Here is a 71,312-nt window from a genome sequence, read left to right on the forward strand (position 1 = left end):
TTTTTATGAATGGGATTTATAAGATTATAATTTCCCAATTGTTTGTTGCTAGTGTGCTGGTTTTTGTATATTGACCCTGTATCCTTTAACCTTCTTAAGTTCACTTATTAATTCTAGTTGGATTGGGTTATTTTTAAGATTCCTTGGAGTTTTCTATGTAGCCGGTAAATAGAGAAAGTTTTACTTTTTGCTTTCCAAATTTTGTGCCTTTTCATTCTTTTTCTTGTTTTGTACATTGGCTAAGGAATCAGCACAATATTCAATAGGTGTGTTAAAAGCAGTCATGCTTTCATTGTTACGTTAGGGGAAAGCATTCAGTCTTTCACCACGAAGTATCTTGTTAGCTGTAGGTTTTTTTGTGTTTTTTTGTTTTGTTTTGTTTTGTTTTTTCAGAATTACCCTTTATCAAGTTGAGAAGTTCACTTCCATTTTTAGTTTGCTGAGAGTTTTTAGTCATGAGGGAATATTGAATTTTTTCAAATGTTTTTGCTGCATCTATTGAGATGATTGTTTGATTTTTAAAATCTTGTATTCTATTAATGTGGTCAATTGCATTGATTTATTTCTTTTTTCTTTTTTTAAAAAAAAATTTTTTTTTCAACGTTTATTTATTTTTGGGACAGAGAGAGACAGAGCATGAACGGGGGAGGGGCAGAGAGAGAGGGAGACACAGAATCGGAAACAGGCTCCAGGCTCCGAGCCATCAGCCCAGAGCCCGACGCGGGGCTCGAACTCACAGACCGCGAGATCATGACCTGGCTGAAGTCGGACGCTTAACCGACTGCGCCACCCAGGCGCTCCATCTTTTTTCTTTTTTTTAATTTAAATTCAGGTAACTTAACATACACATTGATTTATTTTTGAATGCTGAATCAACCTTTCATTCCTGGGATAAACCCCATTTGGTCATGGTACATTCTTCTTTTTGTATATTGCTGGATTCGATTTGCCAACATTTTGTTAAGAATTTTTGCATCCATCTTCATGAGAAATAGTGGTCTGTGGTGTTTTTGTTGAACTTTTTTGTCAGATTTTGTCATAATGGTTTATTTTTTAATTAAAATTAAATTTTTAATGAAACATATGCATAATTTTTTCAAAAATCAACTTGTGCTAAAAGGTTTATGGAACAGTTAGAATTAGTTTTAGCTACAAATATAGCAGAAAAGCCCAGGAGCGCCTGGGTGGCTCAGTCAGTTGAGTGTCCGACTTTGGCTCAGGTCATGACCTCACGGTTCATGGGTTTGAGCCCTGCGTCAGGCTCTGTGTTGACAGCTCGGAGCCTGGAGCCTGGAGCCTGTTTATAAAGAAATGTAATTTCTTTATATAAATGTAATAAAGAAATGTAATAAAATGTATATTTTATAATGTATAAAATAAAATTCTTTATATAAAATGTAATAAAGAAATGTAATTTTAAAAAATTTTTTAAAAAGCCCCAAATACTTGTTCTTAAACAAGAAACATTTTTTTTTTCCCATATAAAAGCTGTTTAAGGTGAAAGGAGTCAAGCTGGTATGGCAGCACCATTGTGTCACCAAAGACCCAGGCTCATTTTCTTTTTCTACTTATCCTTAGGGTCACTTCATATTCCAAGATGGCTGCTGGAGCTCCACTCATCAGGTGCAGCTTCCAGGCCAACAGCAAGACAAAGGGGAAGAAAAGAAAAAGGGTATCTGTCTCTCACTTTTACAGAGACTTTCCAAAGACCCTTAAAATTATGTTTCTTTGATCACAATTTTATCATATGGGCACATCTTGTTGCAAGGAGGGTTGGGAGATATAATCTTTTAGCTGGGTATGTTGTTGAGGATTTGGTTACTAAGGAAGAAGGGGAGGGTGGATACAAGCAATATGCTGAGCAAAAGAAAATCCAGGACACAAAAAGACTATATACTATATGATTTCACTTAGATGCAACTGTAGAAAAGCCGAGTCTAACTTACAGTGACAGAAAACACATCACTGATTGTGGTATTGATCCCAGGATTGAATAGGATGGGTACAAGGAAACTTTTTGAGATGATGGAAATGTTCTGTGACTCGATTGTAGTGATGGTTATAAAGGTGTATAAATTGATCAAAATTCATCTAAATGTGCACTTATAAATTATATTTATTATACCGTATATAAAATATACCTCAACTTTATTGTTGATTTTTTGTAAGTATGGAAAATCCCAGCACTACAATAAAACTGCTCTTAAATTTTGTTTATCTCCTTATCTTTATGTGACTGAAATGAGAATGCACATAATGACTTTGAATCGTGCCTTTTTCACTTAACATTATGTCATAAAATTTTCCGTGTTGCTATGTTAATCTTCATAATCACCATTTTAAATGACTCTACAATTCTTTGGGAATTGAAAGTGTTATCTATATATTATATATTCGTATATACACTCAGAAAAAAATACATATACACACACACAAATATTCAGAAATACCAAATAGTGCACAGTAAAAACTAAGTCTTCCCCTCCAGCTCTGACCTTCAAGGCCCCTTACTTAGAAGCAGTGGACAATACAGTTTCTAATACGTACCTCCAGAAATATTCTATGCACATAAAGACCTATATGTGAACACTTCCCCCTCTCCTTTTAGACACAAATAAGACAATACAAGATACTTGCTGTTTCACATAATACATCTTGGATACCATCTCGTGTTCACACATTGAGACAGACCTCATGCTTTTGAACCACTGCATAATATGCCAAGGATGGATGTTCTATAATTTACTAAACTAATATTGATAAACACTTAGGGTGTTCCTAGGGGTTTTCTTTTCCTATTACACATGCCACAAGATGTAATGTTGAGGTTTCAACTCAGCTGCCAAGTTAGAGAATACATTCCAAAGGAATTGCTGGACTGTATGAAAAGTTTACCACAGAAGTAACTGGAAGCTAGTGACCTGATCGTTGAAACTTCTCAGCTACCCCAAGGATATAAAAGGGTGGAGAGAGAGGAGATTGTGAAGGGCTTTGTGAAGGCTGCCTCCATGCCCTGAAGATAAGAAAAAGAAATTTAACAGGGTAACTCAAGGAGCTTGATACACGTCCCTGCAGTCTGGGGGACTCAGCAAGCCAGGGCCGCCTTCTGCCTGGAAAGTGCTGAGGGGAAGGAATGCTGCCTTATTAGCGGAGAGAGGGGGTGTGGCTGCAGCCTGGGCTCGTCTCATGGGCTCAGGGTTTGTCCCAAGAAAATTACACACGTTTTCCTGTGCAGCAGTTGGCGTGGGTTGTCTTAAGTCAGTGCCAGCTCTGGTCTGCCCTTGTCTTTCTCTGCTGTCAGCTGCAGGCTCAGAAGCCCAGTCTTAGCTCCTTGCTCACGGAACACAGCCTGTTGCCCTCATATCCTTAGTGCAAGTCAGGGGCAGACACTCCTGGAGCCAGGAAATGGACCTGGACACAGCTCTCAGCCTGGCTCCTTGCCTTTCACCCTTCCTCAGCCCTTAGCATGGTAGCACACCCTGTGGGCTGGGCTGAAACAGAGACCTCGTGGATCACTGTGCTGATCCTGAAGGGGCTTTTCTCTTCCGTTTCTACCACCCGCACCAAAGACAGGCGCTTCCCTTTCACAGGGTGCATGCAGACCCCCACCCTCCTGCCACCCACTGTCCTCTGGGAGAATCTGCCTTCTGGGCTCCTTCCCCTCATCGCTCCTCCCCTGCTACAGGCCAGCAGCCAAGGTCATGGCGCACACACCCCGTCGTGTGATCTGTCCTTCCGTGCCTGGGTTGTTCTCTCCCTGCTGCCCCCATTCTCAGCCAGGCCCAGAGCTGGCTGCCTCCAGAACAGAGTACATGGTTAGTGATGACCAGCCGCTGGTGGCATCATTGGAGCACAGCAAACTCTGCAAGGAAAGTCAGTGCCCATGAAGATAATACCCAACCCAGCACCGCTTTTGTAACTTTAACGTGCGCTGGAAGAAGCTGGGCGTCTTGCTAAACTGCAGCTCCTGACCCGGGAGATGTGGACGGCTGCAGAGTCTGTGTTTCTAACAAGCTCCCAGGTGATGCCATTGCTGCATCTGTGGGCAAAACCGAGTGGCAGGCACGTAATACATTCCAAAGCCACTGTGATTTGTAAAAACGTCATTCTTTAGGATCATGTCATTAATTCAGAATAATTGAGGTAGGGAGCACAGTCTGAGTTTTAGAAAGTAGATTCTTTAAATATTGCAGAGTACCAGGGTTTTTGCTTCTTTCAAAGAGATGTATTTTCACTGGATGGGGTGGCAGAGGGTTAAAAAAAAAGAGGGTCCCGTGGATCTGCTCCAATGAAGAGGGAAACAGAGTCACAGGTCTGTTTCCCTGCTGAACTACAGGGCCTTGAAACAACTTGGAAATGCCTGATTCTGTCTCATCGGCTAAGATGCTACAACTGGTTACCTTACCCATTGCTTTCTTGGCACCCAGGGCCCTTTTTAGTTTCTTTCCCCCTCGTCCTCATGGAGTGTGCTCTCATATATTCATTGAATACATGAACAATGAACTGAATTTGTTTGCTTAGAAATCAGTTTTCTCATAGATGGTAGAAAAGTAAACTTTGGGGGCACCTGGGTGGCTCAGTTGGTTGGGCAACCTCGGCTCAGGTCACGATCTCACAGTTGCTGGGTAGGAGCTCCGTGTCAGGCTCTGCGTTGACAGCTCAGCGCCTGGGGCCTGCTTAGGATTCTCTGTCTCCTTCTCTCTGCCCCTCCCCCGTTCGCACGCACTCTCTCAAAATAAATAGACATTAGGGGCGCCTGGGTGGCGCAGTCGGTTAAGCGTCCGACTTCAGCCAGGTCACGATCTCGCGGTCTGTGAGTTCGAGCCCCGCGTCGGGCTCTGGGCTGATGGCTCAGAGCCTGGAGCCTGTTTCTGATTCTGTGTCTCCCTCTCTCTCTGTCCCTCGCCCGTTCATGCTCTGTCTCTCTCTGTCCCAAAAATAAATAAACGTTGAAAAAAAAAATTAAAAAAAAAAAATAAATAAATAGACATTAAAAAAAAAAAAAGAAAAGAGAAGTAAACTTTGGTGCCATCCCTACATTGTTGCAAGGTCTGTGCGCCATCCAGATTAATGACGCTTTCCCAAGACCCTAGCCCAGGGCCTGGCACCCATTTCCTTCCTGTGCCCCTGCATGCCCGGGGATTACTCAGAGGTAGGTGAGTATGTTTTCCCAAGCAAGGCTGAGCAATCGTCTTCACTGCCCAGCAATGACGGCTTGTAACAGCCCATTTATTATCACCACTCCCTGCCTATGTCAGGTACAGGTTGGCGGGGGGGGGGGGGGGGGGGGGGGGGGGCGGTGCAGGAGGATTGACAGGCAAGTCAAGAGGCTGCTTTCAGAGGCTGCTCAGTAAATTGTTGCAAGGTTTCTCCCTGAGTCATCAGGGCAGGAAAGAGCTTGGAGGACTGGGATTGTCCTACTAGCGGCTGAGTTCTCTCTGGATGTGAGCAGACACAGATGCCTCTGGCCACCACCCCACCAGCTCCCACCTCATTTGCCTGATGATTTACATGCCTGGGTCTTGGACACTCACCCGGAGGGATGTTTCTGGGCTGTTTGGGTAAAATACATGCTTTATGCCTATCTGTGCAAGTGAGGAATTTTGGGGAGGGATCAAGGATCAGGAAACTCGATTTCCGGCTGTTTCCTTAATTCTGCATTTCTACCAGAGATGCCTGCTGCTGATGCAGGCATAGCCATGAAGTTGGAGCATCTCACTCGAGTCTGCCTTACAAAGAAATTCATGGGGGGTCCTTGGCGTTGGAGAGGGGTGCACAAAGAGAGCTGATGAGTATAACCCTGGCTTTTGAGGAACCGACAACCTGAGCAGGATCAGAAACAAAGCAAGATCCTAAGAATGCTCACGGAGGAACCTCTGTACAAATGGGCTCAGGGGGCATAAGGGCACAAGGGTAGTGACCACGTAGGGGTCAGAGGTACTGTGGCCTGGTAGAAGGCAGGGGTGTGTTAGCTGGGCCCTCTGGGGAGTTAATCTATCCAAGGTCTCTGTTTCCCCTGTATAGCAAGAATAATAACACCTGCCCGCACAGCTGCTTTAAGGATTAAATGAGATCATGGATGTGAAAGACCTAGACCAGCAACTAGCTCTAAATGGCCTTGGTCACAATCATTATTAGTGTTAGTAAGATAAAACTATGGATTGGCCATGGTGCTGCCTTACATATCCCGCCTGCCTGCCGCCTTTCCCACTGTGAGGAAGGGCTGCCCTGAGTTCCTGCGGTCCCCCGAACCGTGAGTGTTCTTTGGGGTCTATAGTGTCAATGCTGGACAGAGCACAAGGTGCCACCTGCGGCCACCAAACAGGATGGACCAGAATGAGGCTGAGAGGCCCGCTTGAGGGCAACACTTGGGACCTCAGCCTCAGGACCATCCCCAGCCAGCGGGCTGTCACGTGTCGGCGGACCAGGAGGCTGCATGGTGAGTGGGTAAAAGCACAGAGCCAAACGGGATGCCAATCCTGTGCTCTCACCAGTTGTAGCACTTGGCAAGTTCTTGAACCTCTCTGTGCCTCTGTTTCTTGATCTGCCAAATGAGGGTAATAACAGTACCTACCACACAGGGTTGTTGAGAGAATCAAGGAGGCCAATACATAGGAAGTGCTTGGAACAGTGCCCGGCACAGAGTACACACGATGTAAATGGTAGCTATTCCTATTTAGCAGAGGTCCTTGGATGCGCAGACCTGGGTTTTGTCACTCTCTGATCATTTTGAGGGGGTGACTGGCATGTGTAGGGTAGTATTAGGAGGGGGTGTGGCCAGAGGACTGAGGACAGCCAGGTGGGCGGGCAGAGCCCTCCTACAGGCCTGTGGCTCTGCAGGGAAGGAGAGGATAAGGTTGGCAGCCTGGAGAGAGGAGGGCACCAGCCTGTCCAAGGTCAAACACTTCCTCTTACTCGTATTCTAGGAGCAGGGAGCTCAGGGCCGTGCCCAGGATGACATCTCCTTGTTCCGCAGATAGAGAATGGCTGTGTCTACATGCCCCTTTGGGGGACCACGTCTGTCAACAGCAGCCAGCACTTCCTAACCCGTGGGGCAGCCCCTCAGTTTCAGGATTGGGGCCTGAACCTTACCGTGGTGACATCTGACTTTTCCTAGAATGATTTTCCTTCTTTCCATTTCCTTCTTTACTTAAAAAAGAAAAAAAAGAAAAAAAAAACCTTGCTGTGTCATATCTATTTTCATAAGTCACCTTGGGGTGTTCTTGGAATAGGCAGAGAATAAACATACTAGTTCCTGGAGTCCTTATTTAGCTTTCTTGAAGTTTTTACAGTATCTATCTATCTATCTATCTATCTATCCATATCTATCTATCTACCTACCTACCTACCTATCTATCTATCTAATATTCAGATTAAAGCCGTGAGAAAGATCCCAAGCCCCCAGTTCCAGGCGTATTTACCAAGCTCTAGCTCTGAGGAGCCCTGTTTACAAACCACCAGTCTGCTCCATAGAAACTCTGCAATGCTTAGTATGACAGTTTGACACACAAAAAAAAGGAAGTAAGATGGTTTCTTAGGACCTTTAGGGCAATTTGCTAACTACTGGTGGGCACTAACTGCTAAAGAATGAATATGGGTTAATATCCAATAGGAAAGCACTATGAACAAAAACAAAAGTCCGTTTACCCTTCTATTATACAAGATAATCATCTGTGAGTTTAAGTAACAATTAGGCCTTAAGTGCTACTGATGGAGTTTAATAATTAAATGAGTCCTGGATGTGAAATGTATAAGAAAGCATTTGAAAGTAGTTTTGGAACTGAATTTTAACTGACGATCATCACAACCTATCGGCTGCCTCAGTTTCCCCATACACTGAATTCCCTGTTCCTCCAAATGCTCCCACTTTCCCCTTTCTCTCCTTTCATGTTTAACTCTCGTTCCTCAGAACCCAGCTCCTTCATGAAGCCTCTTCTGATCCATCCCGTGCAAACCCTGTAGCATTTTGTCACTCTTAGGCTTCTGTGTATTCGGATGCGGGCCTGGCTCCCTCCCCCCCCCACCCCGCCAAAGGAACAAGGTGGTGTCTGAGTCGCTTTGCACACAGTGATCAGCCCACACTAGGGCAGTTCCACCAGTAACAGCTACTGTTCTTTCCTAATTCTGCCCGGTACCTAACTCAGTGTCTGCTTCTCAAATAGTTACAACCTATATGGCGATGTTGGTATAAAGACAAACATAGTAATATAATGTATTAAGACATTTTCTTTAGGGGTGCCTGGCTGGCTTAGTCAGTAGAGCATGTGACTCTCAATCTCAGGGTTGTAAGTTCAAGCCCCACGTTGGGCATGGAACCCACTTTAACAAAAAGAAAAATAAAACATTTTCTTTATACCTAAAAATTCATTTTTTTAATCTGATTAAAAAAAATTAAAACATTTTTGTAAGTGCCCCCTGAAGTATTATGGGCCTTTGGCACTATGCAGGTGTATAAGGCCACCATTTCCTGGTTTGGCAGACTTGGGCAATTCACTTAAGTCTTCTGCGTTTAGTTTTCTTATTTGTAGATTGGCAATGATAATAATATGACCCAGTTTACAAGATTAAACGTTAGCTATTACTTATTTAGTATCGCACAGTCAAAAGTAGAGAAACAAAAGGAAAAAAAAAATCTAGATTTCTTCTTATGCTCTGAGCCAACCTCAAATCTAGTTTTTCATTTTATTCTTGGCAAAGACGGGCTTCCTATTTCAAAGGAAAAGCGCTACAAAAACAAACGAAACCAAACCCAAAGCTCTTTCCGAAACATCCAAGGACTCTCGCCAAACAGCAACTTGATGAGTTCACAGTAATGAATCAGAAACACACACTTTAGAGTTCCTTCTCAAAGTCCCAAGAGGAAAGCAGGAAGGCGAGGACTTCAGAGAGCAGCTGGCCATGTCAGCCTCACTCTGCCAGCTGAGCGGGAGGTGGGGTCGTCTGAGAACCCCCCAGACCGCACCCCCCACTGCCGGGCTCAGCTCGCATTTGTCCTGTGTCCTCCCCCAGAGAGCAGGAGGCCCTGACCAGAAACCAGATTACTATTACCAGGGCACCCCAAACCCAGTATCTGGTTACTGCTTAATCCCTGACCGCTGATCCATTCATTCCTAGCTGCAGGTAGGATTTCTAAGAAAGATTTGGGGGGTAGAGGTGGTACATCCCTGTGGGTGATGTTTTCTAGGAAACTGAGCTAGCTTCCTGAGAGATGTCACACACTGGAACCTTCCCAGTGGCTGGCAGGGGAACTCTGGAATGACTCAAGTGAGGACCTGAACCAGGAAAGGATGGGTTATGGCCTAAAACCACACCCTTTTCTCATTTTGTCAAACAGCATCCGTTTCAATTACAGCTTCAACAGCACCGCCCCCTCCCTGCCAACCAGGAAGCTTTCCTAAATGAACCAGAAGCCCTTTCCACCCCAGGTTACCCCACCCCCCACCTCCCACCTCCCACCTCCAACACTGTTATTTGCATTTGCATATGCAGTTAGCTTTTTTAGTGACAAGCAGTGATCTCTGAACAGCTTCAGCAGGGCCCTCTGATGGAATCTAATGAGCCGGTGGCAGCTTGTTTAAAGATCTTGGCTGAGGTCTCAGAGCCTGTTTGCCAGGTAATCAGTCAACACACGTGGACTGCTTGTGCATCGTCAGTAAAGCCTTTTTTTGCAGGCACTGGTTTGTGCAAGACAGAGAGATGGTGAGGGAGCACCCAGCTCTTAGAAATGGAGAAGTCAGGAAGGACAGAAATAGAAGCCCCAAAGAACTCCAGACGTAAACATCTCTGCACTGGCTTGTTCACCTGTGTGACCATGCACAGCAGAGGCAACAGTTCCACGCTCATCCGGCCGAGGTTCTAGAGCCAGGGTCCTCCCCCTGCCTTAGCAGGCCTTTATATGGAACACATGGTCTCTCCAGTACTGAGTCGAATCAACACGGAGCTTTGCCGCCATCCCCTACCCACCCTAGACATTCCCCCCTGCCCTGGGAAGCAGAAGGGGCTCCCTGGCCTAGAGGTGAGTACAAAGCTCTAGCTCTTATCACTCAAAATTGGACACCACTTGCCCCACGGCAGAGAAGGGGGGTGGTCACTCAGCAATTGTAATGGCAGGTCCACGCAAGCACCCACCACCTGGAGAAGACAAGATGGAGGAAGAACCGTAGCCAGAGGCTGTGGTTTGCGGCGATCCGCTATGACCCGCTTTAATTACTGTGTATCAGGCCCGGGGCCAGTGCTGGGCCTTCTGAACACAGAGATACAAGACAGCCCTCTGGCCATCAGATATCCTAGATGAAGTCAGCCCCAAACCCAAGGCTGCCTGGACGAAATGCCAGATGACTGGTGCACGCCAGCAATAAGAACACACCAGTAAGATCAGTGGAAAAGAAATACCAATGGTAAAATTTACTGAGCACTTACTACATGTCAAGCACTATGCTCCCTGGCTTACATATATTTAATTTTTCCAGCAGTCCGTGAGGTGGGTACTAGAATTACTCCCATTTCATCTATGAGAAAAGTGAGGTTCAGGAGATGAAAGAGCTCCGCCTGGCGGCACACAATTTTATATGTCTTCTTTTTTTTTTTAATGTTTATTTGTTTTTGAGAGACAGAGAGAGGCAGCACGAGAGGGGGAGGGGCAGAGAGAGAGAGAGAGAGAGAGAGAGAGACCCAGACTATGAAGCAGGCTCCAGGTTCTGAGCTGTCATCACAGAGCCCGAGGGTGGGGGGGGGGGGGGCTCGAACTCACAAGCCACAACCCACAAGCCGCAAGATCATGACCCGAGCCCAAGTCTGATGCTCAACCGGCTGAGCCACCCAGGCGCCCCTAACAATTTTAATGGCAGATACAGGATTCGAACTCAGAGTTCCGCCTCATCAAGTGCGACTGTGCACAAACGTACCCGTGCATGCTTTTCTTAAGTGATGGGAAAAGACTTTGGGAAAGCAGGCGCCGGGACTCTGACTCCTATTTGTAACTGATTTTTGACGTAAAGAAAAAAACTTCGATGGCTGAGTTTTAAAGTCGGAGGGTGCCTTAGGGTGAAGAGATCATGTGAATTGTAATTAACAATTTTTCTTAAGATCGAAGTAGAGTTGGCATACAATGTTGTTTGTATTCGTTTCAGGAGTATAGCCTAGTGAGCGGACAATTTCATACATTACTCAGTGCTCACCATGATTAAGTGGAGTCACCATCTGCTACCATGCAACAGTATTGCAACAGTATTGAGTTGCAAAGAGGTCATTTCTGAGGCTTCGTTTTGCAACATTTAAAATCCTCGCCTTGGGAGCGGGCTGAAATGACGTGTAACGTGGGAGGGCAGTGGGCTGGGCCCGGCCGGCGGCGGGGAGGCGCTGGGGGACAGAGGGAGGGAGCGAGAAGCCGCTCGGCCCGCCCGGGGCCCTGCCTGGGAGTCCCGGCGGAGTCCCTGCCCCGAGGGGTCTAGCTTCCCGAACGCGGCCGGCAGCGGGAGGGAGCGGGGAGTCTCCTCCACGACCGTTTTCCGCGACCTGGGGGTCCCTCTCTTGGGGCCGGCCTGATCCGGTGGGTGCTGGTCTCCGGTCCTCGGAGCTGGTGTCAGGCCAGCCCCGGAGTCTCCTGAACCACAGCGCCATCTTGTGGCCGCGGACGGGGCGCGCCTGGGCTCCTCTGGCTCGGGTACCCGGAGCTCTCCGCCCCTGCGCTGGTGGGCCCCCACTGGCTTCCTCCTGGTGCAGGGAGCCCACGGGGGAAGTGGGCCTGGGTGCCAAGATCTGCCTGGCTCGGAGAACTGCCTTCTCATAATGGAAGCATAATGGAAGGAATGATCCTTAGATCCGGGCAGGCCAGACCCCTGCCCCCTTGATTGTGAGCTTTTGTCCCCAAGCCTCTCTTGACCTCCATTTTCTCACCTGGAAGAGGGTGTAGTAACACTGGGTGGAGATTAAATTACAAATCCCTTAGAGCAGTGTCTTCAGCAGGAGCTCAATACGTCATCGATGGTGTCGTTGTCCTCCGTCACTGCAACAGGTCTCAATGCTGCGGACACTCATGATTGGCAGATGGCAGGTGCTCTGGGTGCACTGCAAACTAGCAGTGATGCCTTCTGAATGCCAGCTCGATAGTAGGACAGGCGTAGCACTAAACATTTGCCTCTTTTCATAAAAGGTAACAGTCTGGTTGGTCTTGCACACCCACCATGTAAAAGTATCTGGCTGTCCTATTCTTCAGCCCAGAAGAACGTTCCATCGTCACAGTCACTCCCGCCTCCCACACCTGCCCGTAGGAGGCCCTCTTGGAACAAAACTGTCCCACTCCTCGTAGGCATCGCCGTAGCGAGGAAAAAAGGGAAATAGTGTGGACCTGGGGCAAGGTACTAACTTCACCAAACCTTGTTTCTCGTCTGCAAATCGGAGATATTAATTCCTACCTCCGAAGGCTTTTTTTTTGGAATTAATTGAGGTACTCATGTAAAACATGTAGAACAGTGGATTTAGCATGCATTAGCATCAGCAGAGAACTTACTGAAATACTAGTCATTGGGCCTCACCCAGAGTTTCTGAATCCGTTTTTCTGGGGTGAGGCTCAAGAATTTGCATTTCTAATTTGCATCTCTGGAGATGTTGGTACAATCTGTCCAGGAACCGAACTCGGAGAAAGGCTAATCTAGCACATAGTAGACCCTCAATTAACGTTCACTGCCATTCCCCAATCACCCAGGTATGCATTAAAAGGAAGAATGAGGAAATATGGGGGAGTATTAACCCGAATCCAACTAAGTGAAAGTTGCAAACCCTGCACCCGGCTAGTAATAGGAACAGCTCCATGTAACAAAGGTTAATTGAATGTCTTCTTCTGTTCATTTCTTTCACGTGCTTTGCTGGGCGGTGCTTCACTCGCGCTCAGCATCTCATCTGAGGCTCCTCGCCGTCATCTGAAGGGCATCTCACAGAGGCGAGGTGACTTGCTCGGGGGTCCAGAGCTCTGGGAGGCGAGGCACAGACTCGGCTGGGGTTGGACTATGCCCGGGGCCCTTCCCAGCTGCCCTCAGACACACGAGCATGCTTGTAGAGGCTGGGTCCGCCGGCCCATGTGCTCACCCGGTTTGGGGTCAAGGGCCGAATGGTCTCCCCTAGCCAGTTTCTTTGACTCTCTCTCTCTCTCTCTTCTCACCCATGGGATGCTGGGTACTTCCAGAGCATGAGTTGTGTCCTGACCTCTGGCTGCTTGCTCTGGGCCCCTAGGCCCCAGCAAGAGGAGGAGGCCTATGGGGTTTGGGGTAGAGTCAGCAGTTCTCCCCACCCCCCCCCACTTGGCATCCAGACCCTACCCAGACCCTGTGGGTCTCAGAAGGAGTCCCCTTTCCCCATCCCGGCATCCGAGAGGCCACAGAGACCCGGTCTGAGCAACACGTGAGCGAGCCACCTTGAGGTCTAAAAGGAGCTGCTGCCCTTCCCGACTCAGCCTGGAGGGGGGAGGGGTGGAGCACTGATTGCCTGGACTCCAGGACACCAGGGTTCCCAGATTGAGTTCCTATGGTTGGTAGAAAGAACAAGGCCTTTAGAACAAAAGAGCTGGTTTGAACAAACCCCAGGTTTCTGCTGTCAAAATAGCTAGGCAGGCTTTAAAAAATCTCTCAATTTCTTTGCCTGTGCTTATTTCCTTTTCTGCAAAAACGGGCTGAGGAGGACCTGCCTCCCAGAATTGCTGTGTGGCCTGAATGCCAGCTGTGTGTTCAAGATGCTGGCACCTAATGAGCCATTCTTCCCCTTTGACATCCATCCCCGTCCCTACGGTCTGCCTGTCCCCGGGGGTACACAGGCGGTGAGCCCAAGTCCCTGCCTGCTGGCTGGGAGCTTCTACCCCACAGCCTCGCCCAAATAGGACTATAGCAGAAGGTCTGAGACTGGATCTGACTGGGGGTGTTGGGTACCGGAGGCGAGGCCGCTGGTCCAAGGGATGGGCACCCAGCATGTGAACCCTGCAGCCGGGGCACGAAAGCTGGGCTAGAGTCAGAGCAGGTGGCTTGCTAATGGTTTTCAGGGCTTTGCCTTGGAGGTGTGGAGAGCCATGTGACTCACCGCTGTGCCAGCCAGGGAGACTGGAGGCTCCTCCATCCGGCAGCCTCTGCCCTTGGCACCTTCCATTTCATGTTTGTTCGTTCGTTCATCTGTCCCACAAATCCTTGTCAGAAACCCCGAGTGTGCTGGGCCCTGGGAACACAGGCCTGGGTGAGGAAGACGGACTCCACTCGGGAAGGACTGAGGTGGGTTACCTCCCATTCGTCCCCGCTTCTCCTCGCCGGGCCATGAATGAGGGTGAAGGTAGGCAAGTAGGAGCTTTCCTTCAGGTCCCCAGGATTCACCCCTTTTCTCATGGGGTCACAGGGAAGGCCTGATGGAGAAGTTTCTGAGGCTGACTGGTCTGCTCTGGACTCCTGCAGAGATGTGGATGAGAAAGGAAGAGGCATTGAAGGTTATGCCTGGGGGACGCGGCTATGGGATGGGCTTTAAGGGAAAAGGGGTCAGTTTGGTTCCAGTTCCAGTGTTTTCTTAAGTTTCTTTTCTTTTAGAAGATGAAAAGGGAGTCCAGAAGCCCAGGGTGGGGATGTTGGTGGATAAGAGGGAGGATGGAGAGAGGGCAAATGCTTCTGTGGCCCCAGCTGCCTCGAGTCTTCCTTCCCCGTTTCTCTGTCTCTGTCTCCCCTTCTTCTCTGGCCGTCACCTCTGCTCTCTTGTCTCCTCAAAGCCTCCCCCTCCCAGACTATCTCTGAAGCCCCGAGGAATCACTGAAAACTACAACGACCCTCAAACCTGCTCTCCACCTCTGCATCTGCTATCCAGATTTTGCTTCAAAGTTTTGTCCCTGACTCACAACTAGAAAAGAACTCCTGATGAGAAAAGGGAGAGAGAGAGAGAGAATCTGGGGATTTCAGTTGGTGAGTGGAAGGAGCCTCCTTCGTGCTCAGGTGATGGTGACTTTTCACTGTGGCTAGTGAGCTGTCAGTGGGATATCACCACCGGCCCCAGACCCCACACCAATCCTGCTAAGTGGGGAAATTGGCTCTTTGAGGTCTGATTAAAGGCTAAGTGACACAGGGTGATAGTTAAGTGACTTGTCTACGGGTATTAAATAAGATTAGTTCTCCTGTCCATTTCCTCCTCCAACTTTCCTTGGAGGTGCCAGATATTCCTCAGACCCCTCTTGTCGTCTCTGTGGCCATGGACCACCTTCTGGCCTCTTGCCCAAGTGCCAGAGCTTAGAGGTGGCTAGAAGTTTTGGCGTAAGAAACCTGGGTTCTTTTTTTTTTTTTTTTTTTCAACGTTTATTTTTATCTTTGGGACAGAGAGAGACAGAGCATGAACGGGGGAGGGGCAGAGAGAGAGGGAGACACAGAATCGGAAACAGGCTCCAGGCTCTGAGCCATCAGCCCAGAGCCCGACGCGGGGCTTGAACTCACGGACCGCGAGATCGTGACCTGGCTGAAGTCGGACGCTTAACCGACTGCGCCACCCAGGCGCCCCAGAAACCTGGGTTCTTATTAGCTGTGGGAACTTGGCCAGGGCTTAACTTCTCAGAGAGTTAATTTTCTCATCTGTAAAATGGGGATAATAATAACATTTCCCATTGGGAGGCTGTGAGGAATAAATGAGATGATGAATGTGAAGGGCTTAACATGTTGCCTGGTAGACAGTACGTTCTCAGTGTATGTTGGCCAATAATAATGGCAATAATATTTCCACTTGGATGGCCTGCAAGCACCTTGTACTCGGTAGTTCTTCCCTACAAACCAGCTCGCTGGCCTCGCTTTTTAGTTTCCTTCCATGGAGTCAGCATCCCTCCATCGTGTCCTTGGGAACTTGGCCACTTGGATTCTACTTTGTTCCTTCCTCATGATCGGTCTACCATCGCCCCCATGCCCAGGCTCAGCCCTTCACGGGTCTTCCCTGGGACTCCCTGACCTGAGTCCCCTCATTCAATCCCTCCCACAGCCATCAGATTTAGCATTTGGATTATGCGACTCTCCTCCTCAAGAACCTCTAGGGACTCCTTAGTGGCCACTACTATAGGTGACTGTCCACTCCTCACCCTGATGGCTGTGGTCCTCCACTATGGCCTGACATACCTACCACCCTCCTCCCTGCCCTCTCCCTCCCCCAACTTTTTCCCTTGGAAGGATGCAACTGTCCCCACTGCCCTCCTGCTCCCCTGTGTGTGCCCTGCGAGCAGGACAGACTCGCAGAGACTATCCTGCATAACAAAAGGAATCTTTTGTTGCTACCCTCAACCCACCAATAAACCTGGTCCACTTATATTCGTCAAGGTCTCCAGAGGAGTGGATTTAATAGAATGTGTATATATAATCTATAATCTATAATCTATAATCTATACACATGCTCCTATCCAAAGACTGTCTGTGGTAGAACCAGGAAGAGCCAATACTGCAGATGAAGACTGAAGGCAGTTGGCTGGAGAATTCTCTCTAGCTCAGGAGAGGCTGGTCTTTTTATTCTATTTAGGACTTCAACGATTGGATGAGGTCACCCAATAGTACTCAGAGTCCACCGATTTAAATGTCCATCTCATCCCAAAACACCTAGAACAATGTTTGACCAACTATCTGGGCACTGGGCAGTCCCATCAGGTTGACACATGGAATTAACCATCATACCACTTTTATCCCTCTCAATGTCTACCCTCTTGAAAGGGTCATAAAGACACATCCACCTTGATGCGTCTCCCAGGAACATTTACACTGTATCTCTAATGGTGGAACTTTAGCACTGCTTTCCCAGGCAAAGGAAGCATGATTTGGGGTGGCAGCTGCGGGACGGCGGGGGCGGGGGGGGGGGCGGTGTTCTTCCTGAAGCCTCTGAAGAAATCACAGCACAATGGCATCTCTGCCAGCTGGTGGCTTTCTATGACCAATGTCCCCACTAGGTCTGGTTCACTCTTTTGCAGGTTGGCAGAGTACAAGAGTTAATTTCTAGCCTCTCTTCAAGCTGACTTTGGTCCAAGCACAGTGGCAAGAAAAATTGTGAAGTAGACCAAAATACAGGGTATGAGACCAACCAAAACCACAAAAAGAGAACCCTGCTGCCAGGCCAGTGAGGAAACAGGAGATTCCAGAGGCTCAAGAGGCTGGGAAGTGGAACCCAGGGCCAAAGTGTGTACGTGTGTTGTGTGTGTGTGCGTGCACACGTGAGCCCTGACAGAAAGAGCTGGAAACACATCTCGCCCTTCCTCAGGCTCTGATGTCTCAGGTGTCTCTGGCCACAGACCTGTCCAAGCCCAGCCCGTTCTGCCCTTCTTTTTTGCCCCTTCGCCCACAACTCTCAGATGCCAGGATTCAGGATCTGTCCCCGTGGGTGTTGGCCAGTGCCCCTGACTTAGGTGCTCAGTCTTCAGGGTGTTGGGGAGTCGCCATGGGGTAGGACTAAGGAGGCCCACGTTCTTCTTCTGGTTCTGCCTCCACATCTGCTTCAGCATCTTCTATTAAAAAGTGACTCAAAGCTAGCTGATCTCCCAGGCCTCTTCTAGCTCACACGATGTGTGATTAATTATTTGGGAAAACAGTGAGATTCAGTGAATCAGTATGTGTAAATGTTTCAGTTGCAAATAACACAATACTTGGAATAAAGAACTAAATGACAGGGGCTGACTCATTAGCAAATCCACAGAATATAGGAAGGTGGTTCTGGGATTGGTGTGGTGTCTCCAGGAGGTCATGAAGGGCTCAGGCTCTTTCCATCTTCTCTTTCCATGCCTTCTTTGGGGCTTCTGCTATGTCCCCTCATGGTGGCCAGATGGCTACAGGGGCTCCAAGCTTTCCTTCTCAAGCAGGAAGAAATGGGGGAGGGGCACAGCCTTTCCAGCAGGGAAATCTTTCCCAGAAGCTTCCATCTAGCAGCTTCCTCTTGGGTCTCTTTGGCCAGAACTGGGTCATAGGTCTAGACGAATCACTGGACAGGAGGATGGGATTGACTAGTCATGATCCATCCCCTTGGAACAGGTGGATATATGAGCAAATGAAACCTTGGGGTTCTATTAGCAAGAAAGGGGTGGAGCAGCTGTTGGCTGGGCTACTGATAGTGCCTGCCACAACCGGGGGAATGATTTTAGGAGCAAGAAACAGAAACAGCATCTGGTTGTTACAACCAGAGAGGGAATTTATCGGAAAGAGGTACAGGGTGAGTCTGCAGAAAGAAGCAGGAAGCACAATAAATGCTTTTTAGCCGGCCTGCTCTGGACCCCTCATCACTGTGAAAGAATTGTAGTGCCTCTTCACTTTGTGCCACTCGTTCAACATTGAAGTCTTGGGGCATGTTGTACTGAATCGGGCCGATGACACGGACACCTGGGTGCGTAGAGGGGCACCTGGCCTTTTTGGTCTCCAGCGTAGCCACCTACCAAGACCTTATACACTGGGAGATTCTCCTTCAATAGGAAAGAAAGTGTGGGATGGTGTCCAGCCAACGCAAAGCCAGACAGCCCAGCTGATATCTAAGAATTGGAAAAGCCTCTATTAAGCCTGCAGTTTGGGAGATGCAGTACATGGGAAGGCAGGGTTGGGCTTGTTTATGTCCACCAGGATTAATTACCAGGAGGCAAAGTAATACCTAGATGTTTCATATCATTTTGCAAGTCTTTTTGACCGTGGGGTAAGTTTAATTTCATTGTAACACTGACACCTGTTTATGTCAGCCAACTTTGCAGCGCGGTTAGCTATTCACACCTTCAGGGAAATAGATATGGTTAAAAACAAACAGCAGACATTGGAAAGGAACAGTATCGGCGAGGAAGCTGGGCTGGGGAGCCGTGTGGTTAGTCAAGTGTTGCTGTCGTTCTTGTTGGGTACAGTATACTTTATTGATGGTACGTGATAAGGTACGGGAGCTGCTTCTCCGCCAGGGTCTTCTCTGATGGGCCACCAAGAGAGGGTAGTGATGGGAGCAGAGGCTCCGTAGGGGCACCAATTACATCTGGTTGAATTGGCTAGACAGAGAGAAGCAAGTGGTCTTGGTTCTGTTGTATTGAGGCACAACTTCTGGTCATCCGCATGACCTCCAGTTGCACTTGGGTGGCTCAGGCCATGAAGCGTCCTGCTCTTGATCTCAGCTCAGGTCTTGATCTTGGGGTTGTGAGTTCAATCCCCATGTTGGGCTCTGTGCTGGGCATGAAGCTTGCTTAAAAAATAAAAAAATAAAATGAGTCAAACACAAGCTCACACAGCATCAGTCTCAACATCCCTGAACACAAGATTCCAGGTCTGGGATGGATGGAAGGTTGGGGCAAGAGAGCTCCCAGCCAGTGATGTGCATGTGCATAGTCACACATGCGTGTGTGTGCGTACACACACACACACACACACACACACACACACACAGCATAAACGCATGTACATGCTCAATGCCCCCAGCCAGGGCTGACCTCCTGCAATGTGCATTGTGGTGAAATTGAATCCTGATGCCACACCAGTGAGCATTGAGAGCCCCGGGCAGGCTGCTCCTGGATCTGGAGAGGGCAAAGCCACAGGATCTGTTGAGGTAGGTGATGGACTGGATTTTAATTGGTACTAAGTGACCTCTTTGCTGGAGGCTTCAGGGTAGGATTTATCCTTACACTTAGTAAAGGAGGTCATCGTGTAAGGAATATCAAACGTCTTTTCCTGCATCCACTACAATTTAGACTTTTCAAATACTTCAACCCTTCCCCTCGGTGCACACTCAACATGGGCAAAGAAACTCAACAACGGTCATCATTGCAATTATCTAAAAAGAAACATTCTCTTATCAGTTAAACTCTCAACTCGAATATTCAAATCCAATCACTATGCAATTTTAATCAACTCTTGCTGTTGTTCTTGTTGGGTACAGTATACTTTATTGATGGTACATGATAAGGTACAGCTCCCCAGTTCCCTCCCCTTCTTCAGGGGAGTCTGAGATGGAAACTGTGTAGAGGTTAGGAGATTCTCATTGTGTTTGGGGATGAACTGGGGCAAAGACTCCCCAGCAGCTGAGCACCTTTCTCATCTATTGCTTTTACTGGGGCTGGTGGTCCAGGGGGCTCTTACTCCTTAGAGGCCATGTAGATCATCAGGTCCACCACTCAGTTGCTAGATCCAAATTCACTATCATACCAAGAAACAAGCTTGAAAAAGTGGTCATTGAGGGGAATGCCAGCCCCAGTATCAGAGGTGGAAGAGTCAGTGCCACCGTTAAAGTCGCAGGAGACAACCTGGTCCTTGGTGTGCCCCAGGATGCCCTTGAGGGGGTCCTCTGATGCCTGCGTCACCACCTTCTAGATGTGATTGTATTTGGCAGCTTTCTCCAGGTGGCAGGTCAGATCCACAACATTGGGGTTGGGGACACTGAAGGCCATTCCATGATCTTCCCATTCAACCAACTCAGGGATGACCTTGCCTACAGCATTGGCAGCACCAGTAGAAGCAGAGATGATGTTCTGGGCAGTCCCTCAGCCATCACACGGTTTCCCAGAAGGGCCATCTGTGGTCTTTTGGGTAGCAGTGATGGCATGGACTGTGGTCATGAGTCCCTCCACAATGCCAACGTTGTCATGGATGACCTTGGCCAGACGGGCCAAGCAATTGGTGGTGCAGGAGGTGTTGCTGAAAATCTTGAGTGAGTTGTCATACTTCTCTGGTTCACACCCATCACAAACATGGGGGCATCAGCAGAAGGGGCAGAGATGATGACCCTCTTGGCCTCACCCTTCAAGCGAGCCCCAGCCTTCTTCGTGGAGGTAAAGACCCCAGTGGACTACACAACATCTTCAGCACCAGCGTCACCCCATTTGATGTTGGTGGGATTTCATTCTTGGAAGAAGTGTATGGGCTTTCTATTGATGACAAGTTTGCTGTTCTCAGCCTTGACTGTGCTATTGAAATTGCAGCGGCTGGAATCGTACTGGAACATGAAGACCATGTAACTGAGGTCTATTAAGAAGTCACTGATGGTGACAATATCCACTTTGCCAGAGTTAAAAGCAGCCCTTGTGACCAGGTGCCCAATATGGCCAAATCCATTTACTCTGACCTTCACCATCGTGTCTTGGGAACATGGCTGGCACTGCACCAGAAGATGCAACTGTCTGTCGAACAGAGAGGAGCAGAGAGCCCAATTTTAATCCTCTTTAAAACAACTTCTTCCCTCAGATTATCAGGTCCATTAAATATAAGCCTCCTGAGGGATCATCACAAAGTCTCTTATCAGGAGCTCTGGGGGAGGCGCTCAGATCACCAGGCCTGAGGAAGCTCTGGACCCTGGGCACAGACAAGGAGGATTCAGAGAAGGGGGAGATGGGGAGCCCTCCCTCCTGCCATCTGGATTCCTCTGTGACTCAGTCTCCTTCAGCTGAAACTCCCCCGTTGCCCACAAACCTCACGCTCGGCCAATTTGTCTGTGAGCACAGGCTTGCAAGCAACGAGCACTAAATCAAAGCAGTTTTCCTGAATCAGGAAAATGATGAGCACATTCCAAACCTTTACAGGCTTTTCTTTCTTCGTTTCTGGAGAATTTAAAAATAGATCTGGAGATGACTCTTTGCAGCTGAATTCCACAGGCATGATATCCTCTTTCCACAGTAGAGATGTAAGGAAAACAGCTGACTGGAAAGGCCTTTCCTTGATGTCATTAATTGTCCTCCTGGTCCAATGTTAGGATCTCAACTACTAAGTGGCAGGCACCAGTGTTTGGGCAGGGCCAGCCCTGGGCAACAGCACAGAAGACCCTTCCATTCTCTTCTCCCCTCATTTCCTTGGTGTACCCACTCAACTTGCCCTCTGTTCTTTCCCACTGCAAGGTACAGTGGAGTGTATCTCCAGTTTGGCTCATCTTCAGCTGCACCTGGGGTGTGTGGAAACACAGATTGCTGAGCCCTGCCCCTGGAGAGTGATTCAGGAATCTGTATTTTAGGACCAAGAATGTGTATTTTTAACTATTCCCTTGGTGATTCCGAAGATCAGCCCAGTTTAAGAAACACTGGCGTAGTGCTATGAGCAAGGACTTTGGAATCAAAGACAAAGTTGAGCTCAAACTTAACTTCTGCCACTGTGGCCAGGGACCATTACAAAGCTTCTCTGAGTCTCAATTTGCCCATCTGTAAAATACGAAACTTGAGTAATGTATTTTAAATTTTTTCAGATTGAAAATCGTTGTTCTTCTTCTTCCCAAATATAAAATCAGATTCTCCCCAAACAACTCATTAAGCCAGGGGAGAATCAAGAATAAGAATCATGTTGCTAAAAAGAAAAGGACCATACCTGCCTGCCACCCTACCCTCCATCTCCACCCTATCCCATCTGGGAGAGCACAGGGCAGAGGTCATGACTTCAAGCCTCTCAAGCAGCTGGTGGAGGCCTGATGCTGGAGCCCTAAGTGAGTTGGGGCAATCCTGGGTGGATGAAGCCCTGGTGGGCTGAGCAGGCAGCAGGATTCTGAGGTCTGTCAGTGCTTGTTGGTGGGACACAGGTTGTCACGTACTCCAGGTGTCCCAGGAGTGTTGGGCCATGTGAATGCTGGTGGCTAGCACAGCTGTGCCAGGAATGACTGGTCATAGGCAGGTACCTGCTATTCCCTGGTTCACTGCTGCAAGGCACCATGACCATGTTATATAGGAGGTACTCATGATTTTTAAGATCCTGGAACTATAATGGACATATATTAAGGGCTCAATAAATATTGGTTCCCACCAAGTCCTGCATTACAAGGAGATATAGTTGACTAATAAGACAATTGTGAGTTATAATCTCTCTCTAGAGAGTTCATCATTTTATGGGAGAGAGACAGAGTGTGTTAAGACCGAGGGCAAATCCTTGAATGTAGAGAATGTAGAGAGGGAAATGTCAGAGGTGGGTAGCAGGGGAGGTCTTCTAGCCCCCACAAATTATATTTGCAAGATTTCCTATCTCAATAGAAAATTTAAAAACCTTTTTCCCCTTCCTTGCCAATAATCCTTCTTGTCAATAATCCTTTGTCTCCTTCTCTTTTAAGAATCAGATTGTGCTGATTCTATCATGCCCAAACTACTGGTCAGTCTTAACTTATATTTGATAGACTGACTGCCTGTGGAGGAAAGGTTGACTGATTACATACATTTCTTCTTGCCGTGATCAGAGTGTTGTGCTTGTATGATGTTGACTCAACTCTCTTTGACTTGGCATAGGGATGATGGGATGCAGTGGTGAGTGGCAAATCATGATGGCTTTTGCATGCTTTTATGATGGCCATGGCTGTACTCAATGTCCTCCAAATTCATAGCCCCCACACCCATGGAATGGAGCCTCAGGTGAAGGTGGGGAGGACCCTTCTTGGCATGAACGATAAAAGGGTTTCTCCTTGCTCAGCAGGTAGTATGCAGTCAACCAATATTTGTTGATTGCTTCCTTGATTTTGTTCTAAATCTTTAAATTTCTTCTAAAATCTTTAGGATTCTAGATTTTGGTTGTAGGAGAAACATGGATGGGGAAGAAGTGAACTGTGAGATTAGATAATATTTTATAGTTCAACTTTTATATTTCTGCTGTATTGTGTAGCAAGAAGGCTTAACGAGAAAGAATGGTCTTTGGAGTTTGGTGGACTTGGTTTCAGATCTTGCCTTAACCAGGTAGTTAGTCCAGATAGGCTAAAATCTCAGTAGCTTCAAACAGTGAAGATTTATTCATCCAAGTCGGAGTCCAGTGCAGGTGGCAGAGGGCAGGGTGAAGGGTGCTCTGCTCCACTGAGTCATTCAGGGACCAAGCTCCTCCCATCTTAATCATGTGGCTTTGTGGTGCCTGGGCCATCCAGATAGTGACAGGAAAGGGGATGAAGGACCATCTGCCAGATTTTTATGGGCCAGGCCTGGAAGTGGCAAAAAATCATCTCTGTCCCCATTTCATTGGCCAGAACTCAGTCACTTGGCCAGTCTTTAACAAGAGGGCTGGGAAATGTAGGTGAACATGTGCTTAGAAAGAAAAGGAGAATATGGATATTATTCTGCCACAGGTGTGTGACCTTGGGTAAATGACTTCAATTCTCTTAGCCTTAATCTCCTCATCTGTACAGTGGGAATGTTCTGTATCTAGTGGGGCTGTTATAAGACTTGAAGGATATGATATACATAGCATGCTTGATATACAAGTATGCCCTTCTCTTTTAAGTGTACAAATCAGCACTTTTTTCTTCCTCTGGGTAACCCCAAATACTAACTGGTTGGAAGTTGGGCCTCAGTAAGCTTTCTACCTAGTTAGGAGAACATGGATGAATACTCACTGCTCCTTTTCACCTGGGGGTGAAGGGCTTAGTCTGAATGATTTCCTCCCCAGGAATTGGTGAGTGGTCACTAAATCTTGGGGAAGTTGTCTTCAGGTCTTTTCATGGTGTGTGTTAAGGGTTTGCTGGAGTATTACCTTAATATCTAGGAGCTATTTACTTGGAGGAAAATAACCAGAAAAAAGGTACTTCCACAGTAGCATCAGACATTTATGTTAATATAGGTAAAAACATTCTGATGAGACTGAGTAGACTGTTGGAAGTATTTTGGAAAATTCTTTCCTTCTTTTGAAATCTTTAAGAAAAGGGCAGTGTCTGCCTTTTGAAGTTATTCAGAACATCTCAGTTTAGGGTCAGAAGAATGGACTGTTGCTTCTGGGGCCACTTCCTCTCCCCTGTTCTTTCTCAGAGTGGTCCTTTTCTCTCTCCTCCTGGAAATGAGGTGCCTAAGCCTTTGTGCCTGGGTTGACCTATCCAAGAGATATCCTCTGAGGTCTTCTTTATATGAATATCCAGACTCCCTAACCCTCCAGGTCAGGTTGAGAACATTCTGTTCAGTTCACCAGTCAGACCGAAGGAGGAACAAGCAGAAGAAGGTCAATGTAGGAGATGTAAGGGGAGAAGAGAATAGTGGGGGGTTGTCATGGGAAGCGGGATATAAACAAAATGCCTGTTTCCAAAGATGCCTTAATGTCCTGTGTTCTCTGCTCTGCAAGACGTACACTGTAGGGTGGTTGCGGCAGGGCGAGGAGCTGAACGCCAAGCTCAGCTCCAAGAGAGGAGAAAGGGGGAAGTTTTGGTGGCCAGATGCTTTTCCTTCCTCTGACTTTTGCTGGGTCACTTAGAAACGACTAGGAAACCCAGACTGTGTTCCTTTCTCTGAATGCCTTCCAGCTGTGTCCCTCCCCAACCCCTAACTGGAGGCCACACTATTTTTACATTTCTCTTGGGAAGTAGATTCCAAAATTTCTGTAAGTCTTCCCGTCAGCGGAGCCTCTGATTTCCAGTAAATTCAGGGTCGCCTAGTTTTCTATATTCATTTGCATTCGTTTGCATAAAATTAGCATGCTTCTGAGTCCCGGACTCTGAGTCAAAGCAACTCAGAGAATTAATGCAAATGGGCTCCAGCTTTCGTGCCCCACAGAGGTGGCAGAGAGAGGCAGCCTCGGCCTCAGAGAGAGCAAGAGTGGTGGCTCTGACTTGTAGGCAAGAGGTTTTGTCATCCACTTGACCTGTAGATCCTCACTCTGGGTCCACTGAGAGCTCTCAGGGGGCCTCTGTTTTCCAGACCCTGAACCTTCACCCTCAATGTGGTAGAGCCTAGCAGAGGGGATTTGAGTCATGAAGCAAGCTTTGGGGGGTTAGTTTTGGTGGGACAGGAGTGGGTGAAGAGGGATCCTCAGATCCGAGTAAAAATCAGAAGGAAGCAGTGAAGTCAGAGGCGGGGATGGAAGGAGGGATGACAGAGAGCCTCACTGGCCATGGAGACAGAGCAGGGAGGGGAGCCTTGGGGTAGGAAAAGGAAAGAGGGGAGAGGGAGCAGGAATGGGTGGGGAAGCTCTGTGTGGCTAGTTAGATTGGAGAGTGATCATCAGTTACTAGGAAGTTAGTGGTCACAGTTAGTGGGGGAGTGGCGGGGCAGATTTTCTGGAGCCCGTTCCTTTCCTTTCTCTTAGACAAGGGTTTCTTGCTGGGCCCGGAAAGTCATCCCTTGGGTCTGTCCAGGGATGGTCTGAGGTGTCACAGCCTGAAAGTGCCTATGACAGATTTTTTAGCGGTCCCAGGTAAGACAGATGTCGGCAGTGTGGAACTAGAAGGAACAAGCCACTCTGCCCACATATGCACCTCATTCCTCCAGTGGCCAAGACACCCTGGGCCTGAGTGAGAGGCAAGGAGTGGAGGGAGATGGAGGGGCTCCCAGAGCCGGGGGAGAGGGTGGTGCCTGATATGGCGCCCAGTATTCTAAGCCGTGGAGTTTGTTGACTGCCTGCTGGCTAAAGGCTGGCCATTCACCACGGTGCAGGGGCAGATACCTTCTAAGGCCACGTACTTCACAGAGTCAGCCCACCCTGGGGCCTGGGAGGGGGGGTGGTGAGCCCCAGCGTGAGACGTCTTGGGATTTAATCCTGGCTCCACCACCGGAGGCCTTGGGTAAGTTATTTGAACTTGTCTGTGCCTCAATTCCTTCATCTGTAAAATGGGAATAATAATGCCGACTTCATAGAGCTGTGGAAAAAGAACTAAACACAACTGCCCCTGTAGAGTTTTTAGAACAGCGGCTGCCAGAGAGGAGCACTCAATAGATACTACTGTCATTATACGTGGCAGCCCCATGAGATGAAGGAACAGACTGCAGAACTTGGAAGGAAACACGGGGTGGGCTCCCCGTTTCTTGGCTTCGTGCCCAGTGTGGCAGCTGCTCATCTACTTTCAGCTCAAGTGGATACAGCCACAGCAGCAGGCCGTGTGGACGAGGGCCAGGCGCGGGCTCTGGCCAACCACAGGCTGGGAAATGACACGGGTAGTGATGTGGTTTCCTTTTTTTCCTCTCTTTCCAGGCGGGGAGTATGAAGGGAAAAGAAATTGCTCTTTCGTTTGGCAGGCACAGGAGCTGGAAGGAGGGACCCTACCAGGAAGAAAGGCAGGGAACCCTGCACGACTTATCTGGACCACTCCCAACAAAGGGCCTCTGGGGAGGGTCTTTGGGCATGGCCTCTGTGGGCAAGGAAGGACTAAGCGTCATTAGTGATATCTCTCCCTGTCCTGGGCCTCCTGTCAGTCAGAGCTGCAGAAGGCTGCTGGAAGGGAGGGAAGGAAGGGGCGTAGGGAAGGATAGAAGGCCCCGGACACACTGCGCCTGGATGCACGAGTGACCGGTGGATCCTTTCCTGTCAACAGAGTCCTCAACATATGCCATTTCTCCCCTCTGTCTCTCACACACAGCCACCTCCAGGACTCCCTCTTGGCCCAAGGGGACTTCCCTGACAGCATGCCTCAGTCTCAGTCTCAGCTTATCACCGATTTACACAGCTGCTATCTTGTGGCCTAAAGCACTGAGCTGGTAGATCACAAAAAGTTCTGAGGGGCTTCTTAGCAGGCTGTTCTCCACGTCCTTACTACTGAGATCCCAATGTGCCACCCCCCACCCCCATTTTCTCCAGCCCTTGCTTTTCCCTTGAAGTTCAGCCCCGGATGCTATGCGATGTCTGGTGGCCCAGCCTGGGATTCACCCTCTGGGCCCTCGCCTCCTCCCGAGTGGAGTTATCAGACGAAACAGGTTGTAACGTAACAGAGTCTCTGTCTCTCGGCCTGGACGTAGAGTTGTGACTCCTGGCCCTATGTCACTCCAGATTTATCCTTAGCCCAACTTCTGTCGTCATCAGCTTAAGTTAAATTCACCATCCCTGTTGGATACGCAGAAAAGTCCAAAACCGGTTGCTAGTTGATACTCAAGTTTAGAGGATTCTTGGATTTCAGCAACAGAAAGGAGTAATTGTGTCTGGGTGCAGTCAGTTGGTTGGAGGGGGACCGGTTGAGCTAATCCCGCTTTGCTCTATCCACAAGACCCCCACCCATCTCTGAAGGCCCGGATCCGGGCCAGGACTGGGACAGGCCTCTCTGGGAACAGAGGCCTGCCAGACTGGTTTCTCTCCTTGACCAAGAAGCCAAAAAGAGATTGTAATGTTGAGGCAATGAATGTGAAACAGAAACAAATGGTTCTAGTTCCAGGAAGTCAGAAATGGAAGGAAAAGTCATTGGTATTCTTTGGGACCCACTGTGGGCTAGGTTTTGGGCTGTGCTCACCAGAACTCTGCCACTTACTTGAAGTAGGACCTTGGGAAAGCCCCTGTCCTCTCTAGGCCTCAACTTCCTCATATGTAAACTACATCTGGGATTAGTCAAGACCTTTCCGGGCCTGACATGCTATGTATGGTTCCAGGTGTCCCAGGATTCTATCACCAGAGGGTCAAAGAGCTTGGGGATATGTAGGGAGGGGTGGGGAGAAGAGGACTAAGAAATGCCCAGTGGGATTCCTTGTGAGTTTGGTTCATTGAAAGGGGGAGGAAAAGAAGGGAGTAAGAAAGTAAAGTGAAAAGAGGTAAGAACATAAGAGGGAGTTAAGGAGAGGGAAAGTATGAAAGATGGAGGTGGCTGCAGTGACCTCAGGGCTCCTTAGGTACATCCTGGCCAGGGGGCTTTGTTAGCATGGGGGTGGGGGGGGAGTGGCAAACTGTATTTTCCAAAGAAGGCCACAACAATATTGCCACCCCCCATGCCCTTTCACAATGTGATCTTGCCATTTCCCTCTGAAGAGGTGGACTTGAATTGCTCTCCCTTTAAATCTGGGTTGCTCTTATGACTTGCTTGTAACCAGCAGAATGTGGTAGCAGTTCTGCCGGGTGACTTCTGAGGCTCAGCCAGAAGCAGCTTCCCCTTGGTTATCTTGGGATATTTGCTCTGAGGGAAGCCAGTCTGACTACCTGTGACCATCATGCCAGAAGGCCCCATGGAAGCATGCCTCTTGATAATCGCACCGTATGGCCATTTTCTTCAAGGCACTGGACACAGGGATGGAGCTCTCCTTGACTCTCCGGACCAGACTACTGAACAACCTCACTGGATACCATGAGCAGCAGAAGCCAGTGCTCCCAGGTAAGCCTTGTCCAAAGTTCTGGTGTAGAAGAATCTACGAGATACCATTTTTTGGGGTCACAAAGTTTTTGGGGGTAGTTTGTTATAAAGCAAAAGGTCGCTGGAACGGGATGGTAGGAGAGGCGTATAAAAACATAAGCTTCCTTGAAATGAGAAACCCTTGAAAATGTATGAACAACACTTAAGATCTCAGAGATGTGTGAGATTTCAAAACTAACTTGAAAGCCAACCTCTAACTTTCCCTATTCAGGATATTATAGCACAATTACCATTTTCCATGGTCGCCATATATGTTTTTGAAAAGTATGTTTTTAGGGGCGCCAGGGTGGCTCAGTCAGTTAACCATCCGACTCTTGGTTTCAACTCAGGTCATGACCTCACGGTTCATGAGTTTGAGCCCTGCTTCAGGCTCTGCACTGTTAGTGGGATTCCCTCTCTCTCCCTCTCTCTCTGCCCCTCTCCCCCGCGTGTGCGCACACACGTGCTCTCCCTCTCAAAAATAAATAAACTTTTTAAAAAGTGCATTTTTGTGAGAAAGGGAGAAAAGGCACTTCACCCCACCAGGATGGTTTTCAAAGGAAAGAGATGAGCAACATCAAATGTTGGCAAGGATGTGACAACCAGAAGGCTCACGCGTTCCTGGCAGGCGTGTGTAATGGCACAGTCACTTTGGGATATCATCTAAAACTGAACATATGCATATATTCAATTCCATTTCGAAGTATACGCCTGACAGAATTTTATGTATATTTTTACCCAAAGGTCTGCATATAAATGTTCATAGCAGCACGATTCCTAATAGTCAAAAATTGGAAACAACCCAAACACCCTCCAGCAGCTGAATGAATAAATAAATGGGAGAATATTTTTGCGATGAAATACTGTATGGCAATGAGAATGAATGAACTGTTGCCAGAAAAAAAATCCTGGGCAAATCTCACGAATAGGAGGCTGAGGGCAAGAAACCAGAGTCAAAGAATATATACAGTGTGATTCCTTTGGCATAAAGTTGAAAAACAAAGCAAAATTAATCTATGGTGTTAGAAGTCAGGATAATGGTTACCTTTGGCGGTAGTGACTGAAAGAGAACATGAGGGGGGCTTCTAGAGTTGTGGTGAGGTTCTTTTTTTTTTTAATGTTTGTTTATTTTTGAGAGAGAGAGAGCACACACGTGAGCAAGCGGGGGAGGGGCAGACACACACACACACACACACACACACACACACACACACACACACACTATCTGAAGCAGGCTCCAGGCTCCGAGCTGTCAGCAACGAGCCCACTGTGGGGCTCGAACCCATGAACCACAGGATCATGCCCTGAGCTAAAGTCGGACGCTCAACCGACTGAGCCACCCAGGCGCCCCTGTGTTGATGTTCTGATTCATCACTGGTGCTAGTTATGTGGGGGTTTTGGGTACATATGTTATACTTCAAACTAAAATGTTAAAAACAGGAGGAAGGACATACTCTCAAAGCAAAGGATAAGTCTTTCAAAAACGAATTTGGCTTCATAAAGCGTTTTTTTAATGAGAAACTTTCCAAAACCAGTGTAAATTGCATTATGGCAAGGTGCTGGGCCTGTGGCGATGTCCGTGGGAGAAGAAAACCAGGGTGACGTGGCAAGCAGCGACTGGAACTGTGGGGAACAGGCCAGCCCACCAAGGAAGGTGCTTCTCAGTGGCTCTTTGCTGCCAACCGCGCTGTGTGCACGTGACGTGCATATCGAGGAGGGTCTTTCCCAGCCTTTTAAAGGCCATGGCACATGTAGAAAATGGCAACACTGGAAGGGCATTCCGGGGTATCAGATGGGGCTATTGGCAGCCAAAACCAACTGGCTAGGTCGTCCAGGTGCCCCAAAGATGATGGGTCTCATCACCCAGCACACCTGTGAGAAGACACCCACTTAGAGAGTGTGGGAAGACATGCACCTCTATAACACATTTTTGGGTCTTGTGCTCTTCTCCAGGAAAATCCAGCTCTATATCCCCCTCACCTTTGCATTACAGGTTCCATCTGCAGTAGTGAAGATCAGGGGGATCAGGGGTTTATGCAGCATTCTGGCCTCGTCTCCCCTTCCAGCCTCATTTCCCACCACGCTCTCACCCCCCACCCCGCACTTCACCCCTCCCCATCCCCTAAGCACATTACATCCTGGGCACACTGCACTCGTCTGTCATCTAGAAACATCTCCCAAGATCCCAAAATGCCCAAGTCTTTTTTTTTCTCCATCATCTCTCTGCTCAGACCTTCCCTTCTCTGTGATGCCTCTCTCTATACACTGCCCAAGGCCACTGCCACACTTTGGCTTGTGGTACTGGCGTGTGTGTGTGTGTGTGTGTGTGTGTGTGTGTGTACATGAACATCTTCATGGGCCCTGATTTCCTATCTTGCCCACAGTAGGTGTTCAACAGTTGTTTCTCGAATGACTTCTAGGTTGCAGAGGGACCCTGACCATAACTCCACCCTACCTCTATTCATTTTTTTTAAATTTTTTAACGTTTATTTATTTTCAAGAGACAGAGACAGAGTACAAGTGGGGGAGGGGCAGAGAGAGAGGGAGACACAGAATCCGAAGCAGGCTCCAGGCTCTGAGCTGTTGGCACAGAGCCCGACACGGGGCTCAAACCCACAGACTGCGAGATCGTGACCTGAGCCGAAGTCGGACACTTAACCGACTGAGCCACCCAGGCACCCCAGACCCTACCTCTTTTCTTGATGGTCACTCTGTCCCCTTGAGTCGGAACCCCCAACCTCCCAGGGCACCCATCTTGTGGTCACTCCACATTCTGCCAGAGGCTTGGAGCCCTGCAGCCTGGATGAGGTGCCTCCTCTTGACTCAGACCCCTCCCTCCCAGCTCACACCTCTGGGATTGGTGTTATGCTAACTGTGGTGTGACAAAGGGAAGGCGTGACAACCCTAACCGCTCAGCCTCAGTCCTGGCTCCTCTCTTTCAAGCAGCAGTCTGCATTACCAGGATGTGGCCACAAGGGGCTCTGCCGGGCGACTCTTGGGCACAGTGAGGAGGGTTCTGTGGGAATACCTCCTGTCCCCATGGGCAAGGAACAGTTCAGGCAGTGTCTCCTCTCCTCTCCAGTTCCCTTTGGCTGCCTTGTCCTGATGTTTTACCCCTTAGCCACCTAGAAGCTGTTTTATATCTTAACACATTCCTCCTTGCTTTCCACAGAGTGAGGAGGGCCTTCCACTTTTGTCATTTCCACCTCCTTTAGCTGAGCCTACACCATGATCTCCCGGTCTTTCAGGATGTGGGGTGGAAAATTGTCCTGTTCCATCATTTCACACCTCTGGACCCCACCTCCCTTCTGTTTCCCCCCCTGCCACCCAGGATCAGGATTCCCCATCTCTGGGCAGGATTAATGGAATGGCTTCCCGGAGGATCCCCTGTCTCCAGACAGCCCCCTGTCCATCAGCTGTCCACTCTGGAACCAGAGAGAACTTACTCCCGCCAGACGCTGGCCTTCAATGGCTCCCCACATCCTGGACATTCACCAGCACCCCAGGTGCCCGAAGATCCAGCTGCCTGATTCTCCGGGCTCGTGTTCCTCCCCTTGTGCCCCAACCAGCAGTACTGAAATCCTGTAGTTGCTCAACACATCGTAATATTTCAAGGCTTCGTACTGTGCACACATCCTTTTCTGTGACCTGCACCTCCTCCAGCTTTGCCCTTACTCCCCATACCTCCTCCACCTGGCAGAGACCTAGTCGTTCTTAAAACTGCCAGTTCCCCTGTGAACCCTTCCCTGACCCAAGACTCCTTCCCATGCCCCAGAACCCCTCCTCTGAATAGATCCTGTTCCCCGAACATGCATCTCTCATTGTATCTGTCACTGGGCATTGTGACGATGACCCAAGCCTGCCCTATTTTCTCCATTGTCCCTGTCCCTCCCTGTGGGATGTGGAGTTGGCACCCAGTAGGTGATACGTGAAAGGAGTTGCATCGTCCCCTCTCTGCACCATCACCTCCACCTTGAGCAAGTCTTTCAGATGCTCTGAACCCCCATTTGCCCATCTGCAAAGTGGAGACATGTGAGAAGCAGAAGGAGGCACGTACATTAAAGAACCTGCGTGCCATTAAACGACTAAGTTCTATGCAGATGTCTTTATTGCATTTTCTTCTTCCAGACCAGTGTTTACCTGCACTTGCCTGGGTGGAATCACGGGATGAAAAGAATGTGATGCGGTCTTTTTGTAATTTCCCCACCTTGAATCCAGGGGAAAGCTGGTTAAGAGTAAACCATTAATTCTGTCCCCCTGCAGCGCCCAGCCTTCTCCGAGGCTCTGGGTTAATGATTCTAGGTTGTTTTCCTCACCGGGCATGTTCCATTCTTTAAGAATGACTTGACTCACTCCAGTAATTCTCCAGCCTGGGGTTGTGAACCTTGTTTCGCTGGAGGAAACGGTGGATGTGTGTAGGTCTCTGGCTGTCTTCCTTCCTCACCCGTGCCCCAGGCCCCGCCCCATGGCCACCATTCCCTTTACCAACAGAAGAGACCCCTCCCCTCCCCCCAAGGAGGGCTGCAAAAGTCAGAGCATCTGTGTTGCTTGGACCTAACAAATAACCTCCCTCACGTGAGGTTTAAGGATTTGTGTCCTGAACCCCAGAAGGAGAGATTTGGCAAGGAGAAACGCTTTTAAACTTTTGAAAACCGAGCTCAGGGTGGTTTCTCCATACCAACATTTAATTAGTGGCTGCCAGAGGAATGGGTCGTAGGGAGAGGCAGCCCCAGCAGGGACTGGTCCCGGAATCCCAGGCAGGAGGTCATGCAGAGGTTGGGGACACAGCTCGAAGGTGGTCTGCACACTCTGGAGATAAGGCCAGCTGAGGACTGTGAGCTGACGGAAATCCCAAAACCGGGTCACGGTCAGGAGTCTCCCCAGCTCTCATCCCTCCCTCCCCTTAATCCAGTCCGTTTGGTGCAGAGTGTTTTGGAACATAGCCTCGAGAATGCTTTGCATAGAGAAGTGGGGTCGGGGGTGGGCTGATGGATCACTGTTCTACAAAAGTTCCAACTTTTCTGAGCCTCAGTGCTTCTATCTGTAAAATAGAGAGATTATTCCTTTTTAATAGCGATATTCCTTTTTAATAACCAAACGAGGATTAAATTGTCTCCTTAAACGGGATCTTGTAATATGGTCATAGCACTACCTAAGAGTGAACACATAAGGGATAAGGCATTGGTTAGGGACGTCCAAGGCAAGAAGTTCATCACTATTGCCATGGTGATTCGAGGACCATTCTGACTGCAGAGAGAGTAATGTGAAAAATACAGCTGTGTGCCCATGTACCCACCCCACCGCCTTGCTTAGGAGATCGATCAACACCACTGAAAGCCCTGTGTTCACCTCGTGATCCCGTCTTGGCTTCCCCCATGAATTTTGTATCTACGGTTTCAAACACGTACTTTTGATCTTAGTTTTTGATCTTGGTTTTGAACTGTTCTGTAAGTGGTATAGGCTATAGTCACAGAATGGGTTTTTCCCTCTGCCAATGCGTGGAGCCAATGTGTGTAGCTGCCCTTCATTTTCACTGCTGTATGTCTATCTCTGTACCTATCCTAGTGTACTCTCAATTGTGTTGATGGGAATTTGGGCTGTGGGCACAGTGTCTTGCTAACATTCTCACCGTCTTAGAACTAATTCCTCCCTTGGAATTGGAATAGACCCTGGAGACTGTTTGCGGCTCTACCCTGTTCCCTCCACTGACTGGCCTGAGGGTAGGGGAGTCCTGTTCTTGCTGGGTCTATGGACCTGCAAGGGGGAAGGGCTGTTTATAGAGAAAGGGTGGAAGAAAAGGAAGAGCTTTCCAGGCCATAGTTTGACTTTCAGCCGTGGCCCTCAGGAACAAGCCAGGTGGGCCTTGAGGCAAGATGAAGCACTCCTTTGGCTCTGAGCAGCAGTGTGAGGTGGGGGCTGCCCTTGACCCCACCCCAGGGTCTCAGACCCGACCCCTGCTGACCTCACAGTAGTGTGAGGTCACTACTGGGCTGCGGGACCTAGAAATTCAGACAGAACACAGCATGCCATTCTCAGATTATTATGGTTCTTTATTTAAACTGCTGTGAGGAAAGCCCTACTAAAGGGCTTCGAAGGTCACTGTCTCCATAATGTCAGATGTCCCTGTCCCCGCGCTCTCCAGGCCCTGGCAGTTCTCCGAGGCCTCGATGGCCTCCAGCCCGCTCCTGTCCACCGCCTTAGGCAGCACGCCCACATCTCTGCCGCGTAGGGAGCCCGTGGTCCTGGTAGTAAGGTTGGCTTTGACGTTCCTCAGGAACAACCCGATCCTGCCCAGCCTCTTGGTGGCTAACCCCGAGCTGGTGGTGGATAAGCTCCGCCCCGATTTGTGGGAGGCCCTGGACTCCTTGGGGATGGGCGCGTGGCCAATGCCTTTGTGGGGGGCTCGCCTCCCGCCCCCCGGGCTGCCGCAGGCCTTGTCCTTGTCCTCCCTCGCGGTTCTGTGGCCGGCTAAGGACCGCCCGGAGGCTTTCCGGTTGGTCTTGTCCCCACCGGCCTTGTGGCGCGTGTCGGCTGCCCTGGGGCGACGGGAGCCCCGAAAGGTTCGCTCCTTGTCCCTGTGCTCCCTCTGGCCCTGGCGCAGCTGCCTTCCCGCCTGCTCACCCTCCGCGCCTCCGCTCTGCGCGTCGGAGAGGAGCGCTCTCTCCACGTTTCCCGCCACAGTCTTGCGGGCGCCCTCTGTCCCTGCGAAGGTCGGGGTCCTGCGGGCCCGCTGGGAGAGGCTGGTCGACGAGCCGGAAGTAAACCCGGGGGTCTTCGCGGCACTTGCCAAGGCCAGGTTCCTGCTCTCCGGGGAGAGGTTGGCGGTGCCCGCAATGGCTAGGTTGGTCCTGCTTCCTCCCGGCCCCGCGGTGGCTGCACCTGCTACGGCCGCGCCTAGCCGATCCGGGGCGGCTGACTTGGTGAAGGCCACGCTCAAAGCGCCTGCCGCGGTGTCCGCTGCGATCCCTGCTGCGAACCCCGCGGCCGTCCCTCCTGTCACCACCGCTGCCGCCCCCGCCGCCTCCCGCGCTGCCACGGCCGCCGCCAGCTCTACGTGTGGCTCTGCCGCCGACTCCCTGTGGAGCTCTGCAGGTTTTGGGGTGGCGGCGGCTGCATCGGGTTTGTGGGAGGCCTGACTGGTCCCCTCCCCACCTGAAAAAGCTGCAGAGGTGGCCCCGGCCACCTCGGAGACCACGTGGAGGCTCCTGATGCTGACCTGATCCTGATGGCCCTTTCCTTGGAAATCCGCCCCTGCTGGGCTCCTCTTGTCCTCTTCCTCAAACACAGGCATGCAAAGCATGTCCGCTGGGAGGGCGTAGGTACTGCTGTTGCTGTCCACTGGTGGTCGCAGGAGGTACACGAGCTTTTCCCAGTAGGTGAAGAGGTCTTCCCGTGTGTCCAGAGCGGGGCACAGCTGCAGGTAGCACGAGCGGCCGGTGGCGAACTTGAGGCGCAGCTGTTGTTTCTCGCGGTTGTGAATGGAGAGCCTCACGAACTTCAAGGGAAGGAGCCTGGTGAGCTCTAAGGTCTTGGTAGCCTTGCGGCCTTTTCCCTTGGTGGCCTGGCCACGCCCGCCATGCTCTTCACAGCCGGTGGCCGGTCGGGCCAGCAGCATGACGTCCGGTAGCGGGAGGATGGGGCTGGTGGACGCGATGCCCACGGTCACCATTCTGACCCGGTTGTGCACATCGATTACTTCTCCCCTTTTGGTGATCTGGATAAAGTCGCTCTCAAATATAGGCGCGTACTTGAAGATGTCGTACTCCCCCTTGTGCAGGTGTCTCTGTAGTTTCCCCATGGCCGTGTTGAACATGCCCACTGCAGAGCGGCTGTGGGCTGTGTGATAGGGGAGCAGAGACTCGGGGTTCATGACTCTCTCCTATCACAAGAGGCAGTGCGGGCAAGGCGGGTCCCTGGATCTCCTCTCCCTTGGCCTGGCTGGCAGAGGATATATAGCCGAGCTCCTGTGTCACACAGGTGGCTCTATGGCCAGTGTCTCAACCCCACCCCACCCCACGGGGGCCACCCCCCTTTGCCTCAGAGCCTCCCAGAGACACGAGTGAGGGTAGGAGCTCAGAGGATTACACAGGGGGTGCTGTAGGGTGCCTGGACCCCAGGCTGAAATTCTGCAAGGGTGCAGAGATGTATGGTGGATTCCTCCACCTCACCTCCACCCCTGAAATTTTATCTCCCTGAGAGGCCGGGAACTGCAGACCTGGTGACAGAACTAACTCAGCCTAACTAACCCCTGCGCAGCCATATTTATCCTCTGCTGCCCTTTGTGACCTGTCACGGTCACATACCCCTTTGTTGTCATCCATCCCCCAGGCAGCCCCCTCAGGGCAGGGCCACCATCCTCCTCCCCAAACACCCCCACTGTCCCCACAGAGGACAGGCCCATCCTTCCAGGGACTCAGGTGGGCATCAAAATAAAAATTTCTTCAAATGGGAACATTTTGTGTGGGGATCTTTTTTTTTTTTTTTTAATCCTCCCCCAAATGCAAAAGATTCAGCAACTGGACAAAATCCATAGGAATAGAAGGTGATGGGATACACTTGGAGCCACGTGAGCTCATGGTTTCATTTTATCCAATAACCTTGAACTGGCAGTCTTGGTCCTTAGCTTGCTTTTTCATAAAATCTCAGTAAACATGGAAGATATCAACCATTAATAATAACATTAAAAACTCATCCCTGAGGTGCCCTGCTATGTTCTTCACATATGACCGTTAAGAGTCCATTGAGTTTGGTACTGTCGTTACCGTCCCGTTTTACAGGTGAAGACACTGAGGTATCATTTGCCTAACTTCACAGAAGTAATGGTAGTAGAGGCGGTATTTGAATGCGGGTCTAGCTGATTCCAAAGCCTTTGTTCTGAACCACTCCAGTACTTTGCCTTCACGAAGAAACCTTGCACCAGCCACACGCTTTTCAAACCAGTCTGATTTAACTACCTTCAAGAAGAACCGTTTGATGCACTGTTGGAAGTTGTGTAACTCCATAGGTGTGTATATATATATATATATATATATATATATATATATATATATATATGTCATGGACAGAACCCAAGACTACTACAGGCAGTGGCTGGGCTGAAGTGGGGACTAAATTATCCAGGCGGCCATCTTTGTTCCTTCCCTCCATTATGTTTCCATAAACAGCCTGTGTATGGACACCTAGTTATTCTCTCTGAAGACCCCCAGTTTTCTTCCCTTCTTCCCCAGTGAAATGAAGGGGGCGGGGGGCCTGGGATGTAATCTTCAATTCCAAGAGGCTGCCAAACATCCTCCTGTAGCAACCTCCCTACCATGCACAAGTGGTTTGAAAGCAGTGACACCTATGGGGAGTGTGTGCCACCATACTTCCTGCCTTATCCCCCCCCCCCCCCCCACAGAGCTAGACGCAGAATGTGTAATTTCTTTTTTTTTTAAGTTTATTTATTTATTTATTTTGAGAGAGACAGACACAGTGTGAGTGGGGGAGGGGCAAAAGGAGAGGGGGAGAGAGAATCCCAAGCAAGCTCCACACTGCCAGCGCAGAGCCCGACGTGGGGCCCGAACCCACGAAACCGTGAGATCATGACCTGAGTTGAAACTAAGAGCTGGACGCTTAACCAGCTGAGCCACCCAGATGCCCCAGAGTGTGTCAGTTCTAAAGATTTTTTTTTAAAGTCCATTTATTTGAGAGAGACAGGGTGGGGGAGTGGGTGGGAGGAAAGACAGAGAGAAAGGGAGACAGAGAATCCTAAGTAGCCTCTGCACTGCCAGAGCCGTGCCTGATGTGGGACTTGAACCCATGAAGCCGCGAGATCATGACCTGAGCCGATAGCAAGAGTCAGATGCTTAACCGACTGAGCCACCCAGACGCCCCCGTAATTTCTAAATTGTTACTTGAAAGTTCTGAGAAACACACCTGCTCCCAACTCTCATCCTCCAGGTTGATGAAATCTTTCCTGAAATTCTACCTTAGAGATTCAGTCCTTGAAAACAAAGGCAATCTTTCCATTAAAATACACACACCTGTTCAGTAGGGTGAAAGGATAAACAAAATGTGGTCTATCCACACAGTGGAATGTTACTCAGCCATAAAAAGGAATGCAATGCTGAAAGCTGCTACAACGTGGGTGAATCCTGAAAACATTAGGTTAAGTGAAAGAAGCCAGACACAAAAGGCCACATACCGTGTGAATCTATTTATATGAAACATCCAGAAGAGGCGAATCCATAGAGACAGAGTTTAGATTAGTGGTTGCCTGTGGCTGGAGGGAGGGGAGAATGGGGAGTGACTGCTTAATAGGTCCAGGATTTACTTTGTGGGGGATGTAAATTCTGGAAGTAGGTAGTGGTGATAGTTACCCAGTATTGTGAATATACTGAGTTGTACACTCTAAATAGGTACAATGGCAGATTTTATGTTGGGTGTATTTTCTCTCTTTCTCTCTCTCTCTCTCTCTCTCTCTCTCTCTCTCACACACACACACACACACACACACACACACACACAAATATACACTCCTGCTTGGAACCCTTTAGAGAAAGGTCAATGGTGTGATCTAGAGCGAGCTACTCAGTTTTCCATTTCATCTGTAAAATGGGGACAAGTCACTGAGGATGAAATGAGATACTGCATGTAAAGGTTGCACATATTGTCTAAATAAATGGTAGCTCTCATTAACATTCATCCTCAACTGGCCCTTTAAGTCTCGGGTGAATTTCTTCTCGAGAGCAGCTTTTGAGACGACAAAAAAGATGCTTCTGGGGTTAGAGCCACTATGAGAACACAGAAGGATGATCCATGGGCAAAATTGGCCTCCTTTTTAGTTTTACCTCAGGCGGATCCATGAAAACACTGTCCACTCCACAGAGAAACTGAACAAAGAGTATGGGATGGGAAGAGAGAAAAGGCTTGATTGGGGTTTGGGTTTCAAGGGTTTATTCAAAGCCCGTGGGGACAAATCAGGATAAAGATGGGAAATAACAGTTTTGCTCTTGGCAGAAAGTGAGTTTTAATTCCAGAATCCCTCTGGGCCAGAACCCTTTAAAACTCTTTATCCCGAAAGAGGTGTCAGGCCAGATCTCCGGGAAAGGCAAGGGGACAGGGATGAGGTCAGGAGGGAGGCCGGGCCCTCCAGACCCTGCCAGTGTGACGTCACCACCATGGCAGGGGGCAGCCCCATGGAAAGGCACCGTAGCCCAGGTGCCTGACTCTGGCGGAGGTCCCTTTCAAGTTTATTCTCAGACCCTCCCAACCTTCCCTCTCCATCGAGTGTGAAACAAGAGGAACTAAACGACTTGATGGTAAATACATAGTCATCTTTTTGTCTTTTATTAAAGTATCAAAACATAATCTTGGCTGCAGAAAGCAAAACTTTTTTAGTGCATTTGGTAAAAGAGCTGTCAGTTCCAGTAACCATATAACCATATCCAGTAACCGTATTTTTCAGATCCATTTTTCTGGCCATAGCCACCACCCACTTCCTTCCTCTCCAATCCATTGTTGTCCCTGGCAGCTTCAAAACCGGTCTTGAGTTTCCTAACAGCTGATCGGGGGCACCTGTATCTACAACCAGAGGGTAAATGCGAGGAATTCCCCGCCCCCCCTCCCCCCTCCCCTCCTGTCCCCCTATCTTAAAGAAAATAGATGATCTCCTAAAAGAAGTGGTGAATGGTATTTCAACCAGAGGGCTCCTTGCAGACTGGGAACTATCCCTGATGTGCAAATAAAGCAGCAAAATCAGGACACCTGTGTCACAGGTGAGAGTTTAGAGGAAACACATGAGTTCAGAGAGGCAGGCTCTCCATTCGTGTGCATCAATCTTAACATTTAATGAAGCTACTATCTCTCTGAAGAACGGCGTTAGCAGCAGAGCAGCCAGTGTTTATTTCTCGCCTGTGAGGGATACCAATTTGCACAGGCCAAGAGCAAGGGAGCCCGATTCTGTTCCAGACCTAAGGAATCATATGCCCTGGAGATTCCAGAAAGTTAGGTGGAATACCTTTCTTTGAACTATCAGACCTGTCCGGTCAAAAATTATTGTCTCCCTCTCTTCCCCCCTCCATTCTTTCCTCACATTCGAAATACGTATTTGCAACAATAAGACACATATTTGACACGATAGCTGTAATCAAGTAAATACTTTAAGAGGTGTTCTGTGGCAGAATGTACAGTGTCCAGGGCTCAAGCTGGAAAACAGGTGTATGTTTTAGGCATCCGTACATTCAGAGGAATTGGCGGAGGTATTTAGCAATTCGGGTTGTATATCCAAACTCTAAACAGCAAAACAGTTGGTCTAAAGGATACACCCGGTTGGCGCTGTGTTCTAGGGTCTGCTAATGAGAAATTGAGTATCAGATGCTATAGACCGAGGAACAAGATTGAAAGTCAACTGTCCCACCTAAGTGGCACGCCAAAAAGCAAAGGATGACACTTGGAGAATTTTTAAACTCAATGCCCCTTGCCCTCAATGGAGAGGGAGGGCGTGGGAAATGAGTAAATCTCAACAACCAACCCATTTAAAAGAACAGAAACCAGCACAACACTTAAGTTTACCATGTCTTGGTTCCAATATTTATTATATCGACAGGTTAGGAATACTAGGATAAATAAGTAATATTTCCTCTTACAGAAAAATTGTAATGATACTACCGAGTAGGATTAAACACTCTGAGGATTTCACAGAAACATCAGAATTTAAACAGACAGTAGCCAGAGTCCTGTGGCCAGTGTGAATGACCTCTCACAGTTATAAATGCTCTGGGCCAGATTTCTGCCAACATCTGCATGACAAACAATGCCACTAACATCCAATAATGCTAAAACCCAGGCATCACCTGGCTTCAAACTTGTCTCCACTGGATGTGGTTTTCAACTGCAAGAAAAGGAAAATGGAATATTCTTTGGCTCTTCTGGCCTAGAAAGAACTCCTGACCTAAGTCACCGAGGGGAGAGTCCTAACCCTTTGGAAGTTGGACTTTCTTTCTGCTTTCTTCCTGTGACATTGTAACTGAGTTTGCAACAGAGGGCCTACAGTCATGCCCACAAATTCTGCGTTAATGCCTGGGCGCCGAGGGAAAGGCAGCTTTCTCTGTTGGCACAAAACTACGCTGCTCGCCAGCAGAATTCTGTTCTCCCGGGGCTGATGAGCTCTTGCGGCCACCTCAGCATTTTGTAAGACACCGCATACGGTGGTAGCCGCCTCCCCCACCAAACCCTCAGAAACCAGATCTGAGGAAAATCACACCAGTGTTGTGCAAAACAAACATCAGAACACAATGCCTAGCTTTGAAACAAATGCCTTGCACACAGTTCCTGTACATAACAGCATGTTTGCTAGAAAGCACAACCCTGGCCATTGTACAACTTTGCTAAATGCCGTTCTCACTCTGTGTCCCAATAAGTGATGGTGGCAGTGGCAGTGGCAGCTCAGGAGGTGGCCCCACTCCACCCACCCAATGTGCAGACACTTCTTCAGCATGAGTCCTATGGTGAGAGTCCTGGCTTTTTTTGTTTGTTTTGTTTGTTTTTGTAGAATCCAGGCAAAAGATGAGCAGGACCCTAACCAGGGGCCATCTGCAGCATCCAAGAATAGCCAGGATGGTTAAGGCCTAAATCCTGGAGTTAAGACAAAAGATGCCCTTGCCCCGGTCCAAAGTCCACTCTGGTGCAGAGAGGAAAGGCCCAGCTGAGTCACCAAGGGCTCTTCTGCCTCGATGGTGCTTCACTGCTGGGATGCGAGAGGTGCACAGGAAGTCAGATCTCCAATGGCTTCAGGGTTTGGGATGTAGAAGGTTTCAATGAGGACTCCCCAATTGCCCCATACCATGACTGCTTAGCTTTGCAATGTTCCTTCTTTAATCTGTTGGATAAAAAGGTTTCTCTCATCTTCTGGAGTCCGCCCATTCTGAGCCCGGACAATACACGTGGGCCGATGAAGGTTGAGCATGTATATCAAATGCTGCTTCTCATTCTTGAGCTCCTCGATCTGGGCCTTCAGTTCGGCATTCACGCTCTCCAGCTTCTCTGACTCCTGAGGGGCAAGTAAGAGAATTATTAGGAGTGCGGCCAAGGTTCCAGTGAAGAGGAGGGTGTCTTGGGGTGGCGGGTGGTCACAGTCATCGGGGTTCATCGAGGTGGGAATGGTCTGCAGAGGGAGTGCCGTGGGCTCCCTGGTACAGCGTCCCCACAAAGCTGGGACAGCAGCATTAGGTCTGGGAGAATCCAGCCCCCGAGAAGCCTTTGAACTTGGAGGCTTCTTCAGAGATGCCCTTGAGTTTCCACTCAAGGTTGAGGGAGGGCTGTGGCTCCTGTGGTAATGACACTGCAGTAGAGCCAATGGCTCAGAGATCTCCTTTGTATGAGTCCAACAGCCCATTTGTAGCTCTCCTGGACCCATATGGGCCTTGAGGGCCGGGAAGAAATGCAGACCAATTTCTGAGGCTTTTGTGAGTCACTGGTTTCATTGAGAAAAATGTACATGGCAACACATACAGTGTCTCGATTTTCATCGCCTCCCCGAAGCAATCAACAGACTCCTTGGGGGCCTGTGGGACCTGGGCGAAGACTCTGCCCTGGCCTGTCCACACTCGGGGGACAGGACACAGCCTGGAAGGACAGGGCCGTGGCCCACCCCTCCTGCCCTGAGATGCCATTCCCTCTCATGCTTTTCCCTTCAGGAAGGGGAGCCGACTGAACACAGCCAGGAGCTCAGACTACTGGATGAGCCAAGAAGGGCAGCAGAGTTAAGAACACACAAGAACTCAAAAAAAAAAAAAAAAAAGTATAACCACTGCTTTCGGATTAAGGAAATAACTTGTTTGAAGAGATTAATTAAAGGCTTTTCATTCTGAGCCAGTTGAGAGCTGGCAGCTTCCTTTTCTCGTTAAAACGGGTGAGTGAAGCTTCTTTAACTGGGCTGATGTATCCTGCAGCCTGGAAGCTGCTGGACGTGTATGGACGGGCCAGGGCTGCTGAGAACCTGGGCACCAGACAGCCTGCGGCTTCCAGTGCACACACCTGCTTCTCATACATCGAGCGTCACCTTCGTTGTGCTGATAGTTTGTTACCTCCTCATCTAGCAAGTGGCCTTTCTGCTACGGCTACACATCCTTCTCGAGAAAACATTCCTGGTAGGGGGCTTTTTGACCCCTTTGTGACAGCAGCATGAGGCTGGTGGGGGGCAGGCATGAGCAAGAGGAGGGGGCGAGGTGGGGAGGACTCACTTTCTGCAGGCACTCTGTCTTCTCCTTCTTCTTGTTGCGGCACTTGGCAGCTGCAATCTTATTTCTTTCCCCGCCGCCTCTTTTTCCTTTAGTCTTCTTCTGGGGCTACCTACACGAGTGAAGGGACCACGCACGTCATGGGAGGCAAAGAGATCAAGACGTGCAACCCACCTTGAATACACCGCCTTTCACTGCCGGCACAGAGTGGCAAACCAGGGCAGCCCCAGCGCTAAGGGCCTCGGCATGAAACCTCTCCACATGCACCGCTTGCGAACAGATAATGAAAACCAAGGAACCGTTCGTCAAGTTACGCGGGCAATATTAAGAAATTAAAACCAGCCTGTTCAAAAATGCATTTGGATTTTGAAATGAGTTGTATATTCAAACTGATAGCTACTGGATGAAAACTGTAATCATTTAGAGCAGGAAATAGATTCTGTTTGGTCAATACGTCCTTCCGCTAGATCCAGGCATGGCTTCGGGAATATCACCTGGCCACCCTCTCCCTCCTGCCTTTTCTTTGACTTGATCCCCATTCACCCTCTATCTTCACCCAGGGCATTAAAGCACCTCCTTCATGAATTCACAAGAAGCTCATGGAGCTCCCGGAAAAGAGGAACCCAGGAGCATCGCCCAAACAAAGCTGCATTAATCAGCCCATGGCTTGGTACCCACCTGTGGGTGGTAAACATGAACCAACCATTGATTCATCTAGCAAATAAATACTGACCTCTTCCTCTGTGCCCCACTTGGAGTCTGCCGTGAGGGGCCCTCAAAGAATAAAACCCTGTCCTGCTTCAGGATCTGGTCCTCTATGGAAGTTGGCTCTGACCCTGACTTTGTCTCAGGACTGATGGGAAGCCCACAAAGTCGGCCACTGGGCTTTGCTTAGAGGCTGGAGGCCGACTAGGATGAAGCACCCACGGTGGGCTAAGCAGGTGATGGCCTAGGCTGCTAATGTCAGACCTTGTCTTGTCACTTGTCACAGCTCCCGACAGCAGGAGAGGGCGTGGGAGCCACACCTCAAACCGAAGAAATCCTGGGACCCAATGATCACCACAGATCCGTCTTATTAGAAGTCCTTTGGATTAGACGACACGGCCTTGGCTCTGCGACTGAAGGCCAGAGATTTAGAGAAACAAAGCCCCTGGGGCGCCTGGGTGGCACAGTCGGATTAAGGTGTCCGACTTCAGCCAGGTCACAATCTCGCGGTCCGTGAGTTTCGAGCCCCGCGTCAGGCTGTGGGCTGATGGCTCAGAGCCTGGAGCCTGTTTCCGATTCTGTGTCCTCCCTCTCTCTCTGCCCCTCCACCGTTCATGCTCTGTCTCTCTCTGGTCCCAAAAATAATAAACGTTGAGAAACAAAGCCCAGGGGAAAGCAAGGCAGAAGCAGTTTCGCCTTTTACATTCCTGGATCCCAGAGCCATACCGGCAGATATTTGGGTTGAAATAAAAACTGGGTTGAATCCAGCTTCACCACCTATTAGCTGTGAGACTTTGGGCATATTGCAATACTCTTGTGACCCTCAGTTTCCTCACTTGTAAGATGGGATCAATAATCTTAGCTACCTAATAGGGTGGTGAGGAGGGTCAAATCAGTTAGATTAGTTATATACACATAACATTAATTAGGGGATGCCTGGGTGGCTCAGTTGGTTGCGCGTCCAACTTCTGCTCAGGTCATGACCTCACGGTTCGTAGTTTCGAGCCCTGAGTCAGGCTCTGTGCTGGCAGCTGAGAGCCTGGGGGCCTGCTTCGAATTCTGTGTCTCCCTCTCTCTGCCCCTCCCCAGCTCATGCTCTTTCTCAAAAATAAATAAACATTAAAACAATTTTTTTTCATTAAAATTAAAATGCTTTGCATAATGTTTAGTCAGTGCTGTGTAAGCTTCAGTTACTGTCATTATTAATCTCACCATCAATACCTTCATCTAGAACTCAGCAACTGTCGTATTTCCTATGCAACCCTACGGACATTTTTGGAGAAGTGGGAGAGGATTCAGGGTTTTCCTCAAATGAGGAAGTATTTGAAAGTAAAGCAAATCTCAGAGTCATACACTGTCAGAGATGGAAAGGCTTTCAGAAACGATTTAGTTTCAATTCTCTCACTGTATTGATGTGGAAATGAGGCACAGAGTGGCCGGCAGCAATGTGTCCAGAGAAGCCCAGGAATCGCTAGCTCGTGGCTACCAGACTGATAGGCTACAAAGCCCGGGTGTAAACCCAGGCTTTTGGCTCCTCATACTGTGTCCTCTCCTGGACATACAGCCTCATTCCTTCTTGTTGCCTCCCAGAGGTGACTGGGATCTGGGGGAACAGGCTCACGCTGCCTACGTACAACAGGATGCTTCTGGGTTTCACAGGCTCGGCATCTATTTTAAGAGGAGAATTATAGCAACCAACGGGACCTGAATATTCAACTAGGTCAGCTGGTGCATTCTCTTCCCAGTAGGAAAACCTACTTGTTAAATTGACCTAAGATCAGAAGGTGACTTGGTAAACACAGAATCAGTGGATGAGTTGGGTGGCTTTAAGGAACATTTCCACGGAGCAGGAAATATTCTGTCACCAGATGTCCTCTGCACTGGACATCTCCTGCTTCTCCCTCTGAAGAACCCTCCAAATAGCCTTCCAAATGCTTTTCTTTCTTCTGTGGGATCTACTACTTCCATTACATCCTGTTATCTCAAGATATTTAATTACAGAATTAAAAAAAGTTCCTCGTGTGTCTCAGGGCTCCCCTTGTGCTGCCCAGGATTGAACAAGGCAATGATGGCCTCCAGAGGTTAACTGAGGCACAACAATGCCTCTAATGATGCCTTGTGGATACAGCATCATATGGTAGCCCCCGCTGCCCGTCACGGAATGCTGACTAACAGCAGACTCTTAACAAACGCGGTCTCATTTAACCCTTATGTCAATCTTATGCAAGAGTCATTATTACCCCCACCTCTTTGTAGAATCATGAAGATTCATAACAATTTTCCTTTTAAACTCAGTTCCTTTTTGGCCATGTTCCACTACCCCTTGACCAAAGACAGTGATCAGGCTGATTAAGGTAAGCTTGATACACTCCCATCTTTTATCCATGAGGGAAAGGCCTGCAAAATAGCCAAGACCTCAGGTCCTTGTGGCCACCACAGCATCGCCAGCAGCCACCTGTTAGACTCCTCGCCATGTCTGTTACTCCAGGTGTCTTCTAAAAGGTTGCTCAAGGGAATCAGAGACAGAGGTGGCCTTGGAGCCGGGCTGTGAGCATCAACACAGCTCAGGGCATGGCTTGGCCAGTCCTGGCTCCACAGTCTGGCCGGCTGGGTCCTGGTGGTGATGAGCACAGTCACTGCCCTCTGTGCAGTCCCCAGCCTGGAGCATGCCTGGCAAAGAGGGGGTATGACAAATAAGCATCGAAAGCAAGGCACCTCGAGAAGAAACCTACCTCAGTTTTCATGACTGCCATCTCCAGGGGTCTGCCGCTGACAGTGACCGACTCCAGTGCAGAGGACATCCGGTGACAGAGGTGCTTGTTTCTGGATGGCGAACCTCAGCTCTTCCTTGACAAAGGGTGTCAGGTTAGCAAAATCCTCAAACACCAGTGACCCAGGAGGGACAGGCAGGGGACGATGGCAGAGGCACTGACTTCCGAGGCAGAGACCTGGCCTGGGTGTTGAAGCATCATTTTGCTGAAAGAAATATTGAAACCCAAGCTACTTCAGGGATTTAGGGGCATGGGATCAAGTCTCCCCACACCTGCGGCCTCCAACACCAGGGCCGCACCCCCAGAGGAAAGTCCCGTAAGCCCTCGGGCTTCTGTTTTGTTTTCATTTCATGCCATCCTCGTCTTGAGTAAAACAGGTTCTTAAAATACACAGCTCAGTGATGTGGATAAATGCCTAATTGAAATTTATAAGGGGTGGCATTTCAGACTATTCTGAATTCACAAAGATATTAGTTTTGGCTGGTGTGCATATATGCAAATGCAGCCTCAAACAGTCCTGAAAGAGGAAGAGCATTGAAAGAAAAAAAAAAATCAGTGAGACTTTTATGTAACCCCATTTTCAGTCTCTGTTTCGAAAAGAAACTTGGAAGGTATCTGAAATCAAGTTGAATCAATCAATGAATAGAAGCGAAAGCAGAGACTAGGGGACCCTTGCATTTAGCAAATTAATCTCTGAAGCTTCTCCCTCCGGAAGTTGGATCCAAGTCAATGAGAATGACGATGGTAACTATAGCTAGCAGGTGTGTTACTTCAGCCCAGTTTGGCAGGAGCTGAGGTTGGCGGGGGGGGGGGACAGGATTCACGCCTCAAGGGACCAGTGGCCCCTTCTTAAGGTAAAGGCTGCTGAAGCAAAAGACCTCAGAGAAAAGAAAAGCAAGGATCTAAGAATTTGGACCTCTCCTGGGGGGTGTTGTTGAGCCCTGTGGCGGCTGGGAAAGCTGGGGCTGGGTGCCCAGGGGAACCTGGGACTGGCTCTGGCACGGAGGGACAGTGTGACCTAGGTTCTCTGAGCCTCAGTCTTCATCAGGCCAATGGCTGAGAGCTCCTACAGTGTGGGGCCTGAGTCTCCACTGTTCCTGTCCCCAGAGCCTCACCCAGTTCTGGGCACCAGCTGCTCCCAACGGCCACTGACCACCTCAGACTGCCCCACTGAGTACAAGAAATGGGGAAGGAGAGGTCTAATCAAAGGGTCTCTGAGGTCTCATCTACCTCTTTCATTCTATAGCCCAGGGAACCCAAAGGGACAGTGCAAGGAAAGTGAAGGGTAGAAACAGTAATAGTTCCATGGTTCCAATTTGGAATGGTCCCCCATAAATCTCTTCCTGCCATATACTCCCTCCAGCAGCGGCCGCCCCCCCTCCCATCCTTGCAGTCGGTTCTTCAGGTATAATGAATGTGTATAATGAATGACAGTCTAGGCAGACTGTCCCCTGGAGCATTCTTCTCAATCTGGGGACCTGCCGTCATTAGCCAGGTCTAGCAGACAGGAAGCCCTTTGGCAAGTCGCTAACATTTAATGAGTGCCACCCTCACACCAGAACCCTTCTGTGCATTATCTCCCTTAACCCTCATGAGAATCCAGTGAGCTGGGTCCCAGCCCTATTTCACAGATGAGGTAACTGAGGTTTAGACTAGCTAAATAACTTCCCCAAAGCCACAGAGTTAGTATGAGGCAGCATCAGGACTCGGAACTAAGTTTGACTCCAGAACTTATGCCCTGAATTTATAGAATATAAAATATTATTCTACACTAAAAAAAAAAAAACAAACAAAACCCACAAAGAAAAAACAGTGCAAATCCTTCTTGGGGAGCGGGGGCAGGCATGGGGTGGTTGGGGGTCCTAGACCTGAAACAGTGGGGAGGGACTAAGCAAAGAACCATGGGGAAAATATGAACTCTGTGCAACGAACTGCTGATCTTTCTGTGCCAGCGTGCACACTCTGGCTGCTGCCTGCATTTCAGGAGTCGTAGTACGTGGGTCTTTTATCCACAAAACTCCTAGACTGGGGACTGATGATCAAGATCTGAGGTCCACTTACTCAGGTATCATTACACCTCCAGTGCCTGCTTTCTCCTCTGTAAAAGAAGGCTAGTAACAATCACCTTGTTTTTCCAGAGTTGTGCAAGGAGTTTGAGGAAATAATACACGAACACGTCCTGGAAAGCATAAAGGCAGCTGGGAGGTATATTCTTACCGGGCCTCCCAGGGATCCCTCCAACCCAGGCCTGGCTCCGTGACAGACGCTCTGTGGGGTCTCAGTGGGAGGGTGGCTGGTCACTCTCTGTGATCTCAGACACTTCTGAATAGATCACGCTGACCTATAACTAACTCCCCCTTAAGATCTTAAGTACACGGATGGAAGCAAGAATTCCAGGCCGACGAATGCCACTGCTGACTATTCAAAGAAATCCAGGAAATGTATGTAATTCTCTTCCCAAAGCCCCAGGTCATAAGCCAGAACTGATGTTCCTCTATCACTGTAATCGAATAATCTTAGGACACTGGGAGGATACTTCTCTGGCAGGTGATAAACTCTGAAAAACTGGCCTCCTAAAGCCAGAGGCTTAAGATTCTCCCAGGCATTCATGTTTTCCCTCCCTTAACCAACTTTATTAAAAACCCAGTAGTTCAGGGATGGAATTCAGAGCTACCACTGGGCTGGCCTTTGTTTGGAGGACTGGATGGTTCCCCTCTACACGGGCAGTTTGAATTCCACTGAGGTTGAGTGTAGTTCTGTCTCACCACCCGGCTAAGTTTATTAATGGGCTCTCAGGGCTCGGGGTCTGCTGTTTGGGACTGTTTTTTCCTCCTTAGTGTAAAGTCAGCAGTCCCGATGAAAGAAACTGAAGAATGTCTGTGGTATGGAATGTTTTTATGAAAAGCATTAGATGGGCTTACTTGGGGATGGAAACAGGCTGTAAAAATGCTAAAAAGCCTTTCTGAAAGTAAAGCAGTTGTATCTGTAGAGATTTGAACTTTCTCTGCATTCTGCTAAAGCTTAATTTCTGGAGATACTTTCTGGTGACTCCTTTCCTCCTTCTCTTAAGGTCTGATTCAGCCCAGACTCAGGCTTGTGTCCCTACAAGGAAAATGAAGTTAAATCTTCAGACAATTTTTCTGAAAGTCGAGACCTGCCAACACTCCCCCCTCACTGAAGCAAAAAAATATTTTGGGGATTTTCTGAGTGGGACTTTCTACGCGGATGTTAAAATTGTCCACACTTGCTACAAAGACCTGCATTTTGCTTTTGCTTCATTATCTCCATCAGAAGCCATGTCAATCTTTGGTAGTGTCATCATTTCAAGAAAGTGAAACTTTACTCATGTGTTTCTTTAACTGGAAATTTAACTCTCGATTATATTTCCTAGTACTACAACTACATTGAATTTCACTTTAATTTTCATCTCTTCACACTAAATGCTGCTCTGAAGACATCTTACTTACAGTATAGGAGCCGATGCTGGTCTTTCACTAACTTTCTATCTTGGTCTTTCTCCCAGCCTCCCTAAAATCATCCATGTAAGGCTGGAGCTTCAGGACAGGCCTATCACTACCATTCACAAGCTGAGCAACCCCACTGACAAGCCACTCAAGGCTTCTGGGCCTCAGTCTCCTTATCCGTAAAATGAGACCAAAACCCCCTGCCCCCACTCCCTCACAGGGCAGTTAAGACGATTACATAAATGGCACGAAAGTGGATTTATACCCGAACTGAGGAGCCATTGTTACTGTGATTCCACTTTCCCCATTTCAGAGGGAACTCAAAATGTTGTTGTCAGTGCAAGTTAGCCCTATTGATCAGGAATGCACTAGAACCCTAATGAAATTTAGGTCATTTGTGAATGACCTTCTTTTGCACCTTGATTGACCCAGGGCTCCCAACACACCAGGTCAGTTCTACCCCACTATTTATTTGCTGGCAAAACCTTGTCTCCAGCTCTTACACACTTGAGAAATAACCAGTTCTCAAGTATGGAACCATCTCTGGTTTCTGTGGTGTCCTGCCTATGCAATTCCTCCTCCCCGAGCCGGGTAACACTTGGAGCCATTGACCCTGTTCCATGCCCAGCCAATCTGCAACGAGAGGAACTCACGGGCTCTAGATAATGGGATAAAACGCCCAATATTAGAGTCACCTAGGTCACATCTTCATTGCAATTGAGTAAAAGGAGACCCTGGAAGGTAGTGACTTGCACAAGGGCCGTAAAGCTGGTGAGTGGCCCACCCGTGGCCAAACTGTTGGCCACTCACCCACTGCTCATTTTCCTTTCACCAACAGAGATTCAACCCCAAAAGGACCAACCAGTAGGGCAAATGGAGAATAGAGTCATCGGCCAGGTAGATGAAGGGTCAGTGGTCTTAGTAACCTGGTATCCACCACAGAAGAGGCTTTGACAGGACTGAGGCAGGGAGGGAGTACAAAAGAAAGAGAACAATGGAGAGACAGGGCCAAAAGAGAGACAGAGAGGGGTGGGGTTCAGACAGGAAGAATGGGAAGGCTCCAACAGTTGCCACAGGTGCTGTGGGCTACATCTTATCCACACTGTCAGCCTGGAGAGCGACCTGTCACATTGTCTCTGAGCCATGCGACAATACAATTACAAACCCCTCTGCCACTTCAAGCTTTGTCCAGAACATCCTCAAGGCAAGAGTCTGTATGTTGCAGCGTTATTCTACCTAAATACTAAACATAAAACGAAAGGACAGTAAGAACAATTTCTCCTTCATTTCAAGTCCGGGAAGCCCCCAACAGAGGGGACTGTCACCCACACTGAAATACGTGCATTGGGAGGCCACCCAGATTTTCTAGCACTCATTTTCTTTTTTCTGGCTCCATCAGGGGTTTGGCCATGCCTTTATTGTAAGGAAGCATATGTGATCTAGGTAATAAAATTAGGGAAAAGAAAATGGTTAGGAGGAAAGAAAGTAGGTGAAATGAAAATGGAGAGGAGAACCATTTCAATGGAAAGAAAGTTAGGAAGGGAAGACATGCCCATGGATAAGTCCCCTCCCCCTCACTGCCACCCAAGCTGGTCTCAGAGACACCCCCCCCCCCCCCCCCGCAAATCATCCAGGTCTCCTCACCGGCCCCCTTTCTTTCAGTTATACCACTGGAATCTGAAGAAGTTCTGCCAGAGGGAACAGAACCTCAGTGGTTATCTGGTCACCACCACTTGGTGCTTGCAAACAGAGGGAGGGGCCCACTTCTCCCAGCTGGGGATACTGAGGCTCAAAGACACGAGGCGCAGTGTAAGCGCTCAGAGTCCTGACCACCAGGCTACAAAGGCGTGCTCTCAATTATCTGACGGGGCTCCGCACCCTCGCTTCCTCCGAGGTGGGTCGCCACGGGCGAAAAGCAGAGAAATCCGCGGGCCCGCCGGAGGAAGAGTCACAGATAGGGAAAGCGTGTGAGAGAGCTTTGGGACAGGAAGTCTCAGGCCCAGGGGCTGGACGCTCGCTCGTGCCAGGAGCCCTCTCCGCCTTCCGCCCGGGACAGCAACCCGAGCGCTCGCCACCTCCGAACTTGTCGCAGCTAACTTTCGCTCCCGGCTCCGGCGCGGTCCCGCGGCCCGGCGCTCCAGGGAGCGCAGGGCGACCCCAGCGGCCGCGCCCGGCACCCAGGCTCGCCGGTCCCTTTCCCATTCATTCGCTCCGGCCCCTGGGGCAGCCCTTCCGCCGGGCACCCGGCCTCGGTGCCTCTCGGCGGGCCCCGGGAAGGCTGCACTCGGGAGCGGCGGTGCCCGGCTCGGAGCTTAGGATGAGCGGGGCCAGCGAGGCGGAGAGCCTTGGCCACCCCCCGCGCACCCACCTCCCCACGCCCGCTCCGGGAGAGGTAAGCAAGCGCCGAGGGCCAAGAGGAGCAGTGCCCTGGAGCCGGTGGAGGCACCGGAGCCCGACGTCTCCGTCGCCGGGAACCTTTCGCGCCCCGTCAAAAGAGAAAGTTCTTTGCGAGAAACTTTCCGAAGCGCTGTGGAGCAGCCTCGGCTGGCAGAAGTTCGGCCAGAGTTCCTTCGCAGCCGGAGGCTGGGCGCGCGGGTCGGGGGCGGGCGCAGGGGTCGCGGGACTGGTCACTAGAGGGGCGCCGAGGGAATGAAAGCAAGCCACCCTCGCCGCGCTCACTCACTCGGCTCCAGCGCTCACCTCCGGTCTCCACTCGGGGCGGCCAGGGTCCAGAGGGCGGGCAGGGTCGGGGCGGGGTCGGGCTGTCTGTCTGCGGGGCGGGCGGGCGAGCCCCGAGGACTCACGGCCGGCGCGCGGGCTGGCGGGTTCGGCTCGGGTTCGGGCGGCGGCGCCGGGAGAGCGCTGTGCACTGCGCGCCTCGCTGCGTGCGACTGTGGCTCGGAGAGCGTTGCATCACCCCTTTTATAGCCCTCCTGGCGGTGTGCCCGTTTACTCCGGGTTACCAGTCCCAGGCTGACGTAATGCTATTAATAGCTTCCCCCGAGAACCAGCCGAACTAGGCTGGGCAGGGAGAGGTGGAGGAGGGCCAAAGCGGGGAGGAAGGGGGGCACTGGTGATGCAAGCTCGGGGAGGAGCCCGCAGGGCCGCGCTCTCCCCCTCGCGCGCTCGGACACACACCCGCCCGCCCTCTCTCCATATCAGGACCGGAGCCGTCCGGGCTGGCCGCCAGATGTGCGTACTCGCCGCTGCGTGTTCCAGGCATGAGCCAATGGTGCCCAAGCCAGCGGCATGACTCCACTGCGCTGGCATCTCTCCCTCCGCTAAGTTGGGGGATGGGGGAGATGGAGGGGCGGGGCCTGGCCGCAGCCCAGACTAGGTGAGGCTGGGAAGCGGGCACGACCTTTCTCTAAAATGCGTGGTCATTTTCTGGAGGCTCTGGAAAATACCCCTTCCCCCCCAAAAGATCCTTCTCAAATGGAGGGCAGGGTAGGGTCAGAAGTGGTAGTCGCCGCTGTGGGAGGTGCCCAAGGGACCCCTACCGTGCCCCCACCGTTACCCCCGCGGGGTGACCGCCACGGCAGGGCCCGCGAGAAGTCCGTCCGTTAACCCAGTCGCGGAGGGCAGCGCTCAGCGGGCACTGTGCGCCCGCAGCCCCGGCGCACCCCGCACGAGCGCACATGTGGAACCGCCTCCCGGCCGGTGGAGAACCCGTCTCCCGGGCCAGGGCCAGGACGGAGCGGAGTGGGTTTTTGTGTTTTTTTTTTTTTAAACAACCACAAAGAGTTTGAAATTGACAGTTTCTCAGCGAAACGAACACAGCATGGAAAGATAAGAGAGCTGTAAAATCAGAGGCAACAGGCGCTAAGAATGGGGCTGAAACCGCGCGGCCAGGGCTAGGAGGAAAGAGAAGGTGCTTTGATCTACGCGAGCCGGGTGGGGGGGGATCGCCTCCCTCTTAGGCTACGTTTAGGGAAAACCCATCTTCGTCTTTCACGTGTTTTTCTGTGCCGAGAGCGGAATTGGCTGGGACAGGACCGCCGGGACTGGGGACGCACTGACCGTGGCCGAAACGAGGTCTTAAAAGAAATCCCTTCTACCCTCAAGCCCAGTTGTCGGGAAAGGGTGGGTCCTATGGCCTCAGATTAGAGCTGGGGCTTCAGCAGAAGTGGACGTGAACCTCAAAAACAATTTCCGCCTTCCGATTCCCCGACCCCAACTGTCTCGGCTTCGAGAGTGGCAGAACCAGAGACCTTCTCAACTGCCCAAGGACGAATATATGTGGACGCGCATGTGGCCGGCGAAGTTTCGAACTTGCCTGGCAGGGGGGACCCGCGTACGCGCGTGGGGGGGGGGCACGGTCAGGGGCCGAAGCCTCCGCTTCCACCTGCCTCTTGGGAGAGAGGTGATCAAAGATCCTGCTTTGGTAACTTGAGGTAAGAATTTGAAGGGTCTTGGAACCTGGGCCTCGCCGTCAGCCCCACCCCCGCACCTGCTCCCCTAAAGCCGTTACAGTTGGCAGTGATGGAGGGTCTCCCCCACCTCCCCCACGCCCCCCCCCGCTTACACACACACAGTCCTGCACCCCCGGAGAATATCTGTCCGTCTCCGCAGACCCTCTGATTGCCCAGCCGCCTGAGGCAGAGACCCTCAGAGCTGCAGGTCAAACTGCAGGTCCCCCACACCAGGGTTCCTCTCCCCCCAAGCCCAAACCTCAGCCAACACACCCTCGCCAAAATTCCGGGCAGCCAAGACAACGCCCGAGGCCAGCCTCGGAAGTTCCCCCCGCCCCCAGCCGGTCTGAGAGCCCAGGGGTTCCACGCAGGATCCTGGAGGATGTAGCCCTGTACCTGACCGGGTTTCCAGCTACGTCGCGCGGGAAGCACGGGGCGGTTGTTTTTGCTTTACTTTTCGCCCAGGTAACGGCTCTCCCGGCCCCACCCTCCGCCCCCGCCCACACTCCCTCACCGCCAGCCCACACCCCACTCCACCCTCCTGCAGGTAAACCCCGGGCGTGTCGGCACAACCCCTAGAACGCTGCAAGACCAGAAGGAAGAACGCTTGTAAATTTAAATGAAAATTATTTGGGATTTTCTACGTATCTATATACTACTTACCTATTGCCCTGGAATAAATTGCACCATTATAAAGTGAAACAGGAAAATGGAGGGTGTCAGGTGAAACTCCCCCCCCCTTTTTTTTCTCTTCGTGAGATGCCTACAGAAATCTTTAACCAGTTTGCATTTTAATGCACCCCAGCCAGATTTGTGCTTTAATCCTGTCCTTGCGGGGAAATTCAATTTAGGGCGTAGGGTAAACACAGCCAGCCCAGCTTCTTGGTCCTTGCGAGAGAAGGGTAATTATGACTGAGAAGTCCACAGCTCCTCGTCATTTATTTTTATTTTTATTATCATCGTGCCTTCCGTTCCTTTTATTGGTCTTGTTTCATTCAAATAATTCTTGGTTTTGAATCTCCAAGTCACCCTGGATAGAAAATGCTGTCAGCTGGTCACCGGAGCTTGAGCCTGGCGTTCTCTGCCTCGCTCTCCCACTGAAACTCTAAAAGTGATAAGAATCTTGATAGAGGAGTAAATCCACCCCGTGAATGAAACGCTTATCCAAGGAAAACAAAAACTACTTCTGCCTGGCTCCCAGCCCCCAGCCCCCAGGAGAACTGTGAAATGCCTGCCGTTGGAGGGAGACTGGGAAAGAGCCGGGCAAGGGAAGAGCCCCAAGGTGTGCCCCTGGAGGAGTGATCAATATCTCAGTGCTGTGTGTCCTCACCATACCCTGACTTCAGTTAACTCCACCGATTTCTAGCGTGTACAGCCTGTACCATCCAGAAGAGGAACAAGAAAAGCTCCCCGGACCAAAACGCTTCTCTACGCAAAGGCAAAGAATGCCTCTCCCCTGAGAAGGAAGCCCGACTGGGGTTATCTGGTGGGGGGGAGGGTGTTACTCCTCCATGGAAGGGGGTTAAGCAGAGACTTGACTATTGCTGAACTTCCCCCCTGGAGAACAGTGGAGGGAATCCACATTCAGACCAGCTTTAGTATGTTTTGCTGAGTGAGATAAGAATTGGAAACTTCATGCTGGGGCATGTGCAAAAGGAAGGGGAAAAAGTTAAAACGGGAGGGGACGGAACTAGGCAGCTAAAAACAGCCCACACGTGGCAACAGAATCTAAACACCCAAACATCGCAGGGAGCCAAAAGAAAAAAAAAAAAGTTCAAGGGATATTTAAAGGTTTTAGCGGTATCTTAATCCAGGGAACAGTCCCTTCCCACTCCCCTCCCCACATTATTGTTTTTCAACCCCCAAGATTGTGTCTGCTTACAGAGCTCTGGGTAAGTTAAGCACAAAATCGGCCAAGCAGCAAGGCACGTGCGCTTCTTTGCCACAGAAAGGGAGTGGAATGGATTTTCTTCTTCTCTACTCTCTGCTTTCCAAAGCCCACACTTCCTATAAAGTCCGTTAGAATGTGGGGGTTACTATTTAAGGTTCTCCAAAATGGGCCTCCTCAGGAAAGACGGGGAAACACCGCATCATCGTGGGCTCTGAAGCGTGGAAGGTGAGACTTGGATGCTGTAGTTGGCACTCAGCAACTGTGTTACCTTGGAGGAGTCATTTCCCTCTCTGGGCTGAGCTGGAAAATGGCAGCAGTAACAGCAGCTAACACGTAAACTTGTTGGGAGGCTTCACTGAGGAGGGGGCACACAGCCAGTCCTCAGTAGTGGTCTCATTACTTATGAATCAAGAAGGGCTTTCTGGGGGAAACCCCTGAATCTCCGCCAGAGCCCATCTGTCCCTTTAGTCGGTAGCAACAGTGGTGGACAAAGTGGAGCTATATCCAGAAATGATCATCTTCAAGGGAGCAGGGATAAGACTCCATACAGAAAACGAGAGGGGATCCCCGTTCCCCACACATCCAACTCTGGTACATACCTCCACTTGCCTCAGCACCGTGTGGACCAGTGCTTTAAGCTCCCAGTGAGTGGTCCAGTGCCAAGTGCCCCAGGCTGGGAGTGGGAGGTTTGGGTTTTGGTCTCTTTCTGCCTTTGGTCTTCTTTTTTTTTTTTTTTTTTAATTTTTTAAAACATATATTCATTTTTGTGAGACAGAGACAGAGCGCGAATGGGGGAGGAGCAGAGAGAGCGGGAGGCACAGAATCCAAAGCAGGCTCCAGGTTCTGAGCTGTCAGCACAGAGCCCGACGCGTGGAACCCACGAACTGTGAGATCATGACCTGAGCCGAAGGCGGACGCTTAACCGACTGAGCCACCCAGGCGCCCCTGCCTTTGGTATTCTTGACCAAGGTACTCCCTCTCTCTAAGGCCCCATCTTCTCTGAAGTGAAGAGCCCCGGGCTGAGCTCTGAGGGTCTTGAATGGACACCTGCAAAGCCACCCTGCAAGCCCTGACAACCCACCCTAAGAGCTGGAGGAGAGAAGCAAGAAGAAGGCATTGAGTAGCACAAGGACAGACGCATTTCACTAATCACGGTTCTCTCTAAAAACTAGGGTTGAGAAATGTTGCCCAACTTGATTCTCAAACACAGCCTGTGGTCCTGACAACTGATCTTTCTCTCTCTCTCTTTCTCAACATTTCCAAGGAGTTTTACTGATGGACTTCGTGCCTTGCTAGAAAGGAGGGAGTATGAGGGCACCCTAGGTGGGGATTGCATCTTTGGGGACCTTCTTGTAAGTAGTCTGTCTTCTACTGCCATAGACACCCGCCTTGGACCTTGTGACCAAAGCCCAGGTAGCAACTATTCCCATTCAGGAGTGGGGACCCTAGAGCTCTGGGTGTCCAAAATGAAGTCCCAGCTTCTAGGTGCTAGCAGGACTCAGGAGACCTGGGACCCACTCAGAGGTTTCCTTCCAGCCAACTGAGTGACTCAGTGCAGGTCCTGAACACTTCACCTGTGTTGCAGTCTATAAAACAGGACTATTTAACATGGACTCCCCCAAAGGTTTGCTGTAAGAATCAATGAGGTCACAGATGTGAGAGTGACTTGAAAATGATGAAAAGATTCATACTTTTAAAGACTCCTTGGGGGAGCTCTTATACATTATATATGCACATACATACATATGTATGTATATACATAGATATATATATATATAGAGAGAGAGAGAGAGAGAGAGAGACGTATATAGACATATGGGAAATGGGCAAGAGAAAAAAAAGCACCCATAGTCTCAAACACTATTTTGACGTTTCCCTCTAGTTTTTCCTCACACATGATTTTTAAGAGCATAGTTGTGACTGAGATTGCATGCAACTTTGAAATTTGTTCTTTTACGTATTACTGTAAATTGTATGTGGCATTTATTACAATAATTTTTTCTTCGCAAAAATAAGATGTTCATTCTATTGTGAAATGTAGCATACATACAGGTGATTATATAGAACGTGTATGCCCATTTTAATAATAAACAAACATCAAGAACCTACCACACAGAGGCACTTGGCTGGGTGAGTCGGTAGAGCGTGCAACTCTTGATCTCAGGGGTGTAAGTTCGAGCCCCATGTTGGGTGTAGACATTACTTAAAAATAAAATCTTAAAAAGCCACACAAGTCAGGAAGTAAACCACCACCTCAAGTACTGAGAAGCCCCCATGTGACCACTCCAGATCACATCTGCCTCTCTCTACTGCCCAGAGGGAAGGACCATCCTGACTTTTATTACCATAATTTTCAATGGCCATGGACGTAGAATGTTTTACTTCGTCATTTTCCTACTTTTAGCCTCTAGGGTGTTGCCAATAGTTTTGCTAGAGTGCTATTCCAGATTTAAATCTTTATTATGGGGAAGGGGGCATCAAATTCCATCACTGCCCCTGTTGCTTAAATGGAGTTCAGGAAGGGGTCTTGATTTCTACCCTCAGGGGCTACACAGGGCATGGTGCAAGCTGGAAGGACCCCCGGTGATTATGACTGCCTGCGCAGTTTCCTTGCTGCTGAACATCCAAACAAACAAATCCTGCAGGTACTTTATCCCATGGAAGCATCTGCTTTAATCCTCCTGCTCTTTACCTACCCATCCCCCTTTATTTTCTGTTTGTCTCTCTTAGAACAGAAAAGCCAGTCTGCAGCCCGGGTGGGTGGTACAGAGGCAGACCGGCAGGAACGATGCTTCTGCCTGTGCCTTCTGGGAGAGATCTTGCTGGAGTGTCTGTCTTAATAAGTGCTTTATTATTTTATATTAAACAAATATGCATATGTTGAATTTAAATAAAAGTCACACAAGAATTTTTAAGGAAGGGAGAAGATATCAAATACATTTGGGGCTTGGGATGGCCCATGGAAAGTTATATTCCATAAGACTGGGGGTGGGGGAGAGATTAGTACCCTCTAATCAGCCTTTTTAAAGAGAGAGAGTGTGAGTAAGTGAGGGGCAGAGAGAGAGGGAGAGAGAGTGCGGAGCCTGGTGAGGGGCTTCAGCTTGCCCGATGTGGGGCTCGAAGTCATGAACCATGAGATCATGACCTGAGCTGAAGTCAGATGCTTAACCAACTGAGCCACCCACAGCCACCCACTTGACTTAAAAAAAAAAAAAAAAAGATTATTTATTTAGAGAGAGAGCGAGAGAGAGAGAGCACAAGCGGGGCAGGGCAGGGGCAGAAGGAGAAGAGAATCCCAAGCAGGCTCCACACTGTCCGTGCAGAGCGGGATGTGGGCTCAAACTCACCAACCATGAGATTATGCCCTGAGCTGAAATCAAGAGTCAGATGCTTAATCAACGGAGCCACCCAGGCACCCCTCTCTTCTGCCTTGAAGTATAAAATACATCAGCAAATGCTGTTATGTAGCACTCAATGTGTTCCAGACGGCAGGCTCAGCCCTTTACATACTTACTGCTTTTAATCCTCGTAGCAGCCCTATAATGTAAGTACTGTGAACCGCTCCATATTATAGATGAGGAAACTGAGGCACAGAGAGGATAAATAATTGCTCAAGTCTGGTTGCTTACCCTCAACACCTACTGCCTCTCAACAAGTGTTCATGGGAAATCTTGGGAAACTCTGATGTGCTTGAGTGTCCTCATTTAATGGTGGGGAAATGGAGCTAAAAGAGGAAAAGTGGCTCTACATGGTCTCAGGATCATAAATTCTTACACTGCGGGGCTCCTGGGTGGCTCAGTCAGTTAAGCCTCTGACTTCAGCTCAGGTCATGATCTCACGGTCCGTGAGTTCGAGCCCGGCGTCAGGCTCTGAGCTGTCAGCACAGAGCCTGGAGCCTGCTTCGGATTCTGGGTCTCCCTCTCTCTCTGCCCCCCCCCCCCGCTCACATGCTCGCTCTCTCTCTCTCTCTCTCTCTGTCTCTCAAAAATAAAAACATTTTAAAAATTTTTAATAAAATAAATTCTTACACTGAAAGGAACCTTAGCAGACAGACTTCTGAGCTCCGTTCATGCCCTATTTGCCAAGATTGGGGCCAAGATGAAGAGTGCGGATTTTAGAGCAGTAGACGCCATTTCAGGGGCATCCCGTGCTAGTGGGGGCCATGCATAGCATCCCTGAAGCTGAAGAGGTGAGCAGCAGAGAGGCAGGAACCACAGATGGCAGAGAAGAACCATGGACAGGCACTCAGAACTGGGTTCAAATCTCTATACTCTGCCATCTCCTATTTGGCTTTGGGTGGGTCCTGAAACCTCAGTTTCTCCTGTGAAATGAGGATAATATCAACTTTACAAAGTGATACTGAGGATTAAAGAACAATGCACCGTCCAGGCTTCCATGGAGTGGGTATCCAATAAATGTTACTTTTTTTCCTTTTTCTTGCCTTACCCCTGACACTAACAAGTCACAAAGAACTCTGATGCATAGGAAATGTCTAGACTCCAAAGGAAATTTCTATCTCTCAGGTGACTTACTGACTGATTTTAAAACAGATTAAAAAAAATCAGCTTGGGGCACCTACGTGGCTCAGTCGGTTATACATCTGACTTTGACAGGTCATGATCTCGTGGCTCATGGGTTCAAGACCCACGTCGGGCTCTGTGCTGACAGCTCAGAGCCTGGAGCCTGCTTCAGATTCTGTCTCCCTCTCTCTCTGCCCCTTCCCCACGCTCTCTCTGTCTCTCTCAAAAATAAATAAACATTAAAACAATTTTTTTAATCAGTCTGAGGCCAGGTCATATTTAGTAATTACTATTTACTGAGCACATACTACATGCCAGACACAATGGTAAGCACTTTAAAAAATACCTAGTATCTTATTTCACCCTTATAATAAATAACCCCATGAGGTAGGTGTTATTATTTCAGTTTTACAGATGAGGAAACCAAAGCTCAGAAATGTTAAGAAAGTTGCTCATAGGCACTTGATCCAAACACTAACTTATTTGAAAACTTCTATTAAGCTGTACTGTACCGTCCTCCAAATCTTTTTTTAAATTGTTTTAAATGTTTATTTTTCAGAGAGAGACAGAGCATGAGCGGGGGAGGGGCAGAGAGAGAGGGAGACACAGAATCCGAAGCAGGCTCCAGGCTCTGAGCTGTCAGCACAGAGCCCGACTCGGGGCTCGAACTCACAAACTGTGAGATCATGATCTGAACTGAAGTCGGTTGCTCAACCGACTGAGCCACCCAAGTGCCCCTGGTCCTCCAAATCTTGAGAACTTTACACATGTGCTTATTTTTTTTATTTTTTTTTTTATTTTTAACTTTGCCTCCCTTGTTGAAAATGGGCAAACTTCCTTTATCAAAGTCTTGGTGAATTCATGGAACCTTCTAGAGTTGACCTTACCCAAAGTCCCAGAAGATCTCACTTGACAAATTCCACATCCCTGTGCCCTCTGTGATACTATCCTGTCTGCCAAATTTGCAATTATTCCATAATTTGCTTTAACCACAAACATAAGCCCTGCTATTGACTGAGTAAACTGAGTAGGGCTTTTTGGACTTTTATTCTGTTTCCCAAAATATGATGAACTGAAATCATCTGATGATGAACTTGTACTTGAAACTGGAGTGGCTGAGGGCAGAGTGAGTCACTCTGGTGAGTTTATACCTATCAGTCGGTTCTTCAAACGTGTCCTATTGCCAGATCCTGCTCTCAGCAGTATGTGTAGACAGGTCGGGGCTACAAGGGCAATATAAGAGCATTCCTTGCCCTTGAGGAGTTTTAAATCTTGTTTAGGTGGCAAATGACCATGCATGAAACCGTAGCCAGCAATAGCAGGTGCCATATATGTTACTGTATATACATTAGTCCACAAACATTTAATGTGCATCTAGTATGTGCTAGGTCGGGAGCTACAGATAGATACACAGTGACGCTTCCTGCCCTGCAAGTGCTCACAGCGCATGGGGAGACAGACTTTGGCAACAGGTGGTTACAGGCTCATATAATAAGGGCTAAAGTGGGGCAGGATGTCTCTGCTCAGGAGAGCTGGCGAAGGCTGATGGATGAAGTGACGTTCGAGCTGGATGTTGAAGGCTGAGCATTTTCTGGGCAGAAGAGGAGGAAGGCATTCCAGGCACAAAGAGAAGCAAATGCAGAGGCTCTGGGTGCCAGGAAGGTGGGGGCTGTGCCCGGCTCATCCTTGTGCTCGTTCCCGGCTCCTTGCACCGGTCCAGGCACATCCTGGCCCCACCATAAGTGTGCACGCAGTGAATGAAAATATAGAATTGTGAAAACCTGTAGTGTATCTGGAGAATGGTGAGGTAGCTGCCGTGCAGGAGTGTGTGGGAGGAGAGGGGGTTGGGGAGGAGGCAGGGAGAACAATTGTAATAGGTCTCAGAGGTTGTGATAATCAGTTTGGATTGTGTCCCAAGGACCAAGGGGAGGGTGGGTAACAGGGTATTTCGGCAGCCAATGGACACGAGCACATGTTGTTGAGGAAGACCGCTGGCACGGGGTGGAGGGCAGACTGGATGAAAGAGGAGGATGCTGGTGGAGGTGTCAGGAAGCGGCCACACTGGTCACGTAACACCCTCGAAGGCCACATGAGCTGGGAAGGTGGTGGTGTCCTCACCCTCATGTGTTGTGTGTTCAAAATAAAAGCGATTTGGGGCGCCTGGATGGCTCAGTCGGTTAACTGTCCACCTTCGGCTCCGGTCACGATCTCACAGCTCATGAGTTCGAGCCCCGCGTGGGGCTCTGCACTGGCCGCTCAGAGTCTGGAGCCTGCTTGGAACTCTGGGCCTCCCTCTCTCTCTGCCCCTCCCCCGCTCAAACTCTGTCTCTGTCTCTCAAAAATAAACGTTAAAAAATTTTTTTCAAAATACAACTGGTTCAAAAACATAATGCTGTAAGTAAAATAGATCTTTTCATTGCAAAACACAAGATGCTTTCATTAAAGCTCAGCTTCTCACATTTTGGGGGCTACGTGGAGCAGTGGTGCCTGAGATGAGGTGGGGTCAGTGAGGTGAACAGGAGAGGATGATCTGGAGAAACTTCCAGGCAGCCGCCTTCGGATTGGGCACCAGCTTGGTGTCAGGACAGAGAGGGGAGGAGTCCCGTGTCTCAGCTGTTATAGAGTGGTGAATTGGGAAGGGCTGGGGAGGGAACTGATTGGTATTGTAGGGACTAGGGGCGGGGAAGAGGCTAGTGGGTTCATTTGGGGACAGTTTTTAGCAGTAGGATGTCTAAGAAGGGAGGACTCCGGCACCAGCATGTTGGGGACATTAAAGTGACAGAAAGACTGGGTGGGGGGGGGGGAGAGAAGGAGGAAGGGTAGCCAGGCTGGGCCCCAGGGCTCAATGTAGGGGTTCACGTAGCCTATCCTGGGTTATCGGCAGCTTACTGTTCATTTCCCAGGACCCAGCAAATCTGCCCCGACTGCATCCACAGCTTCCATCTGTGTTTCCCCCCAGACTTTTGCCAGTGATATTGACACGGACTCAACAATAAGAAAATAAACAACCCAATTTAAAAAAATGGGAGAAAGACCCTAGCAGACACCTCACCAAAGAAGCTATACAGATAGCAAATAAGTATATGGAAAGATGTTCCGTATCCTATGTCATCAGAGAGATGCAAATTAAACAAACAAGAAGGTACAACTACACAGCTATTAGAATGGCTTCAAACCCAGAACACTGACAACACCAAATGCTGGTGAAGATGTGGGTCAACAGCAACCCTCGTCCATTCCTGGTGGAAAATACAAAATGGCACAGCCACTTTGGAAGATAGCTTGGTGGTTTCTAATAAACTAAACATACTCTTACCGTATAATCTGGCAAACCACACTCCTTGGTATTTATCCTTATAAGATGAAAACGTGCCCACATAAAAAACCTGCCCATGGATGTTTATAGCACATTCATAGCTGCCAAAACTTGGAAGTGACCAAGATGTCCTTCAGTGGGCGAATGGAGAAGTCCACGGTGGATACACCCAGACAACAGGACTATTATTCAGCAGTAAAAGAAGTGAGCTATCAAATCCTGAAAAGACATGAAGGCCCTTACATACATATTTACTAAGAGAAAGAAGCCAACCTGAAATGAGTACACATTGTATGATTCTAACTATATGACATTCCGGGAATGGCAAAACTATGGAGACAGTATAAAGATCCAGTGGTGGGTAGGGGTTGGGTGGTGTGTGTGTGTGTAGGAAGTGGGGAGAATGGATAGACAGAGGATTTTCAGGGCAGTGAAAATACGGTACGCACTACTATAATGAAGGATACATGTTACTATACATTTGTCCAAATCCACAAGAAATGTACGACACCAAGAGTGAACCCTAATGTAAACCATGGAATTTGGGTGATTATGATGTGTCAGTGTGAATGCCTCAATTATAACCAATGTACCACTCTGATGGGGAATGCAGATTATGGCGAGGCTGTGCATATGTGGGGCTGAGGGGAGTATGGGAAATTTGTGTACCTTCCTCTCCACTTTCTTGTGAACCTAAAATTGCTAAAACTAAGTCTAGGTTTCTGATGAACTGGTTAGTTAGCAGTGGAGTGGCCACCAAAGAACCAGAAGTCGGTGATCCTCAGCTAGGCATAATTGATAATTGACAAAATAGGTGCTCATTTATGTAAGAGTCTATTTTTTTTCTACGCTATGCCCCTATTACAAAGAGCTTATAACTTAAAGAATGCTATGAGACATGTAAATTTTAAAAAGCAAGATACATCCATTGTAAATACAGAACAATCACAACTCAATAAAAACTATAAATAAATAATAAAATACATGAATAGAGAAAAAAAGAATAAATTGCCATAAAATATGAAAGTGCTTTATCTGGGTTGGTGGGTGCTTTTTTTTTCCTTCTTCTTCATATATACCTGAATTTTTAAGCTTTCCTTTAATGGAGTCAAATTCATTCTTAAAAGATGAAAGCATAAATTTTATATTATAATGAAGGTAAAAGTTGGTATCGTACTGTGCCTTCAAAGGGTATAGTTTCCTGCTTTTTTCCAGTCCTGCTGCTGAAGGATATTAAGGACTAAGATTCCATCCAAATCAAATCCTGGCTTAATTAAGTGTATCAAGCACTTATGAATCTCTACCATGTGCCAGGCACTGAGATGGGATACAGGAAAAAATCCAATAGTTCTAAGGTGGGAAATGGAATGACTAATCAACTCGAATAAACTCAAATCGTTTTTGCCCTGCTAACCCTAGCATTGACTGACACCAACAAAACAGAAAGAAATCCAAAGGGTACTCGTCTCAAATTGAGAACATTGGGTAAGTGGAAATGACATCGATGTGGGGCTCAGGTCCTGGTTCTGTGCTAACAGAATAGCCTTGGGTCCTCTTTTGAGGGTCAGATTCCTTCTGTATGGATCAGGGAATCTGTGCTGGGGCGCCCAGGTGGCTCAGTCGGTTAAGCGTCTGACTCTTGATTCGGCTCAGGTCATGATCTCAGGGTTTGTGGGATTGAGCCCTGTGGCAGGCTCCGTGCTGACAGCATGGAGTCTTCTTGGGCTTCTCTCTCCCCCCTCTCTCTGCCCCTCCCAGTGCTCTTGCTCTCTCTCTTAAAATAGAAAAATAAACATTAAAAAAAAATTTAAATTACATGAATGGGAGCTTCTAGTATTATAAATAAATTCTGAACTTCCTTACAGTTCTTCAATCCTATAATTTTAGACTCTGTGTCTACAGTCAATAATGACGGTGAAGATGATCGTGAAGGGGAAGTTACACTTTAAGAGCCCCTTTTCTCCTGCTATCATTCTCCATTGACCACAGACTCTATAGAAGAGACACACACTTGGTCACAAAGAAGTGAGTCACCAAGGAAGCCTCATGTTGTCTGTGTCTGCCTTGTACACACCTGCCTGGACATATCATCTCCTTCCCTCAATTGCTAGCACATAGTCTCTGTGTTCTTTTTTTTTTTTTTTTTTAAGGCACATTCTATTTTTGTATTTTTTTAAATGTTTATTTATTTTTGAGAGAGAGAGAGTGAGAGAGAGTGAGCGGGGGAGGGGCACAGAGAGGGAGACACAGAATCCAAAGCAGGTTCCAGGCTCTGAGCTGTCGGCACAGAGCCCGACGCAAGGCTCCAACCGTGAGCCGGGAGATCATGACCCGAGCCAAAGTCTTAACCGACTTAACCGACTGAGCACCCAGGTGCCCCAGTCTCTGTGTTCTGATCTGAAAAGTGTACACAGCCACAGGATTACTGTGAGGAATAAATTTATTCACTGATTCATTAACTGTTTATTGAGTGCCTGCTACAAGTCAGGTGTTGTTCAAGTGCTAGGAAGACAAGAATGAACAAGGCAGACAAAGGCTCTATACTCCAGCACTTAGCAAACACCTGAACATCACTTTCTCCTCTTATGTTTCATTTAACTTGAAATAAGCCTGTGGCAGAAACTCAAAAAATATTCTCAATTCAGAGGACCAGTGTTGTCTCTGTAGCATTTTTTTTTTAAAAGCTTATTTATTTATTTATTTTGAGAGAGAGAGAGAGCACAAGCATGAGTGGGGGGAGGGCAGACAGAGGGAGAGACAAAGGCTCAAGCAGGTTCTGAGTTGTTAGCACAGAGCCCGACGTGGGACTCGACCTCGCAAACCATGAGATCATCACCTGAGCCAAAATCAAGAACCAGACTCTTTTTTTTTTTTTTAATTTTTTTTTCAACGTTTATTTTATTTTTGGGACAGAGAGAGACAGAGCATGAACGGGGGAGGGCAGAGAGAGAGGGAGACACAGAATCGGAAACAGGCTCCAGGCTCTGAGCCATCAGCCCAGAGCCCGACGCGGGGCTCGAACTCACGGACCGCGAGATCGTGACCTGGCTGAAGTCGGACGCTTAACCGACTGCGCCACCCAGGCGCCCCAAGAACCAGACTCTTAACTGACTGAGCCACCCAGGTAGCTCTTCAGCATTTTAAAAAATAATTTGGGAGCAAACTATTGGCCGTTACCAGCTCATCAGCCCTGTGTGGAGGGAAGCTGTCATCTCCCTTTCATGTTAGCCTTGAGAAGGGAACACTGTGCTTTCCTTGTCACACATAAAGCCTTCGTTTTAACTTTCAGGTTCCCCACAGCACACTTCTCCATGGGTTTTCTAACATGCCCTGACACGTAGCACCAAAGGAAACACAAAATGAAAATGAAACAATGTTCCACCTGAGTCACCGTCTGTGTTTCTTCTTCATCACCAAAGCAATGAACTCCCACACAATTGAGGCTTGTTCTATTTAGGTTTTAGAACGTCATCTTTGTAATTACAGCACACTATTATTGTTATAAACAGTCGGAAAACACGTTCTTAGAAACATCTCCCTGATTCATAAATATTTGGATGGTGAAGTCACAGAGGTGGAATGCAAACCTTGTTAACATGCTGATGATAAAGATCAGTAGACGCTAATATTACTTGCCGAAGAGTTAGCCTTAGTCTGCGGTAGACAGGCAAGGAGGGAAACGGGGCTGTGTTAGTTTATAAGGGTCATTTGGAAAATATAGGTCTACAAAAGAAATACTTTTTCTAGTGTAATTTACTTGACTTGTCTTTGCTAATTCATTCAAGAAATATTCTTTGAGCTCCAGGCTCCTGGCTTGACACACCAGGTCCCTCCCTGCCCCTGTCTCTCCGCTCAGCTGGGGCCACCCCTGCACTTCAAGCCCCAGCCACTTGAGACGCTAATGGTTCGGTTTCTCCTTGAACCTCTGGCGTTGCTATCTTGTTGCCCCTGCTAATCCCTCTGTCTGGAATTTCCTCCTGCTCCTTTCTACCTCTTAGCCCTCCCCACTTGGAAAATGGCTGTTTTATCTTTGAAAATTCAATTCCAAAGCCACCTCTTTGTGTATGCAATGTAATGGTAGTCACATCCAGGATAAGTATGTGATTTGTAATTTAAGTGAAAATGGAGATCCCCTTGTTCTCAAATTATGAAGAATTTCAAGCTGGTGACAGCGGAGCATTCACCAAGTTGGGAACCTTTTAAGAGTGGGACTGTACAGGCCAAAAGCTCATGAAGCCAGCCCTGGTTATACCTTTTCTGCGTTCTCATAAATTTTAGTCAATATGTTGTTTCTTGGCCGTTCAGTATCCATCCACCCCAATTCAAGTAACGGTCTACAGTTTTCCTTTGGGAAAGCCGTTTCATTCCCCTCACATTCCTGGTCTACGTGCATCTGGGTGATCAGGCAGAGCAAACTGTGCTAGGGCCGCAGCGACCGGTTCAAGAACGGGGTCAATCAGAGCCCACAAGCTGCTGGGAGCTCTTGGTTGGGGCTCACTGATTTTCCTGCTGGACTCGAATGTGGGGACCCGCGCGCCAGGGACTGCTGAGGTGGTCACCTGGAGCCAGAGATGAGGGGCGGAGCCAAGAAGGGGGCGGTATCAAGGTTGGCCTACAGCCACATTTACCACAGCGTCTCCAGTCACGCGCGCCAGTAGATTCCCCCTTTTTGTTTATGCCCTTTGAACTGGGTATTTTGACACTTGCAAACAAGAGTCTTAGGGCCTACGTATCTATTTGCTTCTTATACATACATTTTTGCATATGTGTTCCTCCCCCCCCCCCCCCCCCCAACCCCCCCCCCCCCCCCCCCCCCCCCATGACCTCATCAGGAGCAAGCAGCTTATTTTTCTCATCTTACATCCCTGGTGCTTGGGAGAGTATTAAAATATGCTTTCATTTTTTTTTTTTAAATTTTTTTTTCAATGTTTATTTATTTTTGGGACAGAGAGAGACAGAGCATGAACGGGGGAGGGGCAGAGAGAGAGGGAGACACAGAATCCGAAACAGGCTCCAGGCTCCGAGCCATCAGCCCAGAGCCCGACGCGGGGCTCGAACTCACGGACCGCGAGATCGTGACCTGGCTGAAGTCGGACGCTCAACCGACTGCGCCACCCAGGCGCCCCGAAATATGCTTTCATTTTAAATTGTTTTTAAAAATTTCTTTCAACATTTTATTTATTTTTGAGAGACAGAGACAGAGCACAAACGGGGGTGGGGCAGAGAGAGGGAGACACAGAATCTGAAGCAGGTTCCAGGCTCTGAGCTGTCAGCCCAGAGCCCCATGTGGGGGCTCACCAGGCTCCACCCGCTAACCATGAGAATCATGACCTGAGCTGATGTCAGACACTTAACCAACGAGCCACCCAGGCGCCCCAATATCCTTTCATTTTTTAAATAAACACAATGGTTGTGATAGTAGATGTTCTGTAGAACAACAGTTGACAACCTGATTTTTGTTGTGAAATTGAACTGTCCTATGAAATGGAGGTGTCAGTGAGCCCCTGCCACGCTTCTTTTGGTTCCATACATGCTAAGGCCAGGTGACCAGACAATACATAGATTGATAGGTCGATATTGGCAATACTTGCTTCTTTCTCCTGAGGTAGGGGCCTGTGAAGGGCCCAATAGTTTTAGCCCAAAGCACATTCACGCCTATTGGCTGCGTGCATCTCACACAACCCTTGAAGGGGATCGGGCAGGGAGAGTTATCCCTGTTTTACAGACTGGAAGTTGAGAGGAGTCTGAACAGTTTGGTCAAGAACCAGGGCAATGCTGTCCAATACGATAGCTACCCACCGACATGGCCATTGAGCGCTTGAGTGTGGCTAGTCCGAGTTAAGACGTGTTGTAAGTGTAACCTACCCACTGGATTTCAGAGACTTAATACACAAAAAAGATTGTGAAATAGCACATTCATAATTTTTCCATCCATTGCATGTTAAAACGATATTTTGAGTACTTTGGATTAAATAAAATATATTATTAACATGTATGTCACTTGTTTACTTTTACTTTTATTAATATGGTTACTAGAAAATTGAAAATTGTATGTGCAGCTCGCATTTGTGCCTCGTATTTTATTT

At 49.0% G+C, this 71,312-nt stretch overlaps 2 protein-coding genes and 1 pseudogene across 2 annotated transcripts; all 3 read right to left on the reverse strand.

Moving 5' to 3' along the window:
* Positions 1-19,995: 19,995 nt before the first annotated feature.
* On the reverse strand, positions 19,996-21,117 carry LOC115505263 (annotated as a pseudogene).
* A 13,873-nt stretch (positions 21,118-34,990) lies between these two features.
* Positions 34,991-36,799, reverse strand: FAM71A (family with sequence similarity 71 member A). Its single transcript, XM_030302766.1, has one exon. It carries the CDS (start codon positions 36,797-36,799, stop codon positions 35,009-35,011), a length of 1,791 nt encoding a protein of 596 aa, XP_030158626.1. The 3' UTR covers positions 34,991-35,008.
* A 4,186-nt stretch (positions 36,800-40,985) lies between these two features.
* ATF3 (activating transcription factor 3) lies at positions 40,986-55,939 on the reverse strand. Its single transcript, XM_032591783.1, is given in 7 exon segments — positions 40,986-42,958; positions 44,151-44,219; positions 44,221-44,259; positions 47,585-47,674; positions 47,676-47,755; positions 47,758-47,828; positions 55,896-55,939. Coding segments are annotated over 6 exon segments (543 nt in total). The 5' UTR covers positions 47,825-47,828; positions 55,896-55,939; the 3' UTR covers positions 40,986-42,760.
* Between the last annotated feature and the right edge of the window lie 15,373 nt (positions 55,940-71,312).

The sequence above is a fragment of the Lynx canadensis genome, chromosome F1, assembly GCF_007474595.2.
Source record: "Lynx canadensis isolate LIC74 chromosome F1, mLynCan4.pri.v2, whole genome shotgun sequence".
NCBI lineage: Eukaryota > Metazoa > Chordata > Mammalia > Carnivora > Felidae > Lynx > Lynx canadensis.

Coding starts and splice junctions, on each gene's coding strand:
- FAM71A (XM_030302766.1), bottom strand. CDS start 36,799: ATGAACCCCGAGTCTCTGCTCCCCTATCACACAGCCCACAGCCGCTCT.